We start from the raw sequence: 72,089 nt of genomic DNA on the forward strand, positions 1-72,089 counted from the left end.
GGTCGTAACTTTCGCGATACCCTGGTACAGAGCCACCTGGCACCCAAGAAGAAAAATGATCTATCAAACTATCTACCTAAGGGCACCTTTAAATGTGGCCACTGCAGTGCATGTGACTTCATAGACAAAAACTCTAAGACATTTACTGACAGTAACAATATGGACACATCTAAAGTTCGGTCATTTTTCAACTGCAGTACAGAAGGTGTCATCTATCTATTAACTTGTTCCTGTGGCATAAAATACGTAGGGAAAACGTTTAGACCCTTTAGGAAACGTATTAGGGAACATGTTAATTCCGTCAGGAGACCTATAGAAACTCCGATATCCCGCCATCTAAAAATACATCACCTCAATTCCTCTAAAAAAATTGAAATTTATGGGTATTGAACATATCCCACGGACTCAGAGAAGAGGTGATTGGGATATTAAATTGAGACAACGCGAATCCTATTGGATTCACAGACTTAAAACCCTCTCACCCATAGGGCTTAATGAGGGATTTTCATTCACCGCATTTTTGTGACTTCTCCATTTTTAAGATGTTACACAATTCAAGGGAAACCCCTCCCATTCTTTGTATATAAGTTGTATATATTTTATTTATAGTATGTTCTTCTGTAATCAGGGATTTGGGTTATGGGATAAAGGTTCACCATTGTATCCATGGATGGTAATATTCCCTCTTTATATAATTAGGGTGACTGTTCTGTTCACCCATTACCTTTACGGAATTTAAACCATCATATTGTATTACAGGTGCACCTTAAGCCATAACTACATCTGGGTCTCTTTGCTATGAGATAAGGAGGTCTACCAGCTGAATTCATAAGTGGCAATATCCGTTTATATAATCAGGGTGACTGTATTATGCACCCATAAGGATTTAAAAACCATTATATTGAATTTCGATGCACCTCAAACCCACAACAACATCGAGACTCTCATCCCTTTAAATCCGGCCCATAGTGTCATTCTCCTATCCCCTCATCATCAAATGAGAATAGGACTGTTTTGAGTTGTCAATCGATATACGTCTCTTTGATCAGCAGGGGAGAGAGCACACTATGAGATAGTTGTATGCTGGCAACCTTCTCGGTTTGCCGCATGGGTTAATGTGGATAGTGACAGTTACGTCACGAAACCACTCCCCCTAATTGCGGCAAACTTTTTCGTTCCCCACGTGGATGCTGAGTTCTGGTGACCGGTCGCCACGCCCCCCGTCCAATCGGAATAAGGGGGAGCTTCTGACCAATCACAGAGCTCATTTCCCGTCACATGTGACGAACCACACCGGCTAACGATTTGTTGAAGGATTGCCACATAACATATAAAAGGAAACTGTGTTACATTGAAGCTCATTACTCCTGACGACGGCGTGTTAGAACGCCGAAACGCGCGTCGAGATAGAATTTTAATTCAATTAATTTTCTTTTTTTCACCTTAGGTAGCACTATTGATTTAGGTAGCACTATGGAGTGATTTCACTAAGTGTGTGTTCGTTGCTACTAGGACAGGAAGGGCATCAGGGTTGAAGGTAGGCACTCTCGGGTTATCCAGAGTGCTGAGGTATACAGGGCAAGGTTCAGTGTGCTCTTTAAGTGTGTACAACTGGGATACTTTGGACTCTGGGTGGATTATTGGGGATCCCTCAACCCCTCCAAGGAAGGGAATTCTCTCATGTGTCCTCTGGTTTCCTTCTCCCTCTACCCCTGGTTAACCTCCTCCCCCTTCGTATGGAACCAGGTCACGAGATCCTGATCTTCAGCTGTGCAGTTGGATAGGATATCGAGTTTTTAGGTAGACACTTATGGTTTTCTCTACAGTGCTGAGATATACAGGGCAGGTAGTGTGCCCCCTTTAGGTGTGGGGATTTGGGACTCAAGGTGAGCCATTGGGGTATTGGTTATTCCAAGGAGAACTGTCTCCCTTATTTCTCTGGCTTCCACCCCCTCCCCTTCCCATTATCATCTACCTTTTTTCACTCACCACATAATAATGGTCTAGACTGGTTCCAATTATCCCTGTTTGGTCCCCTCCTGTCCTTTTTACTTATTATCTTAGATTTATTAAAGGTAGAGACCCCTTCATTTCATTACTCTCCTAATAGGGACTTAGGTCTCTTTTCTCTTTTTCTACGGCAAAGAAAAGATGTAGATCTTTTAGCCCAGAGGAATATGCTGACTTAAGCTCTAACGAATATATGCCCACGGTATTTGAGCAAGACAAGTTGTCATCTCAAGATGAAGAATATGGGGCCTCTCCTGTCTTTATAGACAGTGTGAAAATAGAAGCTTTAATCAAGGCAGTTCGTGATACCTTAGAGCTTAATGATAAGAGAGAGGAGGAACCAGCTTCTAGTAAGCATTTTGCTGACCTGAGAAGGCGCAATCCTACTTTCCCATTGCATGAGACCATTGAGGACCTCATTAAGCAAGAATGGAAGAAGGCTGAAAGAATAATTTCTATTCAGGGTTGTTTTTCTAAACTATACCCTTTTAAGGCTACGGACAGTAACCATTGGGACCTTGCCCCTAAAGTAGACGCAGCAATTGTCCGACTAGCCAAAAAGACCACCCTCCCATTGCATGATGCAGGTACTTTAAGAAATCCAATGGATAAACGTATGGACTCAAATTTGTCCAAAGCCTATATAGCCTCTGGCTCTGGGCTTCGTCCTGCTGTAGCCTTGACATCTGTCTCTAGGGCCTTAAAGCAGTGGATGGATGACCTCGAAGAGGACATATCAAGTGGAGTCAGTAGATCCAGGCTGTTGGAATCCTTAAGGAAAGTTAAGCTGGCTATTGATTTTTCATCAGAAGCTTCTATAGATTTGGTTAAAACCATCTCCAGAAGCATGGTCCTTACAGTAGATTCAAGACGCGCTCTTTGGCTACGTAATTGGGTGGCAGATAATTCTTTAAAAAATAGCCTGTGTTCCCTCCCCTTTCAAGGGGAGATGCTCTTTGGCAAATATCTGGACGAATGTATCAAAAAGGCAGTGGAAGGACGTAAGGCCTTTCTTCCTCAAGATAGCTGTCCAAAAATATCCTTTCCGCAGGACAGACATTCCTTTCGGGACAAGGACTTTAGACAATACAGGCCTGGTAGAGAGTTTTCCAGATTCCAATCCTGGAAAAGTTGGCTCTCCTCTTCCAAAACCACCCGAGGACAAGGTGGCAATGGCAAGCCTTCAAAGCAATTCTGATGGGATGCCAGTCCAGCCCTTGGGAGTGGGAGCAAGACTTCTTCAATTCTACGAGGTCTGGGCTCTAGCAACACAGGACAAGTGGGTGTTACAGACCTAAAAATCTGGCTACTACCTGGAATTCTCGACAATCCCTTATCCCCGGTTCATGTCTACAAGCATTCCTATGGAAACAGAGAAAGCAGTGGCCATTCGGTCTTTTGTTTCTTCCCTTTCAGCAGAGGGAGTTATATGTCCTGTTCCTGAAAAAGAAAGAGGATTGGGGGTTTATTCCAGGCTTTTTCTCACTCCAAAAGCATCGGGCGAATGGAGACTGGTTTTGGACCTTCACAAATTACCGTATATACTCGAGTATAAGCCGACCCGAATATAAGCCGAGGCCCCTAATTTTACCCCCAAAAACTGGGAAAACTTGACTCGAGTATAAGACTAGGGTGAGAAATGCAGCAGCTACTGGTAAATTTCTAAATAAAATTAGATCCTAAAAAAAATATATTAATTGAATATTTATTTACAGTGTGTGTATAATGAATGCAGTGTGTGTGTATGAATGCAGTGTGTGTGTGTATGAATGCAGTGTGAGTGTATGAATGCAGTGTGAGTGTATGAATGCAGCGTGTGTGTATGAGTGCAGCGTGTGTGTATGAGTGCAGCGTGTGTGTATGAGTGCAGCGTGTGTGTATGAGTGCAGCGTGTGTATGAGTGCAGCGTGTGTATGAGTGCAGCGTGTGTGTATGAGTGCAGCGTGTGTATATGAATGCAGTGTGAGTGTATGAGTGCAGTGTGAGCGTATGAGTGCAGTGTGTGTGTGTGTGTGTGTGTGTGTGTTGCAGAGCCTTGGTGGGGAATGGGCAATTTTTTTTTTATTATTATTATAATATTTTTTTTATTATTATTTATTATTTTTATTTATTTAATTTAATTTTTTATTATTTTTGTATTATTATTTAATTTTTCTTTTTTTTATTATTATTAATTATTTTTTTTTCGTCCCCCCTCCCTGCTTGATACATGGCAGGGAGGGGGGCTCTCCTTCCCTGGTGGTCCAGCATTGGCAGTTCAGTGGGGGGCTGTGGGGGCTGTAAGAGAGTTTACTTACCTCTCCTGCAGCTCCTGTCAGCTCTCTCCTCCTCCGCGCCGTCGGTGCAGCTCCCTCTGTCAGCTCCCAGTGTAAGTCTCGCGAGAGCCGCGGCTCTCGCGAGACTTACACTGGGAGCTGACCGAGCTCCCTAAAAGTGCATACAGCTCCCTAAAAGTGCATACTTCAGCGATCTCTGCTCTGTTAGATCGGAAATTGGCATTTGATCCAGATATTGCTAGATTTTTTTCAAGCCATTCTCAAGCTCCCCCTCCTTGGGATTTACCTCTGGTTCTACAGACCTTATCTGATTCTCCGTTTGAACCTTTGGAGAGTGTTTCTATACTTACTCTTACATTGAAAATCGTTCTGTTGGCTGCATTGACCTCAGGTAGAAGAATCTCTGAGCTAAGCGCTCTCTCCTGTGAGTCTCCCTTTTTGATTCTACAGGAAGACCGAGTGATCCTTCGTACGATTCCAGCTTTCAGACCCAAGGTGGTTTCTGCTTTCCATATGAATCAGGACATCATTTTGCCAGCCTTTTTCCCTCATCTGAAGAGGAGGAGAAATTACATTGTTTGGACCTGGTGCGCTGTTTATCTACATACCTGAACCGTACTTCAGATATAAGGAAGACATCTAGGCTGTTCATTATTCCTTCAGGTTACAAGAAGGGTCAAGCCGCTTCTTCGACTTATATCGGCCGATGGATCATCTCAGCCATTAGTCAGGCCTACACAGCTTCCGGAGTTCCTGTCCCTCAGGGCCTTCGGGCTCATTCTACCAGATCTTTGGCCGCTTCTTGGACAGCTGCAGCCAACATTTCCGCGGACCGCATTTGTTCGGCAGCAACATGGTCCTCCTTCAACACATTTATCCATCACTATCAGTTGGATATAGTTCGTTCATCTACCACAGAATTTGGTAGAAGTATCCTATCTGCTGCCTTATAGTTTATGGATCAATAAACAGTATTTGCATGGATTTATGCGTTGTGGTTATTATTCTCCCTCCCTTACTCCTTTCAGCTTGGGTATAACCCATACATAGTGCTGCCATGGATATATCCAGGGAAAGCAGAAAATGTATGTCATACTTACCGATATTCTTTTCCCAGATATATGCCATGGCAGCACTGCGATCCCACCTTCTTCTAAAAATATATGTTGTTTCGTGGCTTTAAACTAAGACTGAGGGGGTATAGGAGGGAGTCTCTTTTATTTAGGAGGTGTTCCTGTCCAATTGAGAAGGGGAGGAGCTATACCCATACGTAGTGCTGCCATAGCATAAATCCGGGAAAAGAATATATCAATATATAATTACACTTTTTATATGTGGCATTGCTCACATTTGCTCTGATGCACATGGTTGTGGTGATTGCATTTTGCACTTTTATGCGCGTGATTATGTGCTTTCATTGCTCTGTGATTGCATTATGCATCATTACTCGATTGTGTGCTTACATTACACTTATGCTCATGATTGCGTATTCACATGCATTTTTACACATGTTTTATGTGTTCACATTTTTATTTTGCATTTACCATATGTGCACTTTATGCATGTGGCCTTGGGCTTACATTAAGCACTTTTTTTTTTTTAAATTCTTTATTTTTGTTGTGCAGTTGGGTACAAGATCAACAGACGCCACAACAGCATATTGCGAGATTAACATACGTTAGGTAGTGGCATGAGAATACGCACATTTTTTTTATAAGTTTAACCAGCTTAATTTAGACGATTATACTGTTAGAGTAAAAGTAAATAAAACAAGTGAGAACACTTAATGCATAACAGTTTTAGATTAGACCTTACGTGACATAGAAGGCTGCGCTTTGTTATAATAAACTAGATAATGCTTATGATCAACTAAGATTATATTCATAGGAGAGGTGGTTGCTATCTGGTGTATAGTAAACATGTAGTAGGCTTATTCTATTCGGCTTACTGATTAATTGCTTAAGTTAGTGCTTGGCTACGTGAGTACAAGTGGACTCGCTAATGTTAGATTGCATCAAGCTGAACTTCCTGCCATAAGATTCTATATGGTAAAACATGCTAGGAACTGGGTGCCTCTAGACTGACAGTAGAGTGCTCAACATAGCATTAAGGCATGAGTAAATTCAGATTAATGGTAGGTGAGCGAGTGAGTTGCGGGTGTGACCCCCTGAGATCCCCTGCATGTGCTAAAATTAAGAATCTAGAACAAAATAAAGAACAAAAATTATACTTGTGGGAATCCAATAGCAGCATATGGAGATCAGGTGGCATAGGGTACTTTGCCCAGTCATGTGCCGCAGTCACTATAAAGTCAGCCAATGCCCTGTTGGGGCTGAGTTTTTTCTCCCAGTGCTGTTCGTCTCATCTCCTGCCGTCCCACTGGTGTGCAGGAGCTTCGAGTCACTATCTTCGTCCTCTGTGGAACGGAGGTGTTGGGGTGTGAGGTTCCCAAGTAGGTATGTGGGCCGTTCGGCAGGCAGGGTGCAGACTCGTGTGATTGTCTCTTCGGTCAGTGCATTCTCAGAATGTTGCTTTGCAGGCATGGGTGATCTGTCGCTGCTGTTGACGTGGGACCCATGGGGCGCCACTTTTTCAATATGTGCTGCACTAGTCCCGGGTGTATGCTGGAGCTTTGTAGCGTCTTGCTGTGTGTGACACTGACTTTGCTTACTGTGTGTAGGCTGCGCCCGTTCTTAGTGTTGTGCCAGGTCCCCGACATCAAAGTGAGTCATCTCACTTGCCTGCTCGGCTTTGGGTAGGAATGCGGTGGGTTTGCTGCGCCATGCTCTGAGTCGTCCCACAGTGGGTACATTAGCCACTTTTATGTCAAATGATCAAGATCTACCGTTAAGGATTGGGTATTTACTTGCACTAGTGCAGGCATAGGCAATCTTCGGCACTGCAGATGTTTTGGACTACACCTCCCATGATGCATTGCCAGCATTATGGGGGATGTAGTCCACATCTGCAGTGCCAAAGGTTGCCAATCCCTGCACTAGTGTATTAACTCTATGGCAGTTGGTACACTTAAAGGGACACTATGGTCACCCAGACCACTTCAGCTCAATGAAGTGGTCTGGGTGCCAGGTCCCTCAGGTTTTAACCCTTCAGATGCAAACATAGCAGTTTCAGAGAAACTGCTGTGTTTACATTTGGGGTTCGGACAGCCACTAGAGGCGCATCTGCAATGCTGGAGGCATATTATGCCTCCATCGCGCAGAGCGTCCATAGGAAAGCATTAATAAATGCTTACATATGGACACTTTGAATGCGCATACGGCTCTGCTGACGTCGGATGGGTGAGGAGGTCACCAACGCCGAGGGAGCCCGCCGCTGGATTAAGGTAAGTGGCTGAAGGTGTTTTAACCCCTTCAGCACCATGGGAGAGGGATTTTGAGGGTGGGGGCATCCTCAGGGCACTATAGTGTCAGGAAAACCGCTTTGTTTTCCTGACACTATAGTGATCCTTTAATTTTTACTTAGATTGGGGTTATAGGTTGTGTGTTGGATTTTTATATGGTGGCACTACTGTATGTCGATGTATTTTTTTTTACACTGTTACTCCAGTGGACCCGGCTGCCCTGCGGACCCCTGCGACCGGGTGCCCTCCACCATGTGTTGCGGCAAACCGCCCGTTCAATGGGCCCATCCTGTTAGGGCCACCAATAGAGATCAATTTCCAGGGAGCCCCAGTCAGTGCTTTAACAGCACGACCGGGCCCCCTGTATGACATCACAGCTGGGAGGAAGTGACTGCCCATCTCTCCTCCCAGCCATCAGCGAAAGCCGGTGCGGGAGGAAGGAGAGGGAGTCAGAGTGGGAACTCTGACTCCCACCAGCCTGAGTCGTGTGTCGGGGGGAAGCCATGGATCAGTTTCGCACCAGGACCCCATTTATTGGGTGGACACCACTGGTACAGTGACAAATTTGGATCAGATTCTGTTTTTACAAGACTGTCCACACATTGTTCAACCACCCTGTCCGATATCTCGTATTACACTGCTCCAAATAGACACCAAGATTCAGTTTGTTATATTGCAGGTCTATAATTACATAGTACATGGTTTTACTGAAAACAGAAGATTGGTAGAAACCCTTCAGACATCTCAAGTCTCCCACATTGAATGTGGCTCCCTGACACCTGCAAATCAAAATATCCCAGAAATCATACACAATCTGATATACAATAGACATGTGCAATTCTGTTTGAATTAAAATTCGGACGAATTTCAGACGCTTCCAAAGTTCGTAAGTGCCGGACTTCTGAAAAGTGACAAAACGGGTAGGATTGGGGTACCTCTAACCCTACTCCTAACCCAACACTTACCCAAATTACCGAAGTCCGGAATGCCGTACTGAACTTTATACCCATGCACATCTCCTAATGTACAATGTTTATCAGAATGTGGGTGTATGATTTCCAGGCAGCATTAAGGTTAGGGTTAATTTTGGCAGCAAATTTTAATCTTCGTCAGTCTTGACTTAAGCCATTTTAGTTTTAGTCGACCAACTATGCCCATTAGATTTGTTGTGTTGACTAAAATCTACTAGCGATGTAAAGCCTGTTTTGTCCCTTCCCCAGCCCCTCTATGGTTCTGTGTGTCCTCCCAGTCCCCTGTCTCTTCTAATCCCTGGTCTGTCTCTTTTGCCCCATCCGCAGCCCCTCTGTGCAGTGTTAATTTTGGCTGAAATTTTCAATTTAGTTTTAGTCGTATTTTAGTTATCTGAATTGTTTTAGTCAAACACATTGCATGTATACAGTTAGATTGAGATGTGGGAAAAAATAGTTTTTTCTCCCAGACTAATTTTTGGCTTAGACTATGCCAGGGGTAGGCAACCTTTGGCACTCCAGATATCCCTTGATGCTTTACAAGGATTATTGGAGATTTAGTCCACAGCATATTGAATGTTACCTACCACTGCAACAAGGGAGAGCAGAAAGGACCTCCTGCATGTAGTCCTGCTCTCCCAAGCATAGCAACCACTGCTCATGTGGTATGGATTCGTATTACAGGTTTTCCATGACTTGCGTTTTAAAAAAATGTAGCTGTCCATTTGTCAAACTATTTCTTGCTTGTAATTTGCAAGTTCATAGAACAGAAGACTAAGTGACACTGCACTTCTATAATCAACCAGTTTTAAAAAATAAAACCACCATTCACATGTAGCCATAAGTGTTCCAAGATTAAAATTTTATTTAAAATTCACAACACATTAAAAAATGGCAAATTAAATACAGGGACATTTTCATTTTAAATGTACAATTAATAAAAGCTTGAAACAGCCAGAACATTTTATGAAGACTAGATGTATAGATCCTTTCGCTCAGATTCTGGAGTTACATATGTACCAGGAGTTTGTTTTGTCGAGATCTAGTTAGCCAGGTAATTGCTTTTGCCAGGAATAGGATCCAGCACCATGTTATTGTTACAGAATATGGGGAGAGGGATACACAAGACTATTTACAAAATAATTGTTCTACCCCCAAGGCAGTGGTAGTTATTCCTTGCATTGCAGAGGTCTGAGCATCTTTTCCTATGAAGTCCTGCTTCTAGTTTGTAAGCAGCTACAATGCAAAGGCTAGCCCTCCTTGCCTTGTGATCATATGAAGCCAAGTAGTAAGAGGAAAGACAGGAATTGTTCATATGGGACATTGATCATGTCAATAGGGCTAAAGATGGGTAACAGATTCATTCTGAGCCAGATGAAGTCTCCAAATGACTAACAGCCCCCACAGGTAAAGCTCAGGGAGCGTGAATTTTTACCACCTACAAGGCGCTTTCTGCCCGAGCAGATCAAGTCCTGCTTTGAGGGGAGATCAGAGCAGACATCCTTTCCAGAATTGTGGGCTAACTTTGCCGCTTTCAGTTCCCTGTGGATGAGAAGAGGCAACAAATCAACTTTGAAAGCTTCATTAGCTTTAAATACAGCTTTCCAGTTATATTACAAACTGCAGGTCATCAAAACATACATAAGTATGCACCCTGGGAAAAATCCTTGTGTAAATGTAGGAAAGTTACAGAGTGCTCCTAAAGCCCACAACATCTAGAGTTCCAAAGGTTGCCCACTCCTATTCCTGATCAAAGAAGCTAGCTGTTGTCACTTAGCCAGCCAGGGCTGCAGTAAGTTATATTTACCGTTAAACCCATACATGGGGAGCTACAGTTAAAAAAAAAAAAAAAACGACAAATAGAATTTGAAAGTCACAATTTAAAGAATGTATTCCACTCTAGACATTCTTTACAGCAAAGTCAGTAATCTGGCATCTGTTTAATGCTACATTTATGAAGTTATGCTCTGTCAAAATCCAGGAAGCCAGTTTTTGTACTTTTAGTCTCATGTTTTACTGTTTCATATGCTGTAAATTATGCTACTGCATATAGATTATCTTAAAGGGATTCTCTAGTGCCAGGAAAACAGTTTTCCTGGCACTGTAGAATCATGCAGTGCCCCCCTCCCTCCCGACCTTCATCCCATGTCGCTGAAGGGGTTAAAACCCCTTTCAGACACTTACCTGAATCCAGCACCGATGTCCCTAAGAACTGGGTCAGGCTCAGTCCACACTCCTCCCCCGCCAGCAGGGGGGACCCAATGCGCATGCATTGCTGGGGATTCTGGCAACGCTGGAGGTCCTAATGATTAGCGTGAGGGTGTCCATCGTCGTTTAGATGACCAAAAGTAGTCCAAGAAGCCGGAAGTCCCTCTAGTGGCTGTCTGGTAGACAGCCACTAGAGGACGACTTAACCCTGCAAGGTAGTTATTGTAGTTTATAAAAACTGCAATAATTACACTTGCTGGGTTAAGAGTGATTGTAGTTTGCACCCTGAGCACTTCAATGGGCTGAAGTGGTCTGGGTGCCTGTGTCCCTTTAATACTTGGGATGGATTCAAGCAAATATAAACCCAAGCAGTGCTCTATAAGCAAAAGCTATCCTGATTCCCATGTATTAGAAACTATTCATGTGCAAGTCAGTTTGTAAAGGTCACACCAGATCACCTCTCAAGCATGGCAGTCTTGAACTTCTCCACATTAAGCTGTTTCTGGAGTTGAGCTGCCTTCCCAACAGATCGTCTCAAAACTGGGTTCTTTGCAAGAGCAGCAGCTGGGGGTCTCACAATGGGGTCTGGATGGATCAATACCTATATCGAAGAAACCATATTAAGTCAAGGCCTGCTTACTTTGACCATTAAATATTTATATATGGTGACCCGGTTTAGTTTGACAGTTATTAAAAATGTATTCCTCATGGCAGGGAAGATTATAAGCATCCTTTGATTTTAACATTAGTCATACAATCCCAGTGAAATATGGTACAAATGTTGTGGCAGTCTCTTAGGGGTGCCTGAGTGTCACTGCAAAGGATATCCTTTCCCTTTGGGATTACACCTTGCAGCACATAGAGCACTGATTATAGCAGTCTCACTAATTGAAATTTAGTCAAGGGTGAAAAATTTAATTGGGACAATGGTCACACTTATCTGGGGCCTCAACAGAAGGTCCCCAGGAGAATGGAATAGCAGCATTCCCAGCACCTTGGAGTGTGTACCTCGATGGATAATTTAATTAGCAGCTAGACACCTAGGCCTGTTAACTAGAAGCACAGACTTCCCAGGCCCACACCCCCAAAACAACCGGTATCGCCGGGAAGCTCTTTTCAGAGCACCTACTCTGTCCAAAAAGCACTCTGAGATTGCTAGCCAGATTTAGATAGAATTTAGCTGGCTGCAGCTATCCTCCGATCCAGGACATAGCTCCATGACGCTATGTGGATACTCCCGTTCAAAAACCACAGTGCTTTCCATGGGGACATGGAGCTCCCTAAACTACTGGGTATCAATGAATGCCTCACCACCCCATCCCTTCAAATAGCGCTCTCCTAGGTGATTCAGGGACAGAGGGTACTTTGAACAAGGCCGCAATCGGATAGGGAGTTCCAGGAGAGTTGGAGGTTGCTCCCGATCAGGTGCTCTGTGCCTCTACAATCTTATTGTGGGCCTGGGTTGCTTCTGATGCAGAGGAGAAGGGTCTGGGAGGCACAAGTTGGAGAGATACATTTGATGAATAAAGCGCTTTGGAAGGAGGTGGTTGGGAGATTTTCCCATTCTGTGTAGCTAGGTGGTATGTCACAAATGTAAAGGACTAAACTTTAAAGTATTAGAATAGTTATATTGTAAATTGGATGAGATACTTTGAGGATGTTTGCCATGGAAAGTTGTCATTGCCACATTAACAGGGATTGTCCAAGATGTTCTTTAATAACTGCACACTCTACCTTGTGTCCACTGGACAAAGATATGTAGGTTTGTCTATGTAATGAATCCAGCTATAAATTACTATTCATGCCTGACCATCAAAAGGTAAAGCATAACTGATTGAGGTCCATATTTTAAGGCACAAGCTACAGATATTCCATTTTAAGAAGCTTAACATTTACCCATCTGGAATAAACTTAAGAAAACATTTATCACTGAAATCATGTCCAAGTCAGGTTTCTGCAGCAAATTCCATTTTACCTTAATTAGGTCATGGAAAGCAGAGGTGAGCTGCTGGGGAATTTCTGGGATGCTGCCCCTCCGGATATGATGCCAATTTTCATCATTGCAAGGGAGAGGGCCTGCTCCAGCTGCCACAGCTATCGTAAGGCCAAGAGCAAAGATATCAGCCTTGGGCAGATGACTGTAATCCTGGAAGGGAAAACCAATAAAAATCTCACAGCACCATTCAAGCAAGCCTACTCCACTTTGATGTTTGATGCATTTCTTTGCCAAATTTAAACTGTAGGGCTCAATTCATGCCTACTACAAAAAAATGGATGACTTTTGGGCAGAACATTTGCCTTCGTTTTGTAATTTATGCACATTAGGTAGAGGAAATACATTTAATTTAAACAATCTCTAGACTCTACTAGTTCACCATATAGGTCTCACCAGTTGCAGAGATTGTCAATATTGATAATCACCATTAGAAACATTTGAGAACAGTTTGAGTTTGTTCCCCAAAAGGAAGTGCATCTGGTAGCGGTTAGGGAGTTTCTACAAACCTGTAGTTTTACATTGCAGGATTAAAACCAGAAGGTCACTGCACCCAGATGACTTAATTGAGATGAAGTTGTCTGGGTGACTTCAGACAGACATTTTCAAAAAGAAAACAAACAAAAAAAAAACAGAAGCTCTGAGATGGCCCTTTGAGCACAACATCTAGAGTTATGGATTACATACAAACATCTTCACCTTACTAGATCCTTTGACCTAGGCAACCACTGCAGCTTTGTCAAAGTACAGTTTTGAAGACACCATTGTAGGGTTAAACACACGCCTAGAGGATTTCTTCCCAACAGCGACTACTTGTTTAGCTACAAGTTGAATGAGCAGTGTTTGTGGACTTTCGCACTGTAGATGTTTGTACGCTATCCAGTCTGCCAGCTCCTTCTAGTGCCATACATTGTATGGATATAATAAGAGGCTGTAGTATCATAATGGAAATAAATCTTAAGTACACAAACCAAATGTAACATTACCTCCTGAAGAATCTCATTGGCCAGGAAGCGACTGTCACCTTCTTCAACGTGTGGGTTGGTGGCAGAGGTCACATGGCCAAGATCACCTGGAAAACAAGCAGTGACATCTGGATCTTAACAGTAGACCCAATACTCTGCCGACAGGATTACTTTTGGGATTGAAAGGGTAGTCTAGGAAGGACTGGGCTCCATAAATTAAAATTAATCTAGCCCAATTTTAAGGTCATGCAGTTAAAGGGACACTGTATTCCCTATAACCATTTAATTGGTTATAGTGCCTGGAGTCCCAAGGCCCTGTCCCCCCATTCATTTTAGAGCAGTTTAACACTAAATAAGGCTACTTCTCCACCCAGAGGTTGGCTCTTTTGAAGGTGTGGCCAAGGCAGTGATTACACTTTCTTTTAGTCATACCCTTTGTTCCTTTTGATAGGTTAAAGTCAGTCAGCTGACACGCAACTACTCACAGCTGCCCATTGCCGCTTAGCCCAATACTTCATAGTTAGCCAAAGCAGCACAGAGGGGAGTGTCTGCTGGGGGACTCTTTAGTATTAAAACAAAACTATTAAAAACTGTTTAATGCTGAATGAAGTTATAGCACTTGGAATTCGGACACTAACCAGTTTAATGAGATGGAGATACAGTGCCTACAGTGTCCCTTTATGTAAATTCCTGGGAATTTATTTTTACCCTGCAGTATATGGTCAACCTATGGCCACGCCATCTGATACTCCAGTAAACCCACAGAACAGAAGAGATTTTTCTCATGGATGTAAATTCAGATTAATGGGATAAATAAAGGAAATGAGGTTCAATTTAAAGCAACAATCCTCTGTGCCTCCAATCACCCACTAAGTCACAAACATTAAAAAATTAGTAACACTGTACAATAGGGGAGTGCAATCAAACCAATATATAAATCAGATACTTATTGTATGTTGTGGTTATTTTGAGCTAGTTTTTGTCATAACTGATGCCCTTCAGTTATGACAAAAATTAGCTCAAAATACCCACAACATACAATAATTATCTGATTTCTATATGTTGATTTGATTGCACTCCTTTGTTGTACAGTGTTATTTTACATCAGTGTTTTTCTTTTTTTCAGATTAATGGGAAGCTATCTGAAACTACCCACTTGCCCGCATCCATTAATATAGCTACATGCTATAAATTCTAATTGCTATATTACTGGAACATGTCAATGCAGTATAGATAGCAAGGGTTTTGTTCGAACAGGCTGGCCAGATCTGAAGTGGAGCCTGAGAAGTCCTAGACCGGATTGACAGCTGTTGCGTGATAAGGACGAGACTATGAGCAAGACTGTTTTTCCCCAGAATAGTCTATTCTTAAGAACAAGTGATACCCATTATTAGATTTTGATTGTATAAGGGTCCTAGAAAAAAATAAAATGTATAAAATAAAACAAGGGGGGTTGGCTGCACTCACCTGAACATGCATAAATGGCGGTGCTGCTGGGGGCCAAATTATACAATACACAAGATACAGCGCACTCACCTATCCACTAAACAGCAACTTCAATGTTGAAGGATTCCATTTGTTTTTTTAAAAACACCTAATCTATGCAAAAAATAATGGGGGATACTCTTCCTCTTGTGTTCTACATTTCAGAAATTTGTGGGGCAGTGCAGGAGGTGTCATCTTCACAGATACAATCAAGTAAAGTGCCAGTTTTCTGTGCCAGAGTTCATTATGTCAACAAAATGGTTTTCAAAATTTCTTCATATAAGGTACTCTATACAAACCAATCTTGTACAGAAGACTGGCAGTAGAAGTATCATCTTCTCCATCACTTTCATCCTCTTCATTCCCAGCAATCTTCCGACAGATAAAAATATTACCTGGGAAACGAGAGACCAGTGTTTACATTTGGAGAAAAAAAAAAAAAAACTCCATCCCATTGTTTGCCATTTATATTGTACCCACACCCTTACAGGCTATAGTTACTTCAAGGCTCCCTTTCATAGGCTAAACATTTTAGTACGCATAAAGGTAACCAAACCCCATAAGACACTAACTTGGCTTAATGTCCAAATGCACCAGACCAGTGCTGTGGATATATTTTAGTCCCATGGAAACCTGTAGGAGAATTTCTTTCAGCTCTTGCTCCAATATGAGGATTCCCCTTTTCTTGTTCTGTGTGAGGAGATCCTGCAAGCTGCCACCTGAGGAGACACACCTGAGGAGCTACTCAAAAATTTCAGAATTACAGTGACTAGGACTATTTTAAGCAATGACAGACCTGACAAACTGAGCAAAGCAGTGCACCTCAAATGGTTATATTAATCTGTCCCGACTCCCAATACATTCTGAAGTGAAAAAGCCAAAACATCAAAGAACGGTAAAATAGTTCATAGATGCCAGTCAGCTTAGAGCATTCATAAATGAGGTAATTGAGGTTAATTCTTGGGTTTAAACAATACAGTTAATTTGGTGTAACTATTTCAAAGTCTGTTTTTAGTAACATGAATGTGAATGCCATATTCTACTTACATTGGATTATAGAGACACTATTTTGGTCAAAATGTAAAGTTTCAATTCATAAGGAATAATAGCCTATGTATAGGTGTTCCATCTGAGGATTGTCACCTCAAGACTACAACTCAATTTTTCACTTTGATATCTCATTAAGCTTAATAAGTCTTCAGTACATACACAAAATTATTATTATTATTTTTTTAATATTGCTTGAGAAAATGTCACTATCTAGCTGAGCAGTCATGTTAGGTCAGATTTGACAGTTACTGACCAACTACTGCTTAACCCAACTTACCTGCTGCACTTCCTTTGTGTGAGCATGGGCAGGAAAGTTATGTTTAGCAGTAGTTGGTCAGATAACGGCAGAATTTGACACATGACTGCCTTGGCAGATAAAGTAAAATAAGTCCATATACAACTCGTAACACTATGGCTAAACATTACCGTGCTTGAGAACATTTAAATTTTACAGTGAACCCATCCTTTGACTTCTAACTGGTAACTGGTGTGCAAAAATGTTTAATATTTTGCCACTGTTTTCAGACTGGGAATGCAAATGAGGGCAACATAGTATCTTGCCTAGCAGGTAGCTAATACACCTAAAATTGATGTCACATCTAATAGTTACTTCAAAACCATCTAGAAGCAAACTTGAATGATCTTCAAAATCTTGCCACATGATACACTGAATGGGATACATTAAAGATTATCAGGAACCCTCATTTAAATCTTTACAATGCATCTCTTCAGAATTCCCAGTTAGAGAAATGTGTATGTTCATGACTGGGAAAATACTGTCAAAGGAGTCTGAGCAATCTTACCATTACAATACTCATTCTGAATAAGCATGTGATCATCCTCAGCCCAGGCGGAGTAGTATCGTACCACGTGAGGGTGGTGGCCAAGTACAGCATGGGCATAAACTTCCTTCAGGGCCAACTGCCTATAGGATTGGACAAGATTAAGGTTTACTGGTATGGTTTAATAAACCATTTAAGAGGGGAACACAAGACAATCTACATTGTTGACAACAGGGACAGACTGGAAATGATGGTATATAGGCAAGTTGCCCAGAACAAAATAAGAGCAAAAACAGGTTATACATATAGATGTGAAGAGAATGTCTGATTTTCTTGGTAAGGCAGGGCGTTTTGAAATGCAATTCCACAAAGTGATTGCCTCCCACCAATCATACCCACACTGCTTAGAGAGGAAACCCACCCATCCTCCAAAAGACCAGACTAATAGAGCAGGCAAATTAATACGGTTCTGCATCAAGTTGATGCAAAATACCACCTATAGCTACAGATGATATAATCTCTTATAAAAGCCACACTTGTACTTTCCATTAGATATATTTGCGCTCTTGATCCTGCAAGCCAATGACAGCAGAGGACTCCAGTATTCTAGTCATTTTATCCTTCCATGGGTTTATTTTAACCTTATGAAATGAACACTCCAACAAGTATTTTATTTGGGCAGTTGAACGTATCTTGCTACAAATTTAAAGTTATTTGTGAAGTATTTAAAGGACTACTATAAGCACCCAGACCACTTCAGCTTAATTGAGTGGTCTGGGTGCCAGGTCCAGCTAGGGTTAACCCTTTTTGCTGTAAACATAGTTTCAGAGAAACTGCTATGTTTACCTATTGGTTAATTCAGCCTCTAGTGGCTCTCATTGACAGGCGCTTCCACGCCTCTCACTGATTTTCAGTGAGACTATGCCAGCGTCCATAGGAAAGCATTGCCGCGCATGCACAGCCAGGGACGTCAGAAGAGGAAGTGAAGTCCCAGCGCAGAAGGAGCCCGGCGCTGGAAAAAAGGTAAGGGATTAACCCCTTTCCTTCAGCCCGGCGGGAGTGGGACCCTCAGGGCACTATAGTGCCAAAAAAATTAAAAATAAAGTGTATGTTTTCCTGGCATCTTTAAGTTAAACATCAGACTCACTTTGTGAATGCTAGGCTGTAACCAAGTCTCAATGCAAAAAGGCAGTTCTATACTAGAAAAGGGCATGACAAGAATGTGGTCCTCAAAAGGATTAATGTTGGAAACCAGATGGCCCAAAAATACTGATAAAATGTTACAGATTTACTCATGGGGCAATATTCTCTGAATTGCCTCTTCACTTCTGTAATGGCATTATAGACCTCCTAACCCTTCTATAATTCCTTAAAAGAACCACTAAAGTCACCCAAACCCCTTCAACTCAATAAAGTGGTCCACATGCAGAGATCATTTAGATTTAACCCTGCAATAGAAACTGCAGTGATTACATCCCAGAGTTTAACGCACATCTAGTGTCACGACAGCCACTAGAGGCACTTCCCCTTTGAGAACCAAGTCAAACTATACCCCATCAAATGCTGCTCCTAGATGGATGTATCAATCTATCTCAGCCAGGGAAGTTGCAATGAGGCCAGCACACTAATGGAGTAAATTAAAGTTGGAATAAAATTCTGGGGGGCGGAGCCAGCACCCGAGCAAGCAGGACGCACCTCGCAGTAGCTCCGCTGCAAAAAACCGCATACCGCTGAATTTAAGAGAAAAAAGCCATAAATAACAAGCTAAACAACGCTCTCGGTGTGCCTAACATCATGGGCAAAAAGGCCAAGAAATATAAAGCCGACCCCAGCTCCGGTACCAGAGACATAGGGACGTTTCTCTGCCCGACCTCGCGGCCGCAGCCCGGCCTAAGCAAGATGGCGCCGGCAGAGGCCTCCACCTCGCCGTCATCGGATGATGAGAGCCAGACAGCAGCCTACCTACCTCCACCGAAGGTACCAGCCAAGCCCCCGTCGCCCTTGAACTCGGGGACTCTGCCCCAGCCACGAAAGCGGATATAAAGGCGCTGATTAAAGAAATACAGGCGATGTTCAACGCCGATATGGCGCTCGTCAGAGAGGAAGTCTCGACACTCACAAGCCGCGTGGCAACAGTGGAAGAGACCCTCAGGGGTGCCGGGGTGGCCCAAACTGCCACAGACGCATCCCTGGGGTCGCTGCAAAAACAATGTAAAGCCCTGACCACACAGCTAGCTCATATGGAAGACAGGGCGAAGGCGCGGAATGTGCGGATCCGAGGGGTCCCTGAATCAGTTCCCAACTCTGAGTTGCCTCATTACTGCCGACGGATGCTAGCAACAATACTAATGCCTAAACAAGTGAAGCAGATGGGAGTGGACTCTGTCTTTCGGCTCCCCAAAGCCATTAAAGCACCTCTAGAAGCCCCAAGGGACGTACTTGTTAAATTTAACCGGGACTCTGACCGGGGGGCCCTCATGGGCGCTACCAAGGACTCTCCCATGGTCCCCTTTGAAGGAGCACAGCTGATCTTTTACAGGGACATTTCCAGGCACACTCTGGCATGGAGGAGATCCCTTGGACAGATCACTCAGCAGCTGCGGGAGAAAACCATCCCATACAAATGGGGGCAACACGACTGATGGCGGAGAAAGACGGCAGGATGCACATCCTAACCCACAAGTCGGAGGCGCCAGCGTTCCTCCGAGCACTAGGCTTACCAGCGGAGGCGGCCCCGGTGCACACCCGCCCTTCATGGACTGTCGCAAACATTAACCCATTTGTGCCTAGGGGGTCGAGAACGGACGCGCCAGAATCTCCTACATGAACTGTGTAACTGCTGTTTACATTGCCATTCGGGGTCTGGTTTTATTTTATTTTATTTGGTTTTATTTTATTGTATTTTATAACTTGTTTTGTTAAGAAGTTCACTTAAATTTTCATGCGGTTTGACTATAATGACCTCTAGCATACTGCTCCTTACACCTGGCTCTGCAAGCAGCAAGCCAGCCACCATGACCTGCTACTTACTCCTACCTTCCCCCCCTCCCTTAGAACACGTGCCCATCCCTTAGTATGCAGGCGAGAGAATCCAGGGCACGTATAACAGCCAACCCAGCCGACACGACTTCCCATAGACTAACCTTCACGGTAGACTAAGACCTTATCTACCAGTTGACAAATTGCATTACCCCCACACCCACGCGCCCTAGACAACAATAACCCCCGACAAAGCCTTATCCGACTACAAAGAGGGTGTACACGCTAAATGCCAGCAACCTCCAGTCACTGACTGACCTATCCGGCTGTAATGCTGAGAGGAATTCCTATCTGCAAATTTTCATTATAAAATTTGGGTATGTTATACGCAAGTGACGCTGTTTTTACTGCAAACTGTAACCTATCTTGAAAGCCTTTAGGGCACACACTGTAACATGATATGTTTCTGATTACCCGCAAAAATAAAGATTTACAAAAAAAAAAAAAAATTCTGGTCAAAGTGAGTGGATGCTAAATTTGGCACTCTTAAATAACTTTCATTGCAAAGGTCAAATGTCTGCAGTTTAGTCTCTGAACTGCTTTTTGTGAAATGTATCTGCACACAAGTTGCTAAAAGCGAGTAGAGCCTATATGGTGATAGGAGACAGTGGTGGAGCTGGGAAAAACAGGGGATAACCCCCTAAATAGTTGCTAAATATAGTGGGGGGAAAAAAAAAAAATAATCTACCAGCAGGTGCCTCCTAATAAGATATTGCAAATATTGCCTGGGTAAAGCCTTATCTCAGTAACAATAAGTGATGGGTAATTCATTAAAACGTAGGTTAATATTGTCGCGTAGAGGAAAAATAAAGAAAATAGTGAAAAGTAGATTCTAAGAACAGGATACTCCTACTCAGTCCTATTACTGTCTAATAGTATATTACTAATCAGAACAGTGACTACTGTTTGACAGGATAGCAGTGGGTTAAATGAGGGTAGTATATAAACAGCTGTATTCGTTATCAAAGAAAATCTCAATGGTGTAAATATTAGCAGTGAGGGCCAATTTATTTTATTGTAAACCATTTTAATCCAAACATGTCATTGCTTGAGGCTTAACTACAGCAGAAATGGTGGTTATCAACCCGGTTTAGAAAACCTTATCTGGGGTCCACCAGGAGTTGCTATCTGCCTCCACTAAAGCAGAGCTGAGAGCGCAGATCCAAGCCTGTCAAGTACAGTGCTTTGCTTTAACCCCTTAAGGACCAAACTTCTGGAATAAAAGGGAATCATGGGGACGCCGGACGAGATGGCGGCGTGAAACGAGGGCTCCCTTCAGGCTCACAGCTAAAACCCGCTAAACACGCACTAATCGACGGAAAAATGGGGAAAAACACCAAGCAACAGCAGGCTGCCTCAACCACCGGCACACCGAGGAACTCTCAACCGGCAGGTATGCGCCAATACCTTACTGCCCCGGCCGACCACACCGCACAGGCCTCCAACGGCGCAGAAGCCTCGGGCCTACCACGCCCGTCCTCACCGCAGGGCGAACACCCACAACAGGTACAGCCCGGAATTAATCCACCCCAGGCCCAGTTCCAGCCGGATTGGGCAGCACTAATTAGCAGCTTACCCACTAAAGCCGACTTAAAAGAGGCCAACACGGCACTACATAACTCCTTAAAGGGAGAACTTCAGGCCCTAAGAGAGGACATACAGGGAATCCATCACAAGCTAAACAAACTGGAGGCAGAATGTGACCAAGTGGTGGCGGCGCAAAACACAGCCGCGGACATCATACAGAAGCAAGCGGCCCAAATCCGCCAAATGGCCCTCCATGTTGAAGACCTGGATAACAGAGGGAGGCGGCAAAACATAAGAATTAGGGGCCTACCAGAAGATCTAGACCAAACTGCCCCAATACGCGACACCCTAACTGAGATATTTAACTCCCTCCTGCAGAGGCCTACCGAGACGCCCATCATCTTTATCAGGGCCCACAGAGCCCTCCGACCTAGGGGACCTCCAGATTCCCCCCCTAGGGATGTTATCTGCTGCCTACAACACTTTCAAGAAAAGGAAGACATCCTGAGAAGCGCTAGGGACAAGAAACAAGTCTCACATAATGGCCATGACATACAGCTATACCCTGATCTATCGCCGGCAACATTGGCGTACAGGCGGGCCATGCGCCCACTCACACACGTGCTACAGGCCAACCGGATCAGATACCGCTGGAACTTCCCAACAGGACTTCAAATTGCCACGCCGACTGGCCCTCTCACGGCGAGGGGAGAAGAAGATCTAGGGGACCTCATGAAGGAACTACAACTACCCCCACTACACATGACTTGGCCGGACCCACTGGCCTTCTATAACTTTGCTCCTGAGACACACCGCCAGGCACAGCAACCTCCCAGAACCCGGAGGACGAGACAACAGGCTACTCGTCCCTCGGGGGCCAACGCATAAGAAGACAACCGCAACCCTTCACCTCCGGAACCCACGGGAGACCGACCGCAACCAAGCTCACAGTCGCCCACCCCCACTTCGAGAGACTAAAGATACCCCGCACGTCTGAAACGCAAGTATACAGCCCAATGGGCGATAGACACTCAGAACTTACATGGCCACAGGGAACTAGAGACACAGGCGGACATGTTCTGCCCGCAGAGTATAAAGGACAATGCGATACCAAGACATTGCTCCGGACTCCAGATTCCACCACCTAGCTGAATAGTCAGGGGCAACATGGTCCAACTGGGGAAGGGTCACTATAGGGAAGAGAACACGCTCGCAAACTTATCCAACCTTAGCTGGAATAACATAGGGCAGACCCGTATCCCGGCTGGGCCCTACCGCCGGAGCCCACCCGACCTGTGACGAACCTCGGGGAGCAGGCGGGGGGCTCCGCTGGTGGGGCACACCTGGGAGGGGAGGAACAAACGACCAAACACTGTAGTACAGATGATGAGTAGTCGGGTGATACGGAAGACCCAGAAGGGGGGATTGCACGAATATCTGCTTTATGAATGTGGGAGGGGGACGGGGTCAACAAAGGGCATACACCCTGGTGATTATCCTCTTAGCATGGCCAAACCACCCGTACTGCTTTACTACTAAACCCGCCCTGGGTCTCAGGCACCCACAATTCGGACCCAGCCTTCCACACGCATAGGCCCAGTAGGGGGTGCCACTCATGATACGGGATAGAGAGGCCCAGAAACTCGAGCACTACCTGACCCAGACGTCCCAGTTATGATCAATCACCATGTGTGGGAATTGTGTGGGATTTGGGGGGGGGGGGGGGCGAAATGTACACGATCTAGTGAAGTTGTCAAACTGTTTAGACTTGTTTTCACCTGTTGTGATATGTAACCAGTTATACCGCTGTTATATTAATGCGACCTTATTACAAATGACAGACCAGCCACACGCTGACTTAAGGCACTCATCGACACGCACCCATACAGGCCTTAGGGCCAATACACCCCGAGGCGGGGACGACAGAAATGCACATATCAAACGAACAAAGACGAGCCACATAGGGAAGCCACGTGACCTGACGCGCCACAGGGACACCGACTCGCCACACCGGACGCCCAACCGACGCCCTACAGGGAGGCGCCAACCAGGTAACGAGCCGCTCACGACACCTCTGGAGGTGCGGTGGAGTGAGGCTCACCGACGCCTATACCTCATCGTCATTAGGTAGTGACGAGACTCCCGGAGGCATTTCCACACCTCCACCACTCACCCTTCCACCCAGACCCCCATACCACCTCCATCCCCACCCTAACGCCTACCCCTCTGACTGTACCCTCCCCGACACACCTGAGACCCGACGTGCCTACTCGACAGGCAGAGACCCCAGACGGAGACACCCCCTTAAACCCGTCCATACACGAACCGACCACACGACATGACGTTGACTCCCGACCAATTACGTGTCCTCACAATAAATGCTAAAGGACTGAACAAACCGGAAAAGAGGACGGGGGCCCTACGAGACTTCCACAGACACAGGGCCTCAATAGTCATGATACAGGAAACCCACTTCAAAAAAGGGGAAAGACCCAAACTAACAAACCATCACTATAGCCAAGGGTATTACAGCGACTACCATGGTGGTAAGGCCAGGGGGACAGCGATACTCCTCCACAAAAGGCTGCCGTTCCAGGAGGGGGGATGCATGACCGACGACGAAGGTCGATACCTATTCCTCAAAGGGACAATTGCGGGACACCAATACACGTTCGCAAGCATCTATGCACCAAACAAACAAGCGCGCTTTCTCAAACAGACACTACACAAGCTCCAACACTTCACGGCAGGGACTCTCATTCTAGGGGGGGGACTTTAATATTGCGCTAGACCCGGCATGGGACACTTCATCGGGCGTCTCCCATGTCCCCACACAACACCTACAACACATCAAATCCCTTCTCCGTAGCCAGCGCCTAGTTGACTGCTGGAGAGCCCACCACCCAGATGAAAGGAACTTCACTTTCTACTCCCAACCACACAACTCCTACTCTCGGATAGACCATGTCTATACCACGCACCACGACCTCTCCCTGGTGACTACAGTCACAATCGGTGGGGCCACCTGGTCGGACCACGCCCCAGTATTACTGACCCTGACATCACCACTTTACCGTCCCACAAACCCGAAATGGAGACTCAATGAGTACCTCCTAGCCAACCAAGAGATCTCGGGCTTCATAGGCGAGAAAATAAAAGAATACCTCACACTCAATACGACCGAACAGACCTCCCCGACAATCCGTTGGGAAGCGCACAAGAGCGTGATAAGGGGACACTACATACAACAGGGGGCACTACTGAAGAAACGGACCGAGGCACGGTTAAACAACCTACTGTCCGACATCCACAAGGTAGACGAACAAAACAAACTAACACCTGACAGCACACACCAATCACGACTTCAACTAAGGAGAGAGCTCGCCACCCTACTGCACACCAAACACCACAGAGAAGCGATAAGACACAAGGCCCTCTTTGCACAACAGGGAAACAAAAGCGGCAAGCTCCTAGCCGCGATGCTGAAAAAACAGAGACAACACACTTACATTGACAAGATTCGAGACAAACAAGGGAAATTACACCATCTCCCGAAAGACATACAAAACACCATCCGCACATATTACTCGGACCTGTACACGCTGCCACAACCACAAACTCAAAAGGCGAAAGCCCACCTACGCGAAGCGATCAGGAAATACCTAGCTGAACACCCACTGCCGACCTTAGACCCAGACATAGCAGACATGATAGATGTGCCTATCACGATAGAGGAATTAGCGATGGCAATTAAGCAAACTAAGACAGGTAAAAGCCCAGGGCCGGATGGCCTACCGACCAAATACTACAAGACCTATGCTGAAGACTTATACCAACCAATGGTAGAAGCCTTTAACGCAGTCAGGGAGGGACACAATATCCCTAAACAAGCCCTAGCGGCGCATATCTCCATAATCCCCAAAGACGGTAAAGACAGGGAACAATGTAGTAACTACAGGCTCATATCGCTCATCAATTGCGACATCAAGCTAATGGCCAAGATCCTGGCCACACGGCTCACAAAACATGTCCCATCGCTGGTCCACCCGGACCAGGTGGGGTTTGTGGCGGGACGTGAGGCCCGCGACAATACCATCAGAGCGCTTACCCTCATGCACGGTAGTAAAGGTAAGAGGGAAGGCCTTCTTCTCCTGTCAACTGACGCAGAGAAGGCCTTCGATAGGGTCTGCTGGGTGTACCTCTTCGAAGTGCTGGCCCAAGCAGGACTAGGACCCCACCTGAGAAGGTGGATAGAGGAACTTTATCGGGAACAGACAGCCCAGGTAATAGTTAATGGAGCGCCCACGGAGACCTTCACCATACACAACGGCACGAGACAGGGTTGCCCCCTCTCCCCACTCTTATTTGTTCTCGCACTAGAACCGTTCCTCTCACACATTAGACACAACACAGACATCACCGGAGTGGAAACAGGGCAAGTGCACCACAAGGTCGCCGCGTACGCGGACGACATGCTCTTTGTGGTGACCAAACCCGAGATCTCCCTTCCAAACCTGCAGAAAGAACTAAGGGAATTCGGGACCATATCAAACCTAAAAATCAACCACGGGAAATCATTCATTCTCAACGTCAGTGTAAATACTGCACAAGCAGAGCCCCTACGGCACAGCTTCCCATACCAATGGGCCGAACACAAAATTAGGTACTTAGGGATATGGCTGACAAGACATAGTGAGGACTTGTACAAAGAAAATTTCACGACCACACTACAATCATTCCAAAGAGACATGCGAGAGTGGTCCTTCCCACACATCTCCTGGCTGGGAAGGGTCCAGGTCCTGAAAATGAACTTCCTCCCACGTCTCCTCTACCTCCTCCAGGCCATCCCCATAGCGATCCAAAAGACATTCTTCGGGTCCCTTAGATCAGAGATGACCAAATACATCTGGAACGGGGGTAGACCTAGATTGAAATTCACCACACTAACTCGCCCCAAAGACAGGGGGGGAATAGCCCTCCCAGACTTCTACCGATACTACGTCGCGGCGCACCTACTGCGGATCGTAGAGTGGTCAAAAGATACCGTCGGGAAGCTCTGGAAAACAGTAGAGGAAGCAGAAGTGGGCAGACCGCTCTCCGGACTACCCTGGGGCCGGGAGGCAGCGGATGGGAAGGATATGTCCATATACACATGGCACACTTTGAAAGTATGGAGGAGAGCCTCCAAGACCGGCAACATGTCGCCATTCCCCTCCCCCCTTCTGCCCCTTACATATAATCCCGACTTCCCCCCGGGACTAGACCCGAGAGCACTTCGCAACATTCTCCCGGGCGAGACCCCTCGCCTACGCCACATCCTCCAAGCAGGTGAATGTAAACCACTGACAGCCCTACTAGGGGAGACACCTATGACATTCATGCACAGGTTCAGACACAACCAGCTAACTAACTTTATCCGAACGCTACCGCAAGGCCCGGCGCTCACTAGGGGCCTGACCACAATAGAAGCGGTCAGCGCAAGCCCAGATCCACTCCCGCATGGAATATCCTATCTATACTCCATGCTGCAACTAGAAACCCCATCCGACACACCACTTTACATGGGTAAATGGGAGACGGCCCTACGCATCACACTCACGGATAAGGAATGGGAGTCCATCTGTTACCTAACACACCACTGCTCAACACACAGTAAAACTCAAGAGACAGCATACAAATTATTAACACAATGGTACAAAACACCACACCTCCTACACCAAATTGACCCAACCCACTCTGACCAATGCTGGAGATGCGAAAAAGAGGTGGGAACCATAAAACACATATGGTGGGACTGTGAGAAAATCAAAACATACTGGGAGGGAATACACAAGGTCCTGGAGAAGTTCTCGGATGCGCCCCCCCCCCTGGAACCGGCTGCAATGCTCCTACACCATACAACTATCCCACACTCTAAATACAAAAAATCTATAACCGTTAGAATACTTAACACAGCCAAACAGGTGCTCCCCCAATTCTGGAAGCAAACTACAACACCCCCACTACTGACATGGTTTAGCCAAATGGAAGACCTTAGGAAAATTGAGGAACTGACGATGACGGCCAACCAGACCCATAAGACCTACCTAGACATTTGGACACACTGGATCCTTGAGACAGCAAAAGAAGGATTCCAACAGACCATCAGAACTAACGCCCACTGAGACACAGCCAGACTAGACCAACCCACAACAAACACGACTGAGGACGACGGACAAAGGACGCACCCGATCCCCCTCTTCTACCCGACATACCTTCAACCCATCCCCCTCCCACCTCCCCCCCCCCCTGTTGACCTAGCTACACTCCGGCCTCAGCCCCCAGGAACGCACCAACACAAGGGAGAACGACAGACCCTAAACAAGAGCTTACCCAGCCACCGTAGACCCCCAGCCAACACTACATACAACCCTGAAATCTAAGGAACCAAACAAGTTTCGGACTTACCAACTCACTCAACCCCTCGGGGGGACAGACATAGAAAAGGAGGGTCCAACCACAGTAAGGGAATAAGGAAAACAAGGAGGGGAAGGAGCTAACTCACACCCCTACTGAAGAAAGTAACCCACAAACTACGCTCCAACAGCTATGGTGGCGCTCACTCCACCTGACTCCCAAACACACCCAAACCACACAGACACTGGGGGAGACACCAGCTAACACACACTTGACTATTTATCCAACCAGAAACGTGACTGAACTGACATTAGTGATTTGCGAACCCAACAGCAATGTGGGCCTGCGTGCCCGAACTGTTAATGTTGATTTAAAATAGCATATAATTCATTATGGAGACCTGCGAGTCTCACAGCTTCAAATGTCTTGATTGAAAAACAAAACACAAAAAGAAAAGAAACAATGGACATAATATCTACAAAAATGAGGCCAACACCGTACAGAGATGATATGTATTGCATGGTATTACCCCCGTATTGTTCGAAACCTTATTGTCTCCCTTTTTACATTCTGTACCCACATAACTTTATGCCTCAATAAAAAAGAGATTTACAAAAAAAAAAAAAAGGGAATCATGACATGTCACGTGTCCTTAAGGGGTTAAGAGAGCCAACAAGCTCTTACATAAGAGATTCCAGATCTGGTAGCGGAGAGGAGAAGAACAGTACCCTATCTACACTAGCAGGAGCCAGGTAATGTTCCTCTAAAGTTTAAACTGTTTGAGACACTTGATTGGTAAAGTGTTTGCATGGTATTATAGTTCAGTTTTTGGCTAGTGGCATCTCCCACTAAAGAGATGGGCTACCAAAGGACACATTCATGCTAGGAAAATCATGCTTTAAGAACTACTAAAAGCCCATTATACTCACTCATCTGTGGAACCAGCCAGTGGCTTCTTGGAACGTTTAATGGCATATAGACATCCATCTAGACGCTTCACACACTTGTACACAGATCCAAACTCTCCATCCCCAATTTTCTCTATCTCCAGGAACTCAGTCTTGTAGCGAGAGACCATGTTGGTCTCTCGCAGCACAAACCTCTGCTTCAAAAGGGGGGCAAAATTTTAGTGATCACAGTGATGAGAAGTTACCAAATAAAAAAAAAAAGTTTTAACCCAACACTACACATTTTCCAATCTGAGATATACAGTGGAGTTCTTTTTCACATCCAAGTTGTGGTCAGTGACCCATCTAACAATTTTTATTTAGCATTTCACAGCAGTAGCATAGTACATGTTAAACAACTAAATATTAAGGCCATTGGAGTTTGACATGTTGTACCAGAACCCTTCCCTAAATAAAACAATGTCAAACAAATTTCTTATTTGAAGTGTTATTGAATTTGTGACCAGAGGTGGGGCTGGTCAAGTACATTACGTGATTGACTTCAATCATTAATGAAAGCATAATTTATAACTTCTAAACACCCTTACATATTCTAAAAGGCATATTACTTTAACGAGTACACACAATTTATGGCTACTAAAAGGCATTACAGACTGACCAACTTTGACCCCACTAGGCATATCTGGCTTCCAGATTAAACAAGTTTAAAATAATTTCAGAACATCTAGCACATTTAAGTGAAGATAAATTCAGGTAGTGTCTGCTGAACAATCTAGATTGTGTTCCATTTGGAAGTTGACCTGAAACTTTATTATCAGATTGTTTTCCTGGCACTGGAGATTCCCTTTAACCAATTGAGACAAGTGCCTCCAGGGGCCTCCTGGCTCCATAGCTTCATTTAGTGCCTGGAGTATTCCTTGTGAAATGTTTATCCAGTTTGTTTTTTGCCCAGTTGCTGCAATTTTAAGGAATTCATGAATTCAAGCAGAAAAACCGGTCAGTGAAGGACTATAGTCATTAAAGTGTGTGCTGGGGTTTCACAAGTGCCCAGGCCCCAGAAATTTGGGGAGGAAGGCATTTGGGATCACAAGTTACCCTCTGCTTGTGTGAGTTGGTACCCCATCATCATCTGTTCCTGTATGCCAGCTAGATTTTGCTGGTAAATTTAAAAAGTGATACTGTAAACATAACCACTGTTATTGTATAGTGCCAGACGGTGCTATCCCATAGTAAGCTGTCAGACTGTTTTGCATCAATATACATTGAAGCGGAAGTGAAGTTCATATTTCAGCATTACTCCACAGACTTTAGACATTAATTGGCAGTGAACGGTCAACTAACCCTTTCAGCCAATAAATAATGTTCAAAGTTGAAATGTTAAGCTGTAAAGCTGTACACTTTTCCTTGAGCATATCAGTACACAACGGACTGACCGTTGGCCCCAGAAGAGCAAAGTGTCAAACTGTTCATAAGCTGCCTGGAATCCTACTCTGGGATGGTGCCAGTGGCTCCTGTAACACCAACACTACAGCAGGCCATAATGGTTGTGCTCAGAGTATCACATTATGATGTGTTTGTTTTACTAGTAATCATACAATTTATACTTGTTAAAAAAAATGCCATGTAGTTACTATACCTTAGACTGAAGTCCAGGATGTTCCCTCTCCCCATATTTTGCAGGTTCAGATCTAAACGACAGTAATAAAAAAATATTAATTAAAACTACGTTGCATTGCCATCTGTTTGAATGTTTAACTACTTGTGACTATTTCCACAAAGCAATTTATAGCTAGATAGCAGGTGTACAGCCACATAGAACACAGATGTTATTACTGAATGCACACATTGAGAGATTTGAAGTAAGGTCCTAGTTTATAACCTGCAAGGTTTCTTCCTCCCATGTCTGGCATCTGCTCAGCAGGTCTCATCTCCAAGACTCCGGTAGAGTTTGATCAGCCTATACAAATAATATTTACATCTACACTGCATGTAGTTGGGCAAGTCTCAGGAAGTCAAAAATGAAAGCCAAACCTAGAAGAACAGTGATCACCAGTGGCTATATGTAAAGGAATCAGATTTAATTCTGATCACAGAAGGTACCAACCTTATGGACACCCAAATATCTGAATTCACTTCCTGTATGGTGGGCGTTTCACTTGGAAATTAATCCTCAGCCTCTGTTTATGGTGCTTCTAGCATTTTATATTAAGTGGAGTTTCAGTACTTATTTGAAGGTTAAGTGTCTCTATACTATATGTATACCTGGTCAGAATAATAGTCCACAGAACTCTACAGTGCTGTATTACAAGTGGACCTTTATTCAATTAAATAGAATGTAAAAAGTCTAAAATAAGTTCCCAGCCAGATTCCTCCACACCAGGCTAAGATTAAGCATCTCATCTTTCTCTATGGGGACATCTCATTACTTGCCCATGAGTATTAGGGAAATAAAATATACATATTTCTAAAAGAACCAAATCCGTTTTGCTGACGATTCGAGAAATTGGAGTCAAGTGGTCAAGAAGGAGGAAAGAATAAAATCCTCCACACAAGGGAGTTCCAGTTAGATTGCATAGTCTGTGGATGCATGGGTTATGAAAGTGGATTGTAAATGGTTGTAATTTTTTTTTTTATTGAAGATAACTCCTACTTGGTACATTTTCAAGTTGAATGATGACTTAAGCACTGGAGTGATTCGAAAATATATTCCACTCAAATGAGATTTTAATATTTGTTATATGTACTATTTACGGTTTTTATGTCTTGTAATCAATACAATAAAAATCATGTTAAAAAAAATTGAATATACATATATAGAGCAGTTAAATGTTCATTTCTTTGACCGGTTTTAAACTGATAGCCATATTGTGATTTAGCACGGGCATGTGCAGCATGTAGTTCTGCTCTCTTGGGAGGGGAAACCGTCTACCTCATTGTAGGTGTGCACACAAGCAGGGACAAAATGTTAACACCCATGTCAACCTAGTGGGCTGTATGTGCTGATGCTATATAACCCACACATGAGAAAGTGCACTTTGCAATAATGCGTGAACTAACCCTTTTAATCAGAATTTGAAGTGGACATACAATGTGCAATTAGAGTTTAAGAGTGTGCCAGAGGGATATGCAACAAAGACTTAAACTGAGACTCCATACTAGAATTGACTTCAACTTTTTATCATATGGATACTGTATTTAAATATTTAAATGACAATATTTGCCTGCATATTCAAGTTCCAAAAAGGGTATAATAGGGTATACAGATTTAACTCTCCCAGACCAGGAAGAGGCTCCACCAGTCAGGAACCTCCGATACTGGTCAGCGAGTTAGTTTTTGCTTGCATCCCAGTCCCTCCCCCTTGCTGCAAGGTTACCTGCACGAGTCATCTCTATCCTTCCTTTTGCCATTTGGCAGCAACTGCATTTGGCGGTATGTATCAGGGGTGAAGGGGTTAATATTAACCAGAGCAGGGTCATCAAAGTCAGCACCAGTCCCAGCTGCAAAGCGCAAGAGCCTCTGACCTCTACAGGGTACTCTGGTCCCAGGCGAGGGGAAGGCTTTGTACATTAGACTCTACAGAGGAGAAAATGCAATTTGTATCATCTAGGCTTACAAAGCGCAGTGTCCAGTGCAGGAGACTGAATACGATAATTCAAACCACATGATACCTAGCCTGGGTACCCCCAGATAATGACAATTATAACATTATCCGACTACAGGCCAACAAATTCACATCTACAATTTACATTCATACAGGTTCTTTCTTGCATATAAAGAGAAGTTGCATAAAGTCCATTCAGTGTTGCGTAACTTTTACTTTCCATATATCTAGGTCAAACACTGAATACTGTACCCCACCCCATTCTCTTCTAGTTTGAAATAGCTGTTCTATTCTGTAGAACAGAACGCAGAAGCAATGTTTAAAGGAACACTATAGGGTCAGGAACAACGTTTATTTCTGATCCTATAGTCAGAAAACACCATTTAGGTGGCCGCCTTCTTAGAAACCGTTAAAATGTACCTTATTTCCAGCTTTCCACGGATCTGCAGGTGCTGGCCCCACACCCAATCTGCCTCTTTGGCTGACATCAGAATTAGTTATCTCAGCTAATCCAATGCTTTCCCACAGGAAAAGCATTGGATTTACCAAGATAGTCGAGGCGGGTTGAGGCTGTGCCAAACACTGCCCTAACCAATAAGCATCTCCTCAGATGCATTGAATCAATGCATCTCTATGAAGAAAGTGGAGTGCCTCCATGCAGAGCATAGAGATGCTGAACATCAGTGCTGCACGCTATGCAGCACTGTCCCAGGAAGCAACTCTAGTAGCCATCTGAGAAGTGGCTGCTGGAAGTGTCCCTGGGCTATGAAAAGAGTGTTTACTCCAAAAAGCCTGAAGAGAATAATTATACTCACCAGAACAAATACAATAAGCTGTAGATCTAGTGACTAGTGTCACTTTAACAGACCAGTTCCATTTCATGGCTGAAGACGACACAGCACAAATACACTGGTGTCCTATAGCCAATATATACACCTCAAATGCATTATTACTTACTTTTGGAGTGTATGGAGTGTCACACAGTTTCAGTTTTTTCATTGCATTGTAGTGCAATGGGCTCCCTGGGCATTCTTCCTGTGTTGGGGAGTAATCACTATAAGGACTGAGCTCGAGGTTTTCTTCCAAGGCTGGTGAGTGGCCTCTTTCATTACGCTGTGGTGTAATGGGGTAAGTGTTATTGCTAGTCCTCCATGTCTGTTGGCGGTTACATTTTTGAGGGCTTTGGAAGTCTTCGGCATTATCATCCTCAACACATGAGAAGTCTAGTCGCTGAACAAGCCCAGATCCACAGGCTGTGGCAAACATCATGCCTGCAATAATACAATACTTCATTGTTGAGTCATGTGATAACAGTGCTACAAGAGTTGTAAAGCAAGCAAGAGATTTAAGTCGTCAACGTTTTAATGTCAGAGTTGGATTGGCAACTTTAAAACATACAATATATAGTTATGGTGCCAGGAGTGCCCTCCCAGAGTAATCTTTTTACAACTTACCTTAACCTCCTCGGTGCCAGCGTCAGTTCTGGTCTACCTTGGCAGAAGTAGTCAAGAGGTTTTCATTGAGCTAAGCAGGGCTGATCCAGCCAATGATTGCAGCTCTGCACAGCGCAGTTGTGCCATCAGGAAAGTAAAAAAAACAAAAAAAAAAACACTGAAGAGTTACTCAGCCAAAAACAGAATATGGGAATGGGCAAGAACTCTGTAAATGCCCGTGTGGGTGTCAATATTTTGCTTACTTGTGCCATTACTGCGAGAACTTATACCGTTTACATATCAAAACTGATCTGAAATGCCGGCAAGCACCATAAGCATGAAAAACAGCAATATGGGCTGATAGTTTTGGGCCTCATCTGCCAAGTGTAGTCAATACCCTTCTTGGCACAGTACCCAAGTGGACTATGTATAGATCACCATTGTAACTTCAGAGACCGTAAGCAAATGCATTACTCTGGGAGGGTACTCCTGGCACTATAGACACTAGAAATGTCCTGATGAGGACATCCAGGGTTGGGGAGGGGAGCACAATGGGTCACCCCCGCCCCCCCCCCCCGACGTTGACAGAGAAGCGGAGACAGAACCTGACCCAGCACCAAGGAAGATCAGTGCCTTGATCAGGTAAGTGATAAAGGGGTTTAACCCCTTCAGCACCACAGGGGAGCAGCATGCTATAGGTTTCCCTTTAAATGGACACGCCATTGCCCAGCTAAAACTAAAAATATTGTTTATTAGACATACGCCTAATGGCAACATTTATTTACACATCTTTTATTTTGAGATTTATCTAGAAACTGCTAGCAAATGTTGCAGATCTTTTATATGCAGCATTTGCAAGCCCTACCCTTCTTCCCCAGCCCATCTTTAAGCGGTCTGTTGTCAAGTTTTCCAATGCTACTCAATAAGACCTATTTGCAAGGCAGGTGCTCTGAGCAAGCACTGCCTCTTAACCCTTCCTCCATCACTATTTAGTGGAAAGGGACATTTGAAGTCCAACACTGCATGGGTTAAAGCAGTTGAAACCCTTTTGTTAGTGGTTGGTGAGCTCTGGATTATGTATAAAGAGGAATTTTGACTTCTAGGAGTGAAACAAATTGAATGATCCAGCCGATTGCTTCATGTTTAAAATGTTGCCCAACATATATTTATTTTAGGTACCATAACAACTTCATCTAAAAGAACCATGTGCACTTTTACCTTAAGGTGTTAAACGGTTCTCAAATGGTTAAACCCCAAAGTGAGCCTAGCCTCCAGCGTGGATCTCGACACCCCATGGCGGATTCTGGCTTTTGAAATCTCAATGCTGCCAAGCAGGGGCACCACTGATTGGTTGAGAGCAGTCAGCGGCACCCCTGTCTGGCGGTTTTGGGTTAAGCCATTTGAGAACAGAGGTAGTAGTTCCCATGGGGGCCTCCTGGCACCATAACTTCATTTAGATTAGGTGGTTATGGTGCTCAGTGTTCCTTAAACACCTTTATGGCCAGAAATGCTGGTTTCACTGCCCAGTACCACCATTATTGATTAGTACCTGGTTTCAAGCATTGTTTCACTCAAGCATTCCAAGCATAGAACACCATTTTCAAGGACAATACAGTTTGAATTGTGAGAATACAGGAGTTAAGTTTACAATTTCACAGGCCCCTTTAAAGGATAAATTACTTGTAGTTTTTAGAATATATGCCTTATAATACAACTGCTCACTTTGAGCTAATAGGGACACTAGCAAACATTGCCAACGGATATATATTCACAACATCATAAAGAGAACCTTATCACCAAACCAATACCTAATCCTGTACCTGATAATTAGCAGCAACGCCCATACTTAGGAAGTAAATGAAAGCCCAGCTTTTTAACAGAGCTCTTATTTATCCTGTAGTATCCGGACAATTGTACTGGAGCACCTGAACAATCATGCTCCCCCACCCTTAACCGTTTCACTGCTCACAACCAGCTAATTCTAGGCCGTCCTGTGTTAATATCAGTAGGGTTATCATATACACCAAGGGGTTAATTCACTTACCATCAGCATAGGGTTATTCACTAAAATTCTCATCACAGTAAATTAAAATGCAAAATGTAAACAGCAATGGAGGATTTGGGTAAATTCACAAAGTCAGCTTTAGTAACAGCTTGACTATTTTAAACCATTTTTTTAAATACAGTTTTCAATTTAGAAAGTAAATCTCCTTATTTCTATGCTATAGTAACAATTTGGCTAGTTTATTACTAGTTTTTATTTCATTTCAACAATTCCAGTTTTAGAAATTACTTTAGGATCAACAGCATAAATAGAAGTGTTTAAAGGTTTAAATATATAGATTTTAGTTTTAGTTTTTTTTTATTATTATCTGGATTTAGGGGTTTAACCACTCACTTTATGAAATGTAGCAAATTGAATTCAAGTTTGCAAAATGGCTGAACTTGTAAAATGCTCCAACGCCACTATAGCTATTTTTCCCAAGTCTGGAGCTGACTCCAATAATTTAATTTAAATTACTCAATATAGGCAGGCACAAAAGTTCATACATATTTATTTTTTTCATCGAACCACAAGCAATATTTTTTTTGTACTTGTAATCCCACTTGGAACTTCTTAGCAGGTGCACCCTAAATCCCACATTGCTAAAAGGTTTCTTGTAGTGATAGGTGGCCACATGATATTAATACATGACTCTTACAAACCTAAAACGCCCATGGTGCTTTCCCAGCCATAAGTCTGACAAAGCATCATGGGAGTTGTAATTCTGCAATGACTGGAGTGTTGACTTTTGGTCTTTCCTAGTCCAGTCAAGTAGGAATAGTGTTTATCCAAGATAGTGAGTGAAGATCAAGTACAGTCAAGATTTTACCAGCTCTGGGTGACTGGGAGCAGACCAACCATAGAATCCTGGGCCTGTTGCACCTAGCAAATGATTGGTAAGAGTCCATTGAGATGTATGACTTTTAAAGTCAAGATGGTGACAACCCCAGGTAGATGTATCTTCAGAGGATGGATGGTTGAGATCTCCTCTTCTGGTTCTTAGCGTTATCCCTATCAACATCATCTTATTTTTTATTCTTTGCAAATTAAACATAAATATCAAAACTGAAGCAAACATAGCTGATGTGGGATAATTCTCTAATTCAGCTATATTAAGAACATTTATTTCCATGAAGTAGTCTGTGTGCAGTGACCCTCTTTTAATCCTGCAATGTAAACATTGTCATTTTGCAGATACAGCAATGTTTACATTGCAGGGATAAATATAACTCTAGTGGCTGTCTTCCTGATCACCACTAGAGGGTGCTTCCACTTCAACATCTGAGTCAGACTCAGTTCTGTGATGTTTGAAATCCTCATGTTGAATGTCCTCAAATGATTATCATTTGTTTTTAATAATTTCATTTGGGGTGGTCCGAATGAAAAAGGGAGTATACTAATAATGATAAAGTTCCAATCTTGGAGCTATAACCTCAGAAAATAACCACTCGTATATTATCGTTCCTCATAGTAAGAACATAATGACTAAAACTATTTGTTTGTAGTCTTTATTATTCACTGATATGAATCTGTTTGTATAAACAGCTTTATAGAGTACATTTCTATAGTATCCTTAGAAACAAATCAGTCCTTCCTGAATTTATCCTCCTACCTAAATTTATCTGAAACAGTGTAATTACTGAATATATCAGAATGGAACTGCAACTATGTGACACCCTCTCACTTGAGGGCACCTCCTATACAGATTTATTCGAGTCTACTTTTCCAAGAGCTAAATTAATGAATTAGGACTTAAAGGGACATTATAGGAACCCAGACCACTTCAGCTTATTGAAGTGGTCTGGATGCATTGTCCCATGTCCCCTAACCCTACAGTGGTAACTATTGCAGTTTCTGGGAAACTGCAATAATTACCTCTCAGGGTTAACTCCACCTCTACTGGCTGTCTACCAGACAGCCACTAGAGGGACTTCCGGGTGTTAAGACGACTTTTGGTCGCCTAATTGACGCTGGACGTCCTCACGCTGTGCACGAGGACTTGCAGCGTCACCGGAATCCATATAGGAAAGCATTGATTAATGCTTTCCTATGGGGAAATCCTAATGCGAACGCAGCCATTAATCCTAATGCGAGCTCGGGGTAGGAATGTGGGAAAAGCCTGGCTAATACATGTTGTATTCCTAGTCTTCATTTAATTGAATGGGGACAAAGGAGACAGAATACTGTAGTGGTTATGGTGCCTTTACAAAAGTCTTCAGTAATAATTATGTGAGAGAAATGGAAAATGGTCACTTAAAAAAATATATATATTGGTTCCAAAAGGTGTGAGTTATGTTGATCTAGGGTTATTTCAGGCCATGTTGACAGATAGCTGTACCCAACACCTATCATTTATTATTGATAGCTGTAACAGATCCCTAACAACCTCTGGTGGATGTGAAACAAACCAGGGAATTACAATTTACACATCCATTCGCTCCATTCCTCTGTTCGTCTGGTTCCGTGCGAATTTCACGTGTAATGCAGAGGTGGCCGCCATTTCGGGACTTTCCACGTGTTCGCGGCCATCTTGTGTGCGAACAGCGGTGTTTGCCTGTAACCGCATGGAACTGAAAACGGATACGCAAACAGGCGAACACCGCTGAATCCTCCAGACCTCCATAAGTTCGCACGGAAACTACCGAACGTCCCCTCGTTCGGTAGTTATATGCAATCATCTATGGGGATTCCAGCGAACCCCGCAATTCGCATGGATGGCCAGAGTATCATACCTTTTTACCGTGCGAACGGAGACCGACCGCAAGGCCAAAACTCATGGAACTAATTTCGGCTAGTTGGTCTGTGCGGTCGGTCAAAACTTTGGAACGTTGTATCTCCCGAACTGTACATCCGAATGGGGTGATTTTTGGATATATTGTCCCCCTGAAGGAGAGCTATCCAGCGCTACCGGATTTAAAGCTGTACCCCCTGTTTTTGGGGTACATCCAGAACTGGTGGAAAAATGTGGACATTTTAATTGGGTTATGTAGTTATCTGAGGGGAGGAGACGTGGGGGTGTTACCATCTGTATTATTGGTTGTTTTCATCCTCCCCCTGGGAGTGTTCTGTGTGTATCTATTTCTAATAAAAAGCAGGCTGGGTGTTCCAGTCCTCAGTTCATCTTGACCCTTCAAAACGTAGCCTCGTCTCGTTCTTGGAAGGGGATTATTTGGGAATATTATTCTGCTCCTGTTTATAGCTGAACCTGCTCCTCACTCTGGATATCGTGGATGGGATTACATCAGCCTACTTCTCCACAGCAGCTTGCAGGGAAAAAGGACGTCTTCAACGGCAGAAACCCTCTCTCTATCTGGGTAGCCGTTACATTGGTTGGCAGCGGTGGGATGGTTCTTTTTGCCCAAGGAGCAAGTGCTGAATGGAGTCTCAGTATGCCAAACTGAAAAGACCCACACTGAAAGATCTATTGGAAAATCGTGGTAGGAGTGCTAGTAACAGACCAAGGAGAGAGCTGATAGCTGACCTACTGGAGCTGGACGAAATGGATAGATCCATGGAGGTAACTGAACCTATTGCACCGGTCAGCGAGAACGATGTACTCACTGCTATTGTACAGCGAAGATTAGCATTATATCCGGAAAAGACCACGGAGCTATTAGACAGACTGTTCAAGAACGCAAAAGAGGAGATCGAGACTAAGAGGAGGCAAGACACGGAACATGTATTGGCGCAACAAGCTAGTACACATATAGTTCCTACTTCTCCTCCCGTTGCTGCAGGGAGGAAAATACCATTTACTGCATTTAAAGCGTTTGCAGAAAATGAGGAAGAGATTGATGGGTATTTGGCAGATTTTGAGCGGCAGTGCTCACTGCACCAGATACCCCCAGACCAATGGGTTACTATTCTGGCTGGAAAACTTTCAGGAAAAGCAAATGAGGCTTTTCGGGCACTCACGGCCGAAGATATCACACAATATCAGCGGGTGAAAGCCGCACTACTCACCCGATACGCAGTCACCCCAGAGGCGTATCGCCGTCGCTTCCGGGAGTCCAAAAAGAAGGCAGCGGACTCCCACATGGAATGGGCAAACAAGCTACAAAGGGTGGCATCACATTGGATGCAAGGGTGCAATGCTAACACCGGAGAAGAAGTGCTACAATTGTTCTTGATGGAACATTTCTTCCAAGATTTGGCGGCAGATACACAGGATTGGGTGAGAGATCGCCGCCCAGCCAACTTAAATGAGGCAGCACGACTAGCGGACGAATATGTGGAAACAAGAAAAGTGAGCCAAGGTACTACGCGACCAGCACCTAGAACAGAGGCCCGCACCCCAACATACGCTGCGCGCACAGAATTCCGGGCCCCGGTACCCCCAGGACCTCCACGTCCTCAAGGGTCTAACAACCAGCCCCGGGAATCCTACAGAGTGACGTGTCATCGCTGCGGCAACCTGGGACATATTGCCCGTGTTTGCCCGTTGGGATCAGCCAATAATAATTGGAGGCGCACATCTAACAACGAAAGCCCATCTTCACGCCCCGCGGCTGCTCACTGCCTGGAAATTGAAGGGAGCCCTGAGGAATGCCTGGGAATATTATATGAGGCCAACCCCATACAAGCGGCTTCCCCAGATAATCGCCAGCACCACCGTCAGGAGGTGCGTGTAAATGGACAGATAGCACAAGGCCTAAGGGACACTGGCGCTACCATCACTTTAATACAAAAGCATCTGGTGAAACCAGAACTTGTGTCTAACCGTACTGTTGCTGTTCGGGTCGCAGGGGGGGCTGTTTTTCGCTTACCCACCGCCCGGGTACACTTGGATTGGGGAGTCGGGTCAGGAAAGACCACGGTGGGCATTATGGACAACCTACCCGCTGAGGTCGTGTTGGGCAATGATATTGGCCCTCTAGCCTCGGCCTTTTTACCCACTACTGCTGCGGCTTGCCCCGTGACCACCCGCTCACAGACCCGTATCGAGGACGATCCGCCAACAGGTCGGGAGACCCAGGTAAGCCACCGACAGACACCTAGCAATGACACTACAGATAGACCGCTAGCTTGGGACACCCCAGAGGAGTTTGGGAGGGAAACTAGACAGGACCCCACCCTCCGAAAGTACCGAGAACTAGCTGACAATAGAGGGGATGAGCGGGAACGTTTTATATGGGAAGGGGACCGATTATACAGATTAACCGAAGGCAGGAAGAGAGGCTGTGCTCCTTCGCAGAAGCGCCAATTAGTGGTACCTAGAAAGTACCGATTGGAGCTTCTCCGAATTGGCCACGACATTCCGTTAGCAGGACATCTAGGGGGTAACCGCACAACATACAGAATCACTCAGACCTTCTTTTGGCCAGGAATCTCGAAGGACGTGCGCCGTTACTGTAGCACGTGTGATGTATGCCAGAGGGTGGGGAAGAGAGGGGATCATCCGAAAGCTCGACTGTCCCCTATGCCTGTGATCGAGGAACCATTTAGCAGGGTGGCAGTCGATCTCGTAGGACCCCTACCTAACCCCAGTCCCTCTGGTAAGAAATACATTCTTACCGTGGTGGACTATGCCACCCGCTACCCAGAAGCCGTCGCTCTGACGAATATCCAGGCTGACACTGTCGCTAGTGCGCTAGTCGGGATATTCACCAGAGTAGGATTTCCCCAGGAAATCTTGTCGGACAGAGGGACCCAGTTTACCGCAGACTTAACCCAGCAGTTGTGGAAGGTCTGTGGTATTAAGCCCCTACTTAGTTCACCGTACCACCCCCAGACTAACGGTCTCTGTGAACGCTTTAATGGTACCCTAAAGCAATTGCTACGGACCTTTACGGCGGAATACAGAGACTGGGAGCGATTTTTGCCACACCTCCTGTTTGCTTACCGGGAGGTGCCGCAGGAGTCCACTGGGTTCTCTCCCTTTGAACTGCTCTATGGACGGAGGGTGCGAGGCCCTCTCGACCTCATCCGAGAGCACTGGGAGGGAGAGACGGAACACGAAGGTGTCCCCATCGTACCATATGTGCTAGAAATGCGGGACCGTATGGAACAGTTAGCCCGGATGGCCCGGGATCATCTCCATGCGGCCCAGGGTCGGCAGAAACATTGGTACGATCGGAACGCTAGGCTGAGAACATTCCAGGTAGGACAGAAAGTTCTAGTACTTAAACCCGTTCGAGGAAATAAATTGCAGACCTCCTGGCAAGGCCCCTACAAAGTAGTAGCCCAGGTCTGTGACACCACCTATATCATTGCCAGTAGCAAGGACGAAAAGATACAGAAGTCCTTTCATATAAACCTATTAAAGGAATACCAAGAACGGCCCGAAGACATAGCCGCCATATGCATCCCCGCCACTGAGGACCCTGACAGTCTCCCCATCCCTGATCTATTAGCCAACCCCGAGTCCAAAACTCTGCTTAATACAGTACAGCTAGGGGAGCGATTAACTCCCACAGAACGAGAACAACTCCAGCAACTACTAGTTGAAAAGAGATTAACCTTTTCCCAGGAGCCAGGTTACACACCTGTAGCGACCCATTACGTAGAAACCCCAGGACAAGCCCCGCTCCGACAAACTCCCTATAGAATTCCCGAGGCTGTAAAAGAAGAGATGAGGAAGGAGATTCAGGAAATGTTAAAACTAGGGGTTATAGAGCCATCCGACAGTCCCTGGGCATCTCCCGTCGTCCTAGTCCCCAAAAAGGACGGGACGACCCGGTTCTGTGTCGATTACCGACGCCTCAACGACCGAACTGTGACAGACGCATACCCCATGCCCCGAGTAGACGAGCTATTGGATCGCATTGCCAGGGGACGCTATCTGACCACCATTGACTTGTGCAAGGGGTACTGGCAGATTCCCCTGGCCAAGGACGCTATCCCTAAGTCGGCGTTTGTCACCCCGTTTGGCCTATACCAGTTTAAGGTCATGCCTTTCGGGATGAAAAACGCCCCAGCTACTTTTCAGCGCTTAGTGGACCGCCTCCTTGATGGCTTCCAGGACTTCGCTTGCGCATACCTGGATGACATTGCGATCTATAGCGAGACTTGGGGGGAACACCTCCAACACATAGAGACTGTGTTGGATCAGATTAGGGCCGCCGGCCTAACTCTAAAGCCGGAGAAGTGTAACTTTGGCATGGCTGAAGTCCAGTATTTGGGACACCGGGTGGGTTGTGGGAAACAACGACCAGAACCCGCTAAAATAGAGGCCGTAGCCAATTGGCCCACACCCCACACTAAGACACAAGTGTTAGCTTTTTTAGGGACAGCAGGGTACTACAGGAGATTTGTCCCTGACTACAGCGCCATCGCCAAACCCTTGACAGATTTAACAAAGAAGAATTTACCTAGAGTAGTCCTGTGGTCTCCCGCCTGTGAAACAGCCTTCCAAACCTTGAAGCAAGCCTTGATCAATGCACCTGTTTTATCTGCCCCCGTCCCTAACAAAAGATTTGTCGTCCACACAGATGCGTCCATGTACGGACTGGGGGCAGTGCTAAGCCAGGTCGGCGAAGACGGGGGCGAACACCCTGTCGCGTATCTCAGCAGAAAACTGTTACCTAGAGAAGTGAGTTACGCGGCAGTGGAAAAAGAGTGCTTAGCCCTGGTCTGGGCCCTAAAGAAATTAACCCCATATCTGTATGGTCAAGAATTCACCTTAATCACTGATCATAACCCCCTTGTATGGCTGAACAGAGTAGCTGGAGATAATGGACGCTTACTGAGATGGAGTCTCGCACTACAGCCATACAATTTCTCCATCCAATACCGCCCTGGCAAGTTTAATGGGAACGCGGACGGTCTGTCCAGACAAACAGAACTATTGCCCTAACAAAGGACCGGACAGCCCCAAGTTGACCCGAAAAGGATCAATCCGGGTCTGCCGGAGTGTTCCACAAAAGGGGAGCAGTGTAACAGATCCCTAACAACCTCTGGTGGATGTGAAACAAACCAGGGAATTACAATTTACACATCCATTCGCTCCATTCCTCTGTTCGTCTGGTTCCGTGCGAATTTCACGTGTAATGCAGAGGTGGCCGCCATTTCGGGACTTTCCACGTGTTCGCGGCCATCTTGTGTGCGAACAGCGGTGTTTGCCTGTAACCGCATGGAACTGAAAACGGATACGCAAACAGGCGAACACCGCTGAATCCTCCAGACCTCCATAAGTTCGCACGGAAACTACCGAACGTCCCCTCGTTCGGTAGTTATATGCAATCATCTATGGGGATTCCAGCGAACCCCGCAATTCGCATGGATGGCCAGAGTATCATACCTTTTTACCGTGCGAACGGAGACCGACCGCAAGGCCAAAACTCATGGAACTAATTTCGGCTAGTTGGTCTGTGCGGTCGGTCAAAACTTTGGAACGTTGTATCTCCCGAACTGTACATCCGAATGGGGTGATTTTTGGATATATTGTCCCCCTGAAGGAGAGCTATCCAGCGCTACCGGATTTAAAGCTGTACCCCCTGTTTTTGGGGTACATCCAGAACTGGTGGAAAAATGTGGACATTTTAATTGGGTTATGTAGTTATCTGAGGGGAGGAGACGTGGGGGTGTTACCATCTGTATTATTGGTTGTTTTCATCCTCCCCCTGGGAGTGTTCTGTGTGTATCTATTTCTAATAAAAAGCAGGCTGGGTGTTCCAGTCCTCAGTTCATCTTGACCCTTCAAAACGTAGCCTCGTCTCGTTCTTGGAAGGGGATTATTTGGGAATATTATTCTGCTCCTGTTTATAGCTGAACCTGCTCCTCACTCTGGATATCGTGGATGGGATTACATCAGCCTACTTCTCCACAGCAGCTTGCAGGGAAAAAGGACGTCTTCAACGGCAGAAACCCTCTCTCTATCTGGGTAGCCGTTACAATAGCGTTAAATTTTTCAGCTCTACAGGAAATAGAAGCCACCGTGAGCTGTTTTACTTGGTTTGCATGTTACTGTCCACAATTCCTTTATTACTGAGATATGTGCCGCCTTTCTTGATTTACAACATATCATGAGATACCTGATATATACAAATGAAGATAGACTAATTACAATGTTATAAATTGCCAGTCACCATCTTTAATAATTATTACCCTAAAAGTATTTTCACTACAGAAAGAGGCTTATTTATTAAACAGTGATTTGTGTTACATTAAATACTGATTTACAAAAATGTAAAATGTAGATCAGTGTAGCTAACTTGCCCCTCAGTGTGTATAGCCTATCACTGCTGGCCCTATTAAACAGATTTGGATGGATAATGTGAAAGTGGAACTTTGCCTTATCACAGTAGCAGAAACATCACAATTCATGCCATATTGCTTGCAGCAGACTGTTCAGAAGCATTTAAGCAGATAAGGATTTATTTTCTGAGCCTAAGTTGGATGGAATCGAGAATCATGATGAGAAAGTATAATTATTGGATTGCGAAAAACTGTATGTTCTGGAGTGTTCCATTACAGCCACATACAATTCTATGGTGAATTCACGTAATTTCTGGACATTTTCTCTGTCTTTTTATTTTTTTTATTTTGTAAAATCATTTATTTTTTCTCAGTACTATAGACATTTGGGCCTTGATTTTAATTAACCAGTCAATAATTATCATTGGTTCTTACCATGTCACCATGTCCCCCCATCAGTGACGGAACTAAAGTAGAGAGGGCCATGGTGAAAGAATTATTTTGAGCCCCCCTATCACAAGGATGGAGAAAAGGTACATACCTGTCTGTCATACAACTCCCATAATGCTTTGCCAACTGGGGATCTGTCATTTGCTCATCCTTGCAGTGTTGTACATAGCACTGAGCAGTGTTTGCATGTTTGAATGTAAGCGTATTTATGTATGCAGTATGTGTTTGTGAATGTAGGGGCGTATTTGTGTGTAGTGTTGTATGTTTTTATGTACTGTTGCCATTTGAAAGCAGTGGTTTACGAGTGTGTAATCGATGTAATGTTGACATTTGAATGCAGGGATGTATTTGTAGTGTTGGAGTTTGAATGCTGAGATGTATACACATATGCACTGCCACACACACAATGTTACACATACACACACACACATACAGACACACAGACTCTGATGGACCCTCTGGTCACCTAAGCCGAGTACATATCTCCCCAAACACCCACCTCTTCTTTAAAGACTATTAACACTATGGACAAACCTTTCAGCCCATGTCTCTCAGCCCAGCACCCCCTTCCATGCAGCCCAAAACTGCCTTTCATCTGCCAGGGGGCATCTGAGACATGATGCACTGACCGGGAGCAACCCCAAACTGCTCTAAAAATCTAAAGCGGATTGCTAAGTCAACATGATTCGCTAAAACGTTAAACAGAGTGCTCTTGGTCCCTGGACTATAACCCAGGGCGCTTTTTGGAGGGTTAACAGAGACAATGGAGAGGCATCGAAGGACACCAAGGACTTCGGGAGCTCCATGTACCCACAGAAAGTGCTGTGTTTTTAGGTGACCGGGGAACTCTAACCAGAACTTTTTCATTCTGCGCTGGATCCGAGGTTAGCCACGTCCAGCTGACCTTTTGTACTTTCATCCAACTTGGGCCAACTTCATCTGACCCGGGTGCTTTTTAGACAGAATGGGCGGTCCAAGAGACCTTTCTGGGGTATATTCCATGTGTTTAGGTGAGACAGCGGTACATCTTGCAGGAGAGCTTAATCACTCTGGAGCTATAGACACTGGGAAGGAATACATTATAAAAGACTTGATTACATGTTACACGAAACAAGTCATATATCTACTCAAATGCACATGCAATCTTTATTATGTAGGAAGAACAAAACAATCTTTACATATAAGAATAAATGAGCACGTTCGTAACATCAAGAGAGGATTTATGCAACATAGTGTTTCGGCACATTTTAAGGGTTGCGATCCACAACATTTAACTTTCCTTGCTATTCAAAAAGTCTATTTAAATTGGAGGGGGGGTGACATAATTAAAAAATTGGGACAGGCGGAGATGCAGTGGATTTTTGATTTGAACACTTTGGCCCCGTATGGTCTGAATGTAGACTTTGAATTGTGCCATTTTTTATAATCCATCGCATCTCCGTTTGCTCTATGGTGAATCTGATTGGTTTTATGGGAAGAATTGGGAGACTATAATGTTGGTTTCTCCTTTGTTTTCCCATATTGCTTGTATAACTATAACGATCCTGGTGGTCTGTTAATAAATTAAGATAGGTAATTTTCAGGCTATAGAGTCATATTTCTTTTTGATATATTTATGTGTTTTCTCTTTTTATTGATATATATATGTATAAACCTTTTTTTCTTATCTTCAAGGGTTACCAAATGTGACTGTATTGATTGGGCAAAATTTGCTATATTATGGGACACTGAACTGCCAAGCATGATGGGAATGGTAGTTCTGCCATGCCGGAAATGACAGAACCTTTTAGCTGCAATGCATTCCAGGTAATGTAGTCCCGCCCGCCCAGATATAACACATCAACGATTACATCAAGCCATATTATCAAGTGAATGAGAAGTAGCTGTGATGGGGAGGAGCTAGACGGATGTCTGATAACGATAGGATCAAAACTGAAGGGGGCGTACATGGGCGTCCGCAGGAATTTTTCCAGGGGGGGGCGTAATTGTAAGGACATCTATGCTTGGCCCCTTTTTGACAGTGTCATGAAGGGGAGGAGCATAGTCATTATAACTTAAAGCCAGGGTGAATAGCGTTTTCACAACTATGGTGTCAGGAATACATGTTTGTATTCCTGACACTATAGTGTTCCTTTAAGCAAATTAAAGGAACATTCTGGTCACCATAACAACTTCATCTAAATGAAAATGCTATGATGCCAGGAAGCCCCTGGGTGCTCTTTCCTTTAAGGGGTTAAACCGCTCTCAAATGGTTTAACCCCAAAGGCTTCCTCCAGCTCCAGGTCCCTTAGTGGTATTCGGCATCTGAAACGGAGTGTCAGGAAGTGCAGATTGACGTCAGGCATGGGTGCCGCTGATTGGCTAGAATGGTCAGCTGACGCTCTAAGCCAATCGCTAGTTCCCGGTTCAGAATTTTTTCAAACTCTTTTATGAATGGGGAGCTATTGATTGGTTAGAGTGCCAGCTGACCGCTCTAGCCAATCAGCAACACCCCTACCCAGCGGCACTCTGTGCTTCCTGACACTCAGTAAATAAAAGTGAACACATTAACACTGATATTTTTTTTTACCTGGGGAGATGAGAAGGTCCAGAATTTCCCTGCCAGGCACAGGTACCAAAGCCTTATGATGTGGTGTCCAGAATAAAGTGGAGGGTTCACTTCATTTGTCCTTCCTGCTCCAATCTCCTTTACTTCTCCTTCATTTAACAGTCTTCTTTTTCTTCTGACACTGTCTTCTATATTTGGCTCCTTCACCTTTCTGCTTATTTTGCACCCTTCTGCTCCTTTCTCATTCTGATTCCTTTCTGCTCCTTCTTCTACTTTAGCTTTGTGCTCCTTGCTGTCCCTTTCTGCTCCTTCTTCAACTTTGTCTTTGTGCTCCTTGCAGACCCTTCCTGCCCCTTCTCCTTGCTGACTCTTCATTTAGCCCCCCACCCCACCCCCACTTGCCTAATCTATAGGCTGCCCCCCCATGCCTCACTTGCCTAATCTATAGGCTGCCCCCCCATGCCTCACTTGCCTAATATATAGGCTGCCCCCCATGCCTTACTCATAGGCTGCCCCCCCCCCATGCCTTACTCCCCTAATATATAGGTTGCCCCCCATGCCTTACTCCCCTAATATATAGGCTGCCCCCCCATGCCTTACTCCCCTAATATATAGGCTGCCCCCCCATGCCTTACTCCCCTAATATATAGGCTGCCCCCCATGCCTTACTCCCCTAATATGTAGGCTGCCCCCCATGCCTTACTCCCCTAATATATAGGCTGCCCCCCATGCCTTACTCCCCTAATATATAAGCTGCCCCCCCATGCCTTACTCCCCTAATATATAGGCTGCCCCCCATGCCTTACTCCCCTAATATATAGGCTGCCCCCCCATGCCTTACTCCCCTAATATATAGGCTGCCCTCCCATGCCTTACTCTTCTAATATATAGGCTGCCCCCCCATGCCTTACTCCCCTAATATATAGGCTATTTTAAACCCCCCCATCCCTCACTTACCTGATCTGTAGGCTGTCTCTGTTGCCTGTATGTGTTGCTCCCCTGCGGTTTCACTCAGCAGAGAGAAGCAGGGATAAGATGCAGCTTCCTGTCCCTGTCTCTCTCCATACACCTCACCTACTGGCCGGCGCCGGTATTGCAGTTCATTTTAAATCACACACGAAAAATAGCAGAACAAGCTGAAAAATCCAGGGGGGGGGGCAAGTGCCCCCCCTTGCCCCCCCCCCTGCGGACGCCCATGGGGGCGTATACAAACAATGACATAAATACCGGAACCAGGAAGCAACACTATGCCGATTGAAAAAGCCTACAGGATAGGTGAAATGCGTTTCGGAGGATCTACACACACTTTTTTTATATTGTATTTTAAATTGTATTTATTTTTATTTCTTACTTTATATTAAATAAGCACTTTTTGTGCATTTTTACTAAACGAGTGTATCCAGTCTCCAGTGTTGCCTTGGTTCTAAAGGGAGCTGTCACCCTGTATTTGACGCAAACTCATATACTCAGAGCCAGTTTGGAAGACTCTGAGCCAGGTGAGCACATTCTGTATTTTCAAACAGTCTGTTTTGTGCCTGCAGATCTCACTTAGAGTGTGTATCCCTTTGTGTTTCCTTTTTCTCTGTCATATATCGGAAAGTACAACTTTAAGAAGATTTAAAAGGGGGTGTATGTTACCCTAAACATACTTGCTGAAGAGTTTAGAGCCTATTCTTGAAAAGGCTCATTAGCATGTGAGTTTGTTACTTTATAGAGAATTCCATTTATTGTTCACAACAACTCTGCACTATGCAGTCTCTATTTGTGTTTTTCTTTGTATATATGTATAACCAAGCCGAACCACCCAACAAATTCCAATAGGGTGAGTTTTTAATATCTTATTATATAGCGCTGCACTACTATCTCACGGAGTGGAAAGGGTTCTGTGGCGAAACCAACCTCGCCACTGTGAACTGGAGAAGCCTGGTTGCTCGCCTGCTCCCTTTGGACTATGGCCCTGCAGGTTAAACCGTTTATTTTCCCTGCAGAAAGGCTTATTCGTGCCTTTCTGCCGGGGTGTTCGGTAGATTCAACTACGGGGGACCACCGGGGAGCTGGAGTGTGCCGCCAATTGACCGCCCAGAAGCTGCAGTTAACCGCAGCTTAATTGCTGAACGCTGGGTGGCCTTTGTTCGTTTGCCGAACACGTGGCAGCGGCCATTTTAAGTCCCGAAAGGCCAGCGGTGCTCAGCACTAACACTGTGGATCGGAAAACGGACACTTCCTTGCACGAACACAGCTGAGCCGTCCGCCCCCTGGTTCCTATTCGTGCCCTTGGTGTCGGACACCGGTTCAGTCGGTACTTTGGGATATGTGAATATGTTAACCCAGATAGCTAAGCCATGGAGCCCATTCGTGTAACGAAGGAATATGTTAAAGACTTTGGCTCCATGGGATTTAAACTGTATGTATGTGATCTGAGTGCCATTCATCTAATAATGTGTGCTCAGATCTAAGCTATCTGGGGATATGTAAAAATGTGTGTCTTGTGTACTAAATGTATCAGTATGCAATTTTATGTCTTTTACTGTCTTTTTGTCTGCCATGTGGGTAATGGAGTTTTGCCTCTGTCCTTGGAGATAATTAGATTCCTTCCCTAATTATCTCCAGGGCAGAGAGGAGGGATTGTGAGGCATTGTGGGAGGTAACTATTGTGTGATTGGTGTATTGTGTAATTGTTGTAAATCCCTCGCTTGCATGGGAGAATCCTTTATAAGACAGTTTGTGTGAATAAATCGGGGAGTTCCTGCTTAACCCTCAAAGTGAAGTGTCGTCTCATTCTTGGGGGGAATTTGACTGTATGCCGATTGCCAGGAGTGTAAGCTGTTCGTATTGCTTTTCCTGTTCGGCTGCTTCCAGGGTTCGTGTGTCTCTTGTTCGGGAGTTGGTGAATACGTGCAGTTTGCAGTTCGGGAGATTGGTGATTGCAGTAGCTGCTGGTCTATCTGGAAAGGGGATTATCGCCTAAACTGTTTTTATCCTCTTGTGAGCGAAATGGTCCGCAACAATTGGTGGCAGCGGTGGGATCGTTCCTACAACCAGAAGGACAGCTACAGGTAACACCATCCCCTGGATTTACAAACTGAGGGCAACGTTAGTACCCGTACAGCGACCCTATCTACAAAGGAACCAACGTTGTCAGAGCAAGCATGGCGCCCGGCTACACTCAGGAGGAGTTTGACAGAGAGGTTGCCATACGGCTGGCTTACTTTGGACCCAACCCAGAGGAGAAATACGTACAGTTCGTGAGGAAATTAACAGCAGAGTACCTGCAGTTCATGGCAGATCCAGCCAAAGGTACCGGCCGCCCTCTCCAGCTGCAGAGTGCGTTCCGGAGAGCCGGAGGTGCCGGCCTTCTGCCCCAGCGGCAGTGTGTGTCCCAGGGAGCTGAAGGTGCAGTCCTTCCTCCCCAGCGGCAGTGTGTACCCCAGGGAGCTGAAGGTGTAGTCCTTCCTCCCCAGCGGCAGTGTGTGCCCCAGGGAGCTGAAGGTGTTGTCCCTCCTCCCCAGTGGCAGTGTGTATCCCAGGGAGCAGAAGGTGCCGTCCTTCCTCCCCAGCGGCAGTGTGTACTCCAGGGAGCTGAAGGTGCCGTCCTTCCTCCCCAGCGGCAGTGTGTACCCCAGGGAGCTGAAGGTGCCGTCCTTCCTCCCCAGCGGCAGTGTGTGTCCCAGGGAGCTGGATGTGCCGTCCTTCCTCCCCAGCGGCAGTGTGTACCCCAGGGAGCCGAAGGTGTTGTCCTTCCTCCCCAGCGGCAGTGTGTGTCCCAGGGAGCAGAAGGTGCCGTCCTTCCTCCCCAGCGGCAGTGTGTATCCTAGGGAGCTGGAGGTGCCGTCCTTCCTCCCCAGTGGCAGTGTGTGCCCCAGGGAGCTGAAGGTGTTGTCCTTCCTCCCCAGCGGCAGTGTGTGTCCCAGGGAGCAGAAGGTGCCGTCCTTCCTCCCCAGCGGCAGTGTGTACTCCAGGGAGCCGAAGGTGTAGTCCTTCCTCCCCAGCGGCAGTGTGTGCCCCAGGGAGCTGAAGGTGTTGTCCCTCCTCCTGTAGCAGTACTTACCCTCTCCAGGGGCCGGCCGGGGTCCTCTCTTCTCGCCGCGCGCGGTCCTGCTCCTGCACGAGCCGCGCGTAGCTCAGCCAACGACGAGATCAGTCGGGCGGGCAGTGACCGCGAGAAGCGGTCACGTGTCCCACCTGACACTAAGAGCGCGCCGCGCGTCTCGGGCGCGCTCTTAAAGAGACAGTGGGAGACAAAATTAGAATCAGTCTCCCATTGGCCCCTGTCATGCCACGTTCCCCATACACTCACGTTTTGGGGGCGTGGATATGACAGGGGCCAATCAAAGTGAACATTAGGGTATTTATACTCACCTGTTTCCTTTGCACCTTGCCCTATCGTGGTTTCTGTCCAGTTCCCTTTAGTGCTTGTATCGTTCAGTTGGTTTTTTGGTGCTTGACCTTGGCTTTGTTCCTGACTCCACTCTCTCTTTATCCTTGCTTGTTTATCCGCTGGTTTGTATTCTGTGTACCAGTCCTCGGCTTGTTCTACTTTACGCTGTCTCTCCGTTCCCTTGACCTCGGCTTGTTCTGGACTCTGTCTTTTCTTGTACTCGTCTAGTCCGGCCATTCTAAGGTCCGGTAAGACGAATCCTGGTTTCTTGTCTCTTGACTATCTGGACTATTCCTGCGTGTTGGGGTATATTACCGTGACACCTCCCCAGCGGCAGTGTGTGTCCCAGGGAGCTGGAGGTGCCGTCCTTCCTCCCCAGCGGCAGTGTGTACCCCCGGGAGCCGAAGGTGTTGTCCTTCCTCCCCAGCGGCAGTGTGTGTCCCAGGGAGCAGAAGGTGCCGTCCTTCCTCCCCAGCGGCAGTGTGTATCCTAGGGAGCTGGAGGTGCCATCCTTCCTCCCCAGCGGCAGTGTGTGCCCCAGGGAGCTGAAGGTGTTGTCCCTCCTCCCCAGCGGCAGTGTGTATCCCAGGGAGCAGAAGGTGCTGTCCTTCCTCCCCAGCGGCAGTGTGTACTCCAGGGAACTGAAGGTGCCGTCCTTCCTCCCCAGCGGCAGTGTGTACCCCAGGGAGCCGAAGGTGTAGTCCTTCCTCCCCAGCGGCAGTGTGTGCCCCAAGGAGCTGAAGGTGTTGTCCCTCCTCCCCAGCGGCAGTATGAGTCCCAGGGAGCTGAAGGTGCCATCCTTCCTCCCCAGCGGCAGTGTGTACCCAAGGGAGCTAAAGGTGCCATCCTTCCTCCCCAGCGGCAGAGTGCCCTGCAGGGAGCAGAGACCGTCAGTCTCGCACCCCAGCAGCAGGACTAAATAATGAAAGGGGAGACAGCTGGTCCCCCTCTCCACCAGCAGAGAGAGTGTCAGGGAGAGGAGCCTTCTACCCCCTCTTCCCAGCGGCAGTTTACAGTTCAGAGAGAGGAGCTTGTTACACCCTCTCTCCAGCGGCAGCCTAACCCACCAAGGGGAGATGTTAAGCCCCACAACTGTGCAGATGGGACCGTAGTCTCTGTACTTGCAGCACAAGGGGTAGGGACGGTCGGTCCTGTCCCCCAGCCACATAGCGGTGTAGCCAGAGGGGAGACAGTCGGTCTCCCCCGCCCACAACCAGGCTCCAACCAGGCTACTTCCGTGGTAGCGCTGGCCCCAGGGCAGAGTACCGCTGGTCTCTGCCCCCTCAGCAACCCACCAAGGCAGTCTACCAGTCCCCCGCACAGCCGTGGTGAGGCACCTGGACATGGACAAGTTGCTACGTTATCCAGGTGTAGTAACCAGTTATTGTGGGTGGGCTGTACTGCTGTTTGTGTTTCGTGGGTGGGTTGCTGGACTAACCAGGGCACTGACCGGCAGGAGGTCAGATACCCTGTTAGTCTAGTTGGTAAAGGGGACAAGTGTGGCGAAACCAACCTCGCCACTGTGAACTGGAGAAGCCTGGTTGCTCGCCTGCTCCCTTTGGACTATGGCCCTGCAGGTTAAACCGTTTATTTTCCCTGCAGAAAGGCTTATTCGTGCTTTTCTGCCGGGGTGTTCGGTAGATTCCAACTACCGAACGGGGGGCCACCGGGGAGCTGGAGTGTGCCACCAATTGACCGCCCAGAAGCTGCGGTTAACCGCAGCTTAATTGCTGAACACTGGGTGGCCTTTGTTCGTTTGCCGAACACGTGGCAGCGGCCATTTTAAGTCCCGAAAGGCCAGCGGTGCTCAGCACTAACACTGTGGAACGGAAAACGGACACTTCCTTGCGCGAACACAGCTGAGCCGTCCGTCCCCTGGTTCCTATTCGTGCCCTTGGTGTCGAACACCGGTTCAGTCGGTACTTTGGGATATGTGAATATGTTAACCCAGATAGCTAAGCCATGGAGCCCATTCGTGTAACAAAGGACTATGTGAAAGACTTTGGCTCCATGGCATTTAAACTGTATGTATGTGATCTGAGTGCCATTCATCTAATAATGTGCGCTCAGATCTAAGCTATCTGGGGATATGTAGAAATGTGTGTCTTATGTACTAAATGTATCAGTATGCAATTTTATGTCTTTTACTGTCTTTTTGTCTGCCATGTGGGTAATTGAGTTTTGCCTCTGTCTTTGGAGATAATTAGATTCCTTCCCCAATTATCTCCAGGGCAGAGAGGAGGGATTGTGAGGCATTGTGGGAGGTAACTATTGTGTGATTGGTGTATTGTGTAATTGTTGTAAATCCCTCCCTTGCATGGGAGAATCCTTTATAAGACAGTTTGTGTGAATAAATCAGGGAGTTCCTGCTTAACCCTCAAAGTGAAGTGTCGTCTCATTCTTGGGGGGAATTTGACTGTATGCCGATTGCCAGGAGTGTAAGCTGTTCGTATTGCTTTTCCTGTTTGGCTGCTTCCAGGGTTCGTGTGTCTCTTGTTCGGGAGTTGGTGAATACGTGCAGTTTGCAGTTCGGGAGATTGGTGATTGCAATAGCTGCTGGTCTATCTGGAAAGGGGATTATCGCCTAAACGGTTTTTATCCTCTTGTGAGCGAAACAGTCCGCAACAGGTTCTTTTACTCTTTATCTATTCTGTGTATTTTTTTTTTGTAAATATATTTTTATTAGTATTATCAGTTTATGTTCACAGTGAGACTCGCAGGTCTCCCCAAGTGTATCGTGATGGAAACATATTTGACATTCACAGTGAGACTCGCAGGTCTCTTCGAGAGCATTGTAAGTAAGGCACAACGTGTGCCAGAACATGTACGTCAAATCAAGTAGGCATTCGGGCACGCAGGCCCACATCAGTGATGGACTCGCAGGTCCCTGTTCAGTAATACAGTGGTTAGGATTCCATCGTTGTTTTTGTGTGTGTGTCCCGGTTTGACTGCACTCCGCCGCCCATCTAGTACCTGTCAGGGCATCTAGGTCTAGCGAGTGTGTGCAGCCCTGGTTTAGTGAGTGAGGGGGGTGACCGATCAGTATTGCGGCAGTGGTTCCCAAGTCCCTGCAGGCTTCGTGTGATGTATGCCTATTAGAACTCGTGATTCCACTATCGAGTGGTCAGATATGTCCCAATGTCTTCAGAGTATGGGTCTGCGGCCCTAGTGAGGTTAGCAGGAGAAAATAGGAATGGTGGGGGAGGGGTGGATACAGGCAGTGTGGGAAAATGAGTGGGTAGGGTGGCGGGATCAGTCATGGGCGTCAGTTCAGTCAGGTGGGTCCTCTACGTCCAGGTGGGTGGTGAAGTCTGCCTGTGTGGTGGATACGATCCAGTGTGTCCAGATCTCCATGTATTTTGCAATGGTATTAATCGCTCCCGAGTGTAGTTCTTCTATCGCCCTGAGTTCTTCCATTTGGTTGAACCATGTCCTAAGGGGAGGGGACCTATCCTGTCTCCAATATTGTGGTATTACCTGTTTGGCCACATTAAGGATCCTAATAGTCATGGATTTCTTGTATCGGGATCTGGGTATGGTCGTGTGGTGTAGTAGCATCGCCGCTGGCTCCAGTGGTGGAGGTGCGTCCGAGAATTTCTCCAGGATGGCGTGTATGCCCTTCCAGAATGGTTTAATTCTGCGGCATTCCCACCATAGGTGCAGTGTGGTGCCCTTTGCCTCTCCACATCACCAACATAGGTCAGAGTGTGAGGGGTCTATTGCATGGAGTTTATGTGGGGTACGGTACCAGTGGCTCAGTAGTTTAAATGCTGTCTCCTGTGTCTTGGTGAAAGTAGAACAGTGGTGTGTGAGATAGCATATTTTTTCCCACTCTGTCTCGGTAAATGTCTTCCCCAGTGCAGTTTCCCATTTGCCCTTGAAGGCAGGAATCTCTGTCGGAGTCTCCCTTTGTAGTAGTGAGTATATGAATGATATGCTGTGGGGCAGAGGGTCTGGGTGGATACAGTACTACTATAATGTAGTTCGATAGCTGTTTGTATTTGAAGGTTTGTAGGAATGTAGGGGGCGTGTTCTCTGTCAGGTTAGCAAGTGTCTTCCGGCCAGTGTGTGTGTATATGTGGTGTAGCCTGGGGATGGGCTTGCGGATGATGTCTCTGAAGGCGCTCGGATCGAGGCCGGGGGGGAAGTCATGGTTGTGGATTAGGGGCAGCAGGGGCGAGGGGTGTTGGGTGAGACCATGTACTCGGGACGCCCTGTGCCATACCCGTAGGGTATGTTGTGCTATGGAGGAGCATCCTCGGCCGAGTCCACCCCCGGAGCACCAGGGTAGGACCGATACTGGTCCTGCCTTCTCTGTCTCTTCTACTACCTTCCACAGTTTGTGGACGTTGGTCTTGGTCCATTCCATGACTCTCTGTAAGTGTCCTGCCGTGTAGTATAAGTGGAAGTCAGGGATGGCCAGCCCTCCCCTCTCCTTGGGTAGAGTAAGGGCCTTGAACGTAATCCTTGGTCTTTTCCCGTTCCATATGTAGCTACCTGTCATCGAGCGTAAAGCTGTAAAAAATCCGGTGGGGATTGTTATGGGGAGCGTTTGAAACAGGTAGAGTAGGCGTGGGAGGAGGTTCATTTTAATAACTTGGATCCTTCCCAGCCAGAAATATGTGGGTAGGACCATTCAGTTAGTTCTCTCTGGAATAAGTTTAACATAGGGGTAAAATTTTCCCTGTATAGGTCCTCCTTCTGCTTGGTCAGCCACGTACCCAGGTAGCGTATTTTATGCTCTGCCCACTGGAATGGGAAGCTAGCGCGGAGAGGGGAGGCTCGGCTATTTGGTAAGTCAGCATTCAAGATGTAGGATTTGGAGTAGTTTATTTTTAGATTGGAGATGACTCCGAATGTCTTGAAGGCTTGAAGTATGTTGGGGAGGGAGATCTCTGGTCTAGTAACAAAAAAAAGGAGGTCGTCTGCGTAGGCGGCCACTTTGTGGTGTGTGTCCCCCATTTGTATGCCTGTGATGTCGTGATGCTGTCTGATAGCTGTCAGGAAGGGTTCAAGGGCAAGGACGAAGAGCAACGGGGATAGTGGGCACCCCTGGCGGGTGCCATTGTATATAGGGACCTCGTCTGTTAGTGCCCCATTCACTATTACGTGGGCCGTGGGTCTGTCATACATGGCCTCGACCCAGCTGCGCATGTGGGGTCCAAGACCCACATGGGTGAGGATCTGGAACAAGTATTCCCATCCCACCCTGTAGAAGGCCTTCTCTGCGTCAGTGGACAGCAGAAGGAGGCCCCCGGTGTTTCTGTTTTTGTTGTGCATGAGGGCGAGGGTCCTAATGGTGTTGTCTCTCGCCTCACGGTTTGTTACGAACCCGACCTGGTCAGAGTGTACCAATGTGGGGATATGCGGCTGTAAGCGCATGGCCAAGATCTTTGCCATAAGTTTGATATCGCAGTTGATGAGGGAGATGGGTCTGTAGTTCCCACAGTGCTCTGCGTCCTTGCCCTCTTTCGGGATGATGGTTATGTGCGCTGTCAATGCTTGTTTGGGGAAGTGATGGTCTTCTCTTATCGCGTTAAACGAGGCCAGCATTGGCTGGTATAGTTTATCCGTGAAATGTTTGTAATAACAGAGAGGCAGGCCATCTGGGCCCGGGCTCTTGCTGGGTTTGGTGCATTTTATTGCCAGTGCCAGTTCCTCTATTGAGATGGGTTCGTCTAGTTGGTCCGTGACTTGTTGATCTAGTGTAGGTATTTTGTGTGCTTGCATGTATTGCTGGATGGAGTCTTTTAAGCGAGCAGTCGCCGTTTCCGACTGTGGTCGGGGGAACGAGTAGAGCTCCGAGTAGTAAGCTCTCACTGTTTGCAAGATCTCCGTTGGTAGGCGGCGTACTGAGCCCTGTTTGTCTCTAATGTTGTTGATAGAGGTCATCTGGCACCGTTTCGCCAGCATTCTGGCTAAAAGTTTGCCACTTTTGTTCCCATATAGGGAGAAAAAGGCTTTGTGTCTGAGTACTTCCCTGTGGTGTTTGGAGTGGAGCAGTGGAGCAGTGAGGTCAAATCACGTCGTAGTTGTAGTAGTCGTGCTTGGTGGGCTGGGGATTGTGCCCGTTTGTGTAGTGTGTAGTAGAACAGTCCCAGGCCGGATCCATAGCAACGTTTAAGTCGCCCCCTATTATGAGGACCCCTTCAGTGAATGCGTGCAGTTTATGCAAGGTGCTTATGAGGTAGCGGTGATGTTTACCGTTTGGTGCATATAGTGTGGCGAAGGTGTATAAGTGTTCGGCCACTGTGCCTTTTATAAAGAGGTATCTACCTTCCCGGTCAGTTATGCTTGCTTTCTCTATAAACTGTACTTTTTTGTTGATCAGTATCGCCACCCCCTGAATTTCCCCTCGTGGAAGTCGCTGTAATACCCTATTGGGAAGTGATGATTGGTCAGCTTGGGCCTGTCCCCCTCCCTGAAGTGGGTCTCCTGTATCATGACTATTGATGCTTTCTGTGAATGGAAGTCCCTCAATGCCCCCGACCTCTTCTCTGGCTTGTTAAGCCCTTTGGCGTTTATGGAGAGGATGGTAAGGTCGCTCGGTAGCAGCGGCTTGTCAGTCATTGTTGGGTTTGCAGGTGTCATTGCGCTGGCTGGGTCCTAGTAATGTGTGTCGGGGGTCAGTCAAGTCGTCAGGTGGGAGGACAGGGAGTTGGAGGAGTAGGGGTGCGGTAGGAGGGGGGAGGCGCGGGGCAGGGGGGGTGGGAAGACAGGTAGGGAGAACTATGTACAGAAGGAGGTGACTGTTGAGGAACGAGCGTCGGAGGACAAGGCGAGGCAGAGTCCACCAGTGGTCCGCAAAGTCCCGTCCGCCTATCTGTGGGCGCTCTATCCTATGGGGGAAAGCGGAGGAGGCCGGGAGCCTCCGCACGGGTCCTATCCGAGGAGCCCGGGACCTCAGCGGCTCCCAGTGCCTTTCGTTCCCGAATCTCTCCCGAACCGGACCTCGTCTGGAGCCCTCGTCTTCCCTGTGGCTTTAAGTGTGAATGTTGGGTGAGTATTCCATCCTCGTCCTACTCTGTGGTGGCCAAAGGCCTCTAATGGGTAGTGTTTTACTCCGCCGGGCGTCGGAGAGTGTTGCGGTGTGTAGCCCGTTAAACATGTAACAACAGCTTGGAATAACAACATAGCATACAATAACTGCAAAATACGATAACTTCAAAATGAGTCTTGACACCTCTTCCCAGCCCTGAGGCAACGGGTTTCCGCCCACTCCCCCATCCGGTGGAGAAATTGGGTTGTTACTAGACACCATAGCGTGGGGAGTAGGGGCACCCGGTCTGTGGTTCTAACGAATGTCGCTGACAGTCCCAGATTTTATGTGTTGTGTCCCTCGGCACCGTGTATCTATCCGTAAGCATGAGTGGGTCCTGATCATGTTCCCTCCCTCTAGGTTCAGTCCCAGGTTATCCCTTCTTTCCCGGTTCTTAGGGGGGGTCGCACCCCAGGTGAGCCGCACCGGCGCCGGCGCCCCCGCCACTGCTCCCCCAACGGTTCCTCGCAGGGCGGTAAACACCCCGGCGGCGCAGCCCAGCCAGAGAGCGCCCCCCCTCCCTTCTGCCAGGGGCCCCCCCGGTGGTCTGCTGTGAATTGCATATCTGGCTAGGGGTACATCTGTATGGGGTCGATTAGAGCTTGTTAGGGCGTATGGCGCGGTACACCCAAGAATGCGGCCCCTCCAGGGGCAACCCCACAGCATTACAGATACATTTTCCCTCCCTCCCCCCATCCCTCTCACATGCAATTAGGTCAAATAGATAGTCCCGCATTCAATGCCCCTCAGCCTGGGTGGTCACGGTCCCTTAGCCCATGGGGCAAATCATATTACTTGCGGTTGGGCTCGGTGTCAGCGAGGCCCCTCGGTTTAGGAGGTGGTCCCTGATTGGCATATGGTTTGGGCTCTGGGTCTCCGCTGTCTGTGGGGCTGCGGTGCCACTCCGGGGTTGAAGGAATAAAATGTCATCGGGTCCGGCCATGTCAGGCGTATGGGTGGTAGTTGGAGTTCCGCGGTCAGGTCTGCGAGGTCCTTTGGGTTTTTCACCAAAAACGGGCCATGAGGAGTAGAGGCCTGTAGTCCCGAGGGAAAAGTCCAGCGATAGCGTACTTTATTGGACTGCAGGACCCGGGTTAGGGGTTTAAGTGCTCTCCTGTATGCCAGAGTTGCTGGTGATAGGTCCGGGTACAATTGCAGAGGTATGTCGTTTGGCAGGACTTGGTCAGTGTCTCGGGCCTTACGTAGGATATCTTCCTTTAATTGATAGCTGGCCAGGCAGCATATTGTGTCCCGAGGAGGGGACTCTGGTGGGCCTCTGGGTCTCAGAGCCATGTGTGCCCGCACAAATTCAATATGGGCGGTTTCAGGACGTCCGAGGAGTTTGTTAAACAGTCCCGTGAGAGTTGCGCGGAATCGGGGTGTCCTGATCCAGGTCCTCTGGTATCCCCCTGATCCGGATATTTTGTCGGCGCCCTCTATTATCCAGGTCTTCAAGGTGTAGGGCCATTTGGCGTAATTGTGTCTCATGTACCTGCAGGGTATTAGTGGTAGCGTTCTGTGCGGTGGTCAGGTGATCACTGTCTGCCTCTAGCTGGGTGACTTTTTGTTGTAGGCCTTGAAGGTCTTCGCGGAGGGAGTGGAGTTCCGCGTTCGCCTCCTTGAGGTCTGTCTTGGTGGGTAGTGCCCGCATCACGGTCACCCATTCCGGTGCGTTCTCCGGGTGGGAGAGGGAGTTAGGCGACTCTGTGTGGAGTCCTGGGCTCTGGGAGTGTGGGCGCGAGGGCCATGAGGTCCCGGAGTCATTTGAGGCCTGTGAAGCCAGGTCCGCCGGGGTCTTCAGGTATTTATGCAGCGAGGAAGCGAGGTTTAAGCTGCCATGTCTCTCGGCCTCCAAGCCACTCCCCCTATTCTGTGTATTTTTTATGTTTTCTAATACCTTTATTTGCTGATTTGTGGCCCACTATTGCAGTTCCTCAGCAGTCAAAGTCACTTGGCAACCAAGATAAATCCGCAGGAGTCGACATCACTGATAAACCAATCAAATCTGGCGGCTCCGTCTGGGAGCAGACTTGCGGCCTACAAAAGGCCTACTCACAGTTGGCGGGGGAAGGCAGCTGATTCCTCTACCTGCTTCAAACCAACACTCACAAGATCTACCTCACAGTCTCCCCCCCACCACCGGTGAGGGATATCCCGGTACTTGCTACCAGTGTTGCGGTGACAAGCCACCCGCAGCCACCAGTTCCATCCACCTTCTCTCCTACAAAATGCTGGATGCCTCGTGTAACCTTGCGCCACGAGAGCTGCAACCCTCCATTCTGGATCGGTTAGATAAACTGTTCCCCGAGTTCTGGTCTAGACTCACCTGTTGCCTGAGAGCTCCTGCGAAAGTTCAGCTGGCACCTAACTTGCCTTCGACCACTCGGGGGAAAGCATCTCCTTCCCAGAGTAGAAGACTCACAAGGGGGCTCCTATCCTGCGTCCTCCTAAGCAACGGGAGCAGTGGATGCCACAAAATCGTCAGCGGAGGCAAAATAGGAAGTGCTCCACCCGTAATGGTCGGAGAGCACAAGGGCACAGCCCCTCTTGGGTTACGATGCTTGCCAAAGACACTGAGGCAGATGACCGTTACTTCCCTCACCTACTCATCACTATCTGGCATCTTCAGACTGCCCGCGCTCTGGCTCAAAGGGCAGACCACCATCATACTGGACTGTGAGTTGAAACCGAAGAGCATAGGTTAAATGAGAAGGATCTGTCAGCCTTGTTATCTGGTGTTTTGTACCCACATTTTTCTTTACTGGGAACATTGTCACCATTATCACTTACCTACTCGCAGTTTATGCTTTATCTTGTATATGTTCATTTTACTTTTGAGCCACTCTACTTGCCAATTATCACCATGCTGTCTGTTCTATGTTAAACTACTGTCTAAGTGACACATTACTGTAATACCAAAATTTGTGCAGACTAGTTTCAGGCATGTATTGCGCCCTGATATCTACACTCACTAATGCTTATCTATACAAAGTCAGTGCTTCTCTGTGTTAGTTGCAATGCACAACAAAAATAAAGAATAAAAAAAAAAGGTCAATTAGAAAGCAATATATAATTAAAGGAACACTACTTTACAAAAAATATGCTCACTTTGTGAGCTTAGAAGAACCTGGATCCTGATATAAAACATCTCAGGTGTTTAATATGGGTGACACATACCCCCTTGTATTACCTCAAGAACTTGAAGTGGCTGCAAAAGATGAGTATGAGAAAATATCAGCGTCTCTACGCAGAGCATGGAATGGCCATGGAAGGTGTCCCTAGGGGTCAATGTAAACACTGCCATTTCTTTTAAAAGGCAATGTTTACATGAAAATGCCTGCTGGGAATGATTATACTCACCAGAACAACTACATTAAGCAGTGACTATAGTGTCACTATAGGGACTATAGTCACCAGAACAACTAAAGCTTTTTTTAGTTGTTCTAGTGAGTATAATCATTATATGCAGGCAGAGAAAAGGCAGTGTTTACATTGCCCCTAGGGATACCTCCAAGTGGCTTCTCCTCTGATGGCCACTGGAGGTTCTTCCTGGCTCAGTGCTACACAGTAGGCAGCACTGCCGTTCAGGGTCTCCACGCTCTGCATGGGGATGCTGAATTTTCCTCTTATAGATGCATTGATTCAATGAGGAGGTACTGATTGGCCAAAACGGTGTTTGGCCCAGGCCCCTTGATGATTTTCGCCAATCCAATGTTTTCCCCATGGGAAAGCATTGGATTATTTAAAAATCTGCAATTCTGATTATGTCACCAAGGGGGCGGGGCCAGTGCGGCAGACCCGCACAGTGCTGGAAATAAGGTGAATTTTTCATGCTTTTAACGGGTGTAAGGGGGGTGGGGGGCAAGCCACCTTATTGGTGGGTTTTGCACTAAAGGGTCAGGAAAACATGTTTGTGTTTCTGACTCTATAGTGTTACTTTAGCCCCTTAAGGACACATGACATGTGTGACATGTCATGATTCCCTTTTATTCCAGAAGTTTGGTCCTTAAGGGGTTAAGTTAGGAAAAAGAAACCAAATATAACACAAAATATAATTATGGAAAATTATTTAAAAAACAGGAACAGCCCTTCAATGCGGCTGAGGCCCAGCAGTTGTTCAGTGCTGTGTTTGCAAGGTAGTTGGCATAACACTATCACATTAGGAACATCCCCTCTGTGAGTAGCTGTCAGTGACATTAGTGCTGATGCTGCTTTCCATCCTTCTTGGATACCCAATTAGGCCAACAAAGCTCAGTAGGGTAAATCTCAGTAGGGTCTGCTATCTGCTCAGTAATGTCCCCTTTAGTGACTGTTATGCGGTAAGAATAACCCCATTTATATGGAGCGCGATAGTAGAGCTACTGCGTGGTCCCTCATGGTGATATATATTCATTCTCTGTGGGGAGATATGCCTAAAAAAACGAACAAAGAGAGGGTTAAATTCCAAAATTAACAATAAAGTGTATTCCTAACTGCTTGCATTTGGGTAATTTGTACTGGCCTGCTCAGAAAACAGATCGCAACATCCCTGGAATACCACATTGGTGCTTCCTATGGTTTTGGGACTCTTAACACCCGGTCTACGATCAACATTTATATAACAAAAAAGGAGGAATACCGCACACTTATTAGAATCGTGATGCAGTCAGACCTGGGGTTGGCTGCCCCTCCTGTAGCAGTTGAACAAAATTGTGGTCCAGGCAATCAAGGATCAGTTGAACAGTAGGTTTATTAGACAAAGTGCAACATTTCGATCCCACAAGGGCTTAAGAAAGATCCCTTGTGGGATCGAAACATTGCATTTTGTCCAAGAAATCTGCTGTTCAACTGATTCATTTAGGCTGCTTTTGGGTGAAGAAAGTGAGAACGTGGTCTCCTGACAAAATGCATTTACTCTACTGGGCCTAGGCCTTCCGGTATTCCTCTGATTCTCACATTCTCTCTCCTTCTGCTATGCTTCAAAATGGCCAATTTGGCTGATAAATTAACCTGTGTAGTATGAATTTAGCAAGTAGCTGATGCTAGTTTGGCCACCATAGTGTGGGTTCTTAGTTAGTCTTCCTGAATATCCAGGATTCTCCCTTCCAAGGAATTCATCAATTGTTTTACAAGTACATTGTCAGCTTGATGGAGCTATTTGTCAAAAGGGGCTTTATGTCACTCTTAGTTGCAGTAGCGTCTTCATCCTCACCAGTGATTGTCTAATGCAGACCCCCTCTTTTAGGGATCTTGTTAATGGTACCAATAGTATATGACTCCAGTGCACGCAGATCAAGCTCACAAGATCTAGTAATTCCTTATGGCAATTCATTACTGATTACATGGAGTTTTTGCCCATTGTGTTCTCTGTGAACGGCTTTTGGATTAGAGACCTAGTTGAGGGTAAAAACGGCAAATTGTAAGTACAATTGCTGAATTCTGCCCGGAGCTTTGAATTGGCGTGACCAGTTCGAACTAGTTTGATCAGTTTGTACTCATCTTACAAGAACATATTTTCTACATTTTCAAAGAATCCTGACTCAAAAGGCAGCATTATATGCAATATATTTACAGTACTTTTAAACATTTTTAGTACTAGATAACCAATAAGGGAATATGTTATTCTTGAACATATGTCCTGGTCTGATTGTTTATGCTTACATGGTCTTCTTTGTTGATATAGCTCTCCCACTTTCAGGAAGGTTATCTTGTTGGCAAATTCATGTTTAGCCATTATACCCAAGGGATAATTATGTGACTAAGAACTCACCTAGCTGGTATTTCAATGTATATGCCCCCAAACCATTGAACGTCATTTAATTGCTAAAAAAAAAAAAAAAAAATCCTTGGCATTTGCAATATCTTTTGCTTAAAGCTGGCTGCTGCTGTTACATTCAGGTTGGGTTTGCAGACATATATCATTAACGTGCCCCTGTCATCTTTAGGTAAGCATATCTTTAACCTATACACCTGCTGGTGATTCAGCACAATGCATAGATTACCTTCCTGAATATGAACCTGCCATGCAGACGACTTGTGAATGACAGGTTCACTTTAAGTTAATGTATACATTTAGGGGTATATTGGTAGAAAAAAAACCTAAAAAAAATCAAAGTGAAAAGCAGAACATTTTTTTTTTTTTTTTTTAGCAAAGACACACTAATTGGCCACTGTTGGCCAATATTAAGGTGAATAATTGCCTCAAGTATCTCAGGTTTATCCAGTGTTGTGAATAGCTGCAATTTCATTCTTCCAACCTTGTTTCTTAATTAGGCAGAAAGAGGCTAAGCAAGTTATAAGAGCTTCCAAATCACACACATAAGAGAAAATAGCACAGTCTGTAAAAAAAAAGGGGACAAAACCTTTTTAGATACATAAATGAGAAAAGGAAAGTAAAATGAAAGTAAAACAAGGATTAGTTAGATGAAAAACAAAAGAAGGAAGGTATGTAGAAGAGGATAAAGGTCTAGCTGACTGCCTCAATGAATATTTTTGCACAGTATTTACAGATAAAAAAGAAAGAAAGGGGCCTCAGTTAGGAAAAAAGACAAATGAGTCATTTGTTACATGTGAGTTTACAGAGGAAGAGGTTCTATTTCAACTGTCAAAAGTAAAGACAAATAAGTCAATGGGAACTAATAGAATACACCCAAAATTATTTAACCCCTTCCCGACCGCGGACGTATCAGGCATGTCTGGCAGAAAACAGTCCATAATGACCTTGGACGTACCTGGTACGTCTGCACCTATTTTGAGCTCTGGAAGCTCTGATAGTATAGCAGTGATGCTCTGCATGTTTTGAGTGCCTTGAGGGGTCCTGGCACTCAGTGCATATATAATAATATATATAAAAAAATAAATATAAAATAAATAAAATTATCAATATTAACTCCCCCCCCTCCCCTTTTTCTAAAGGCAGTGAATCATGGGGCTTCTGGGGGCGTCCCTAGCATGCCGCATCATAAGGGGCAGGCTGGGGTCATCCAATCACAGCTTGCCCCATTAGCAATTTCATCCCAAGTGTGTTCCCCATTTCTCTGATTAGTGTGGATCTGCCTCCCTCTCTTCACTTGTGTTTTAGTGAGAGAGGGCGAGAGATCTGTGGTTTAGCTAGAGAGATTTAGGTATTTATAGGTAGGGATTTGTAAAATCTTGAGACCCAAAGGCTCTTTTCAGAGCCATTAACCCCTGTCTTGCCAGTGATCACTATAATCACTGGCTCTTGCACAGCAGCAATTTTCTGCTGTTTGTGCCTTTTTTTTTAGGGGTTCATTTTTTTGTGATCTATTTTTCTTTTTTGAGACCCAAAAGCTCTTTTCAGAACGATTAACCCCTGTCCTGCCAGTGATCACTATACAGATCACAGGCTCTTGCACAGCATCACTTATTTTGCTGTCTGTTCATTTTTTCAGGGGTTATTTTTTTTATTTATTTTTTTTGTGACAGGTCAGTAAGTAAAGTGATTGTGATCACGTCACATGGGTCACGGAAGTCAACCCGCGCTGAGCAGTCATATGCCACCCTTGCGCTAGAGTCTGACGCATCTATGTCAGACTCTGACCCTGATTTTGACCCTGCCAGGTGCTCAGATACATCATCACTAGATACAGTGTCTACTGCTAGTGATGTATCTGGTGATGTTGTATCTGTGCCTGCTAGTCCCCCTGCCAGAAGGAGACGTGCTGCTCCAGCTGGCAGAACTGCTGAGGAGTGGGTAGTGCCTCATCGCCAGAGGCCAGACATCCCATCCTTTACTGCAAATCCTGGCATTAATTTGGATGTCACAGGACTTAGCCCTCAGCAGTTTATGGAGGTGTTTCTGGGTGATTATGTATTGGGGAACATTGTCGCCCAAACTAATTTATATGCCCATCAATTCCGAGCTACAAATCCGGACTCTTTTTTTGGCAAAGCAGCAATGGGCCCCCATCGATGTGCCAGAATTTAAAAGATTCTGGGCATTGACTATGATGATGGGCATCATAAAGAAGCCCTCCACCCGCTCCTACTGGAGCAGTAGCCCCATCTGCTCTACCCCCATTTACTCCCAATGTATGTCGAGGAAGAGGTATGAAATGATTCTGCATTGCATGCACTTCAGCGACAACAGCCTGTGTCCCCCCTAGGGAGCATCCCCAGTTTGACAGGCTGTATAAAATCCGCCCCCTGATTACCCACTTTGCTGCCAGGTTTGCAGAGGCTTATACACCTGGAAGGAATATATGCGTGGATGAATCCCTGATGAAGTATAAGGGAAGGCTGGGATTCAAGCAGTATGTTCCTTCCAAGCGCTCTAGGTATGGTGTAAAGATGTATAAGCTCTGTGATAGCGAGACTGGGTATACTCAGGCCTTCCGGGTGTACGAGGGAAGGATAGCCACCTTGACCCTCCAGGTTGCCCAGAACATATGGGAACCAGTGGCAAGATTGTCTGGGACCTGATATTCCCCCTGATGAACAAAGGGTACCACTTGTATACTGACAATTTTTATACAAGTGTCCCTTTGTTCAAGCTACTGTACTGTTTTGATACAGTAGCTTGTGGCACAATTAAAAAGAACAGCACAGGTTTCCCAGGACAACTTGCACGCACCCGGCTACAAAGGGGGGAGACCTCAGCTCTGCGCCAAGAGGAGCTGTTGGCAGTTAAGTACATAGACAAGAAGGATGTGTACCTTCTTACCACCATCCACACTGAGGGGACTGTGGAGGTCCCTGGTAGGTGGCAGAGCTGAGAGAACGAGGAAGCCAGTGTGCATCAAGGCCTATAACCGTCATATGGGTGGGGTTGATCTGGCAGATCAGCTGCTGCAGCCCTACCTAGTTATACGAAAGACAAGGGCCTGGTACAAAAAGGTTGCAATCTACCGAATGCAGATTGCAACCAACAACGCCTTCTTGATGTTCAAAAAAGCAAACCCCGGGACGCAACTGAGATTTTTACAGTTTCAGCTCCAGATCATTTTGGGGATTTTGTACCGTGATGCACCTGCTCCCCGGGTGGTGATGGGAGAGAGCAGAGTTGGGGCTACACATTTTATTTTTAAAATTACCCCTACTGTGGCAAAGCAGAATCCCCAAAAAAGATGCAGGGTCTGTTCTAAGAGGGGGCAGAGAAAAAGTGTATATTACCGTCCTGATTGCCCTGGACAGCCTGGACTCTGCATTGGCGACTGCTTCAAACGATACCACACGCTGGTCCATTTTTAATTAATTTTTTAACATTTGCCGTTCCGTTTTTTGTTTTTTTGGTGTCTTTTTTTTTTTTGGTTTGTTTTTTTTTGGGGGGAGGGGGTGGCGGGGGGGGTTTGTTACATTTACCCTGTGCATGGGGGGCATGGGTGTCCTTTGGAGGCCTCGCAGAAAACAACCCGGGGTGTTTTCTTGCAATAACCAACAACGGGCTCTCCTAAATCACAGTCAAAAAGCGGTGTGCGTGTGTAAAATTGAGGATTGAGCAGTTACCTCCACACACGTTCTTCAACTTTTTTTTAATTTTTTGTCTGGCTAAAAAAAAGTTGCATCAAAGCACTCCACATGCAATACCTCGTGGTATCTATGTTTCAAGTATGTACCCTTTTGTGGCGATATATAAAACTGGGGTATGTGATAAGCCCCAAGCTAAAGATAGGCCAATCAAAAGAAATACTCTCAATTTCAGCTCAAATTGTAAGTCATACAATTGTAACCGTACCTTCCCAAAATCCTGGCAAACCTATGCATGGGGGGCATGGGTGTCCTAAGGAGGCCTTGCCGAAAACAACCCGGGGTGTTTTCTTGCAATAACCAACAACGGGCTCTCCTAAATCACAGTCAAAAAGTGGTGTGCGTGTGTAAAATTGAGGATTGAACAGTTACCTCCATACACGTTCTTCAACTACTGTGGGGTGTCAACTTTTCAAATATATGCACGCTCATGGCAAGAAAATACATTGGGATATCTGATAAGGCCCCCAAAAGAAGATAGGCAAACAAGATATGTAAAATTTGAAAAACGCATATCAGACATTTTGCTTTGCACCCCCCAGTGAACCCGACAAACGTATGCATGAGTGTTATCGCTGTACTCGGGAGATTATGCCGAGTACATATTGGGGTGTCCTTTGGCAGTAACACCTAACAGGAGCTTAGAATCTATGCCCAAAGTAGAATGTGTGAGTGAAAAATAACACCACAAAAACGTTTGACAGAGACTGGTGGTAGAATTAGTGCATGTTAAGTGTTGAAATGCCACCATGTGAAATGCCCTAGGGTGTGTACTTTTCAAAAAACATACAGTTTGACGGAGGTGAATTACATTGGCCGGCTTCAGACATGTTCCAACTGGGACATGGGTGCATGATGGCCAGCTGTGTTTTTTTTTTTTTCCCATCATATTTTACTTTTTTTATTCTAGTAAATTATATGATATGATGTAAATAATGGTATCTTTAGAATAAACATTTAATAGCGAGAAAAATGGTATATAATATGTATGGGTACAGTAAATGTGTAAGAGGCAAATACATCTAAACACAACCACTGCAGAAATGTAAAAAGAGCCCTGGTCCTTAACGGTAATAAAATTGAAAAATTGCCTGGTCATTAAGGGGTTACAGAGCTTAGTCTTGTACTAGCAAAACCCTTTGTATTACCAGATTTATTTAACCAATCATTGTTTACAGGAGTAGTCCCAGAAAATTGGAAGTTAGCGAATGTTGTGCCCATTCACAAGAAAGGTAGTAGGGCAACTATAAGCCAGTAAGCCTTACTTCAGTAGTGGGGAAAGTAATGGAAACCATGTTAAAGGAACACTATAGTCACCTACATTACTTTAGCTAAATAAAGCAGTTTTAGTGTATAGATCATTCCCCTGCAATTTCACTGCTTGATTCACTGTCATTTAAATCACTTTGTTTCAGTTTACGCAGCCCTAGCCACTACTCCCCTGGCTATGATTGACAGAGCCTGCATGAAAAAAAAAACTGGTTTCACTTTCAAACAGATGTAATTTACCTTAAATAATTGTATCTCAATCTCAATCTCTAAATTAAACTTTAATCACATACAGGAGGCTCTTGCAGGGTCTAGCAAGCTATTAACATAGCAGGGGATAAGAAAATCTTAATTAAACAGAACTTGCAATAAAGTCTAAATAGGGCTCTCTTTACAGGAAGTGTTTATGGAAGGCTGTGCAAGTCACATGCAGGGAGGTGTGACTAGGGTTCATGAACAAAGGGATTTAACTCCTAAATGGCAGAGGATTGAGCAGTGAGGCTGCAGGGGCATGTTCTATACACCAAAACTGCTTCATTAAAGGAAAACTCCAGTGCCAGGAAAACTGCAGGTTCCCTCTCCCTCCCACCCCCCAATGCCCAGTTGCTGAAGGGGTGAAAACCCCTTCAGTCACTTACCTGAGGCAGCGACGATGTCCCTCGTCGCTGCCTCTTCCTCCGCGGACGTCCAGCGACGCTGTAGCACAGATAATCTGTGCTATGAGTCAGGAAGTGACCTCTAGTGGCTGTCTAGTAGACAGCCACAAGAGGTGGAGTTAACCCTGCAAGGTAATTATTGCTGTTTATAAAAAAAACTGCAACAATTACACTTGCAGGGTTAAGAGTAGTGGGAGTTGGCACCCAGACCACTCCAGTGGGCAGAAGTGGTCTGGGTGCCTGGAGTGTCCCTTTAAGCTAAAGTTGTTCAGGTGACTATAGTGTCCCTTTAAAGGATAGGATTGTTGAACATCTATAAACACATGGATTTCAAGATCAGAGACAACATGGGTATATGGCCCCCCCCCAATTTGCCTCACTTCACTGATCTGTAGGCTATCTCTGCCCCCCCCAATATGCCTCACTTCACTGATCTGTAGGCTATCTCTGTCTCCCCCCCCATATGCCTCACTTCACTGATCTGTAGGCTATCTCTGCCCCCCCCCCCCATATGCCTCACTTCACTGATCTGTAGGCTATATCTGCCCCCCCCCCAATTTGCCTCACTTCACTGATCTGTAGGCTATCTCTGCACCCCCCACCCAATATGCCTCACTTCACTGATCTGTAGGCTATCTCTGTCCCCCCCCCCCCATATGCCTCACTTCACTGATCTGTAGGCTATCTCTGCCGCCCCCCCCCCCCCCCAATATGCCTCACTTCATTGATCTGTAGGCTATCTCTGCCCTTCATATGCCCTAATAGCCCCCTCCCCTCCTCTGCCCTTATGTAACCCCACTCCTTTGCCACCTAACAACTTTAGACACAATCCTAAGTGAAATGTGTCCAAGTGTTCCCAATGCTCCTAGGCACCAAAGAGAGACTCCAGGGGTCTCTCATGGCATAACCCTAGACAATCAAGAAAGACAAAACAAAACAGAGCATGTAGATTCACCACAAGGGAACCTACAATGCTTCCTGGAGATATAGATAGTAGTATTACTAAATATAAATATAAAGTAATTAACCTGTAGCGAAGTTAATTTTCAACTGAGATTCTGCAGAACAGTATTACAAGAAATAAAAAATAAAATACAATACA

The 72,089-nt window shown here is 45.9% G+C and overlaps 1 protein-coding gene across 2 annotated transcripts; it reads right to left on the reverse strand.

Annotated features, from left to right (window-relative positions):
- Positions 1–9,527: 9,527 nt before the first annotated feature.
- WEE2 (WEE2 oocyte meiosis inhibiting kinase) lies at positions 9,528–35,898 on the reverse strand. 2 transcript variants are annotated; one of them, XM_063445306.1, is made up of 12 exons: positions 35,824–35,898; positions 33,528–33,841; positions 32,343–32,542; positions 30,605–30,656; positions 28,990–29,162; positions 17,120–17,241; positions 15,839–15,985; positions 15,566–15,661; positions 13,803–13,888; positions 12,799–12,969; positions 11,282–11,424; positions 9,528–10,157 (listed from the first exon to the last, which is right to left on the reverse strand). In XM_063445306.1, exons 2-12 carry the CDS (start codon positions 33,837–33,839, stop codon positions 10,007–10,009), a joined length of 1,653 nt encoding a protein of 550 aa, XP_063301376.1. In that variant the 5' UTR covers positions 33,840–33,841; positions 35,824–35,898; the 3' UTR covers positions 9,528–10,006. The 2 variants fall into 2 exon arrangements, with proteins under 2 accessions (XP_063301376.1, XP_063301377.1); XM_063445307.1 differs by lacking the exon at positions 35,824–35,898 and adding an exon at positions 34,025–34,115.
- Between the last annotated feature and the right edge of the window lie 36,191 nt (positions 35,899–72,089).

The sequence above is a fragment of the Pelobates fuscus genome, chromosome 3 (genome assembly GCF_036172605.1).
Source record: "Pelobates fuscus isolate aPelFus1 chromosome 3, aPelFus1.pri, whole genome shotgun sequence".
In the NCBI taxonomy this organism is placed as follows: Eukaryota; Metazoa; Chordata; class Amphibia; order Anura; family Pelobatidae; genus Pelobates; species Pelobates fuscus.

Excerpts from the sequence above, each read along its gene's own strand:
- WEE2 (XM_063445306.1), bottom strand. The coding sequence starts at position 33,839 with ATGATGTTTGCCACAGCCTGTGGATCTGGGCTTGTTCAGCGACTAGAC. Across the intron at positions 17,242-28,989 it reads CTGGCTGGTTCCACAGATGA|GCAGTTGGCCCTGAAGGAAG; the intron begins GTGAGTATAATG and ends CCAATCCTATAG. Across the intron at positions 12,970-13,802 it reads CCAATGAGATTCTTCAGGAG|GATTACAGTCATCTGCCCAA; the intron begins GTAATGTTACAT and ends TTTCCCTTCCAG.